Source organism: Saccoglossus kowalevskii, chromosome 5 (genome assembly GCF_978046115.1).
Source record: "Saccoglossus kowalevskii chromosome 5, keSacKowa6.1, whole genome shotgun sequence".
NCBI lineage: Eukaryota > Metazoa > Hemichordata > Enteropneusta > Harrimaniidae > Saccoglossus > Saccoglossus kowalevskii.
This window is the reverse complement of record NC_140645.1, coordinates 40,964,728-41,023,415: the sequence shown is the minus strand read 5'-3', so window position 1 is coordinate 41,023,415 and position 58,688 is coordinate 40,964,728. Positions and strand designations below refer to the sequence as shown.

At 34.6% G+C, this 58,688-nt stretch overlaps 2 protein-coding genes across 2 annotated transcripts; both read left to right on the top strand.

The window, feature by feature from the left end:
- Positions 1 to 14,241: 14,241 nt before the first annotated feature.
- On the top strand, positions 14,242 to 31,287 carry LOC144359861 (adhesion G protein-coupled receptor D1-like). Its single transcript, XM_078012810.2, has 18 exons — positions 14,242 to 14,284; positions 15,116 to 15,355; positions 16,071 to 16,316; positions 17,372 to 17,418; positions 17,608 to 17,760; positions 20,158 to 20,269; positions 21,763 to 21,976; positions 22,274 to 22,397; positions 22,964 to 23,001; positions 23,242 to 23,365; positions 24,046 to 24,149; positions 24,390 to 24,489; positions 25,180 to 25,397; positions 25,992 to 26,058; positions 26,711 to 26,796; positions 28,089 to 28,215; positions 28,475 to 28,624; positions 30,070 to 31,287. The coding sequence occupies exons 1-18, from the start codon at positions 14,242 to 14,244 to the stop codon at positions 30,127 to 30,129; spliced, it is 2,253 nt and encodes a 750-aa protein (XP_077868936.2). The 3' UTR covers positions 30,130 to 31,287.
- Positions 31,288 to 39,994: 8,707 nt separating this feature from the next.
- On the top strand, positions 39,995 to 54,373 carry LOC100368044 (uncharacterized). The gene is made up of 23 exons (XM_085499716.1): positions 39,995 to 40,090; positions 41,684 to 41,983; positions 42,269 to 42,586; positions 42,948 to 43,265; positions 43,670 to 43,789; positions 44,097 to 44,174; positions 44,493 to 44,555; positions 44,812 to 44,865; positions 44,984 to 45,072; positions 45,327 to 45,440; positions 45,605 to 45,743; positions 45,915 to 46,031; positions 46,998 to 47,064; positions 47,242 to 47,409; positions 47,664 to 47,787; positions 48,415 to 48,518; positions 48,930 to 49,029; positions 51,568 to 51,724; positions 51,895 to 51,961; positions 52,312 to 52,464; positions 53,156 to 53,324; positions 53,776 to 53,904; positions 54,169 to 54,373. Exons 1-23 carry the CDS (start codon positions 40,030 to 40,032, stop codon positions 54,253 to 54,255), a joined length of 3,096 nt encoding a protein of 1,031 aa, XP_085355842.1. The 5' UTR covers positions 39,995 to 40,029; the 3' UTR covers positions 54,256 to 54,373.
- The last annotated feature ends 4,315 nt before the right edge of the window (positions 54,374 to 58,688 follow it).

The following is a 58,688-nucleotide window of genomic DNA, read 5'->3' as shown; positions in this document are numbered from 1 at the left end:
ACATGTCATATTGACTAATTGGCGCCGCTCATTTATTATTACTACATTATTACTATTCATTATTGACGTACATTATAGATAAATTGTGGTTTATTTGTACTGATTGGTCAGTTCAAGCAGTATTGCAATTTACCAGAACGGAATGTTGAACGTTAAAATAGCTAATTTGTTGAAAATAACAAGATTTAAAAGAGTTAGCGCCTATCACAAATGGAGTAATTCGTTAATTAATGGGCATATGATAAATCATTATGGAATATAATTTACCATTAAATATCACTCACCGGAAACACTAAATCAAATATAACCTACAATATGTTTTTTTTAGAAGAAAGTTGTAGTAATACAAGCTGTAAAAAAACGCCAAGTTTTATTGTGACCTATACAACATATAGGTGGCGCTGCGGTCGATCTTGAGTTTGTGTGCTGCACCAGGTTGTTCAAATACCGGAAAGATTTTTTTTAGTAAATTTCTCTTTGACCTAGCTTTTATTAAACATTGTAATGCATGACACAACTAGAATGCTATAAGATCATTACATTCAAGTTTCATAACAATCCTTCAAAGATAAAGGTAGCTAAAAAAGTAGCTGGGACAAACATGCAAATTCTGCAAAAATAACGACCAAGCCATTTCCGCGTTTGGATTAATAGCATGTTGCTCAATTTACCCCAAAGCTTCTTAGATTATTTCTGCCTAATTCGCCAATAAACAGACACATACAATTTAAACTTTTTTTTATTTTTGTCTACTCAGAAATCCTTAACGATGATAAAAAATCTCAATAATGTACACGACTTTCTCGACAAACCGAACCTATATAATAATGTTCCGACAACATAACAGACTAACCTTACAGTTTGAGCTGAGATAAAATCCATCAGACATATTACCATTCCGATGAAACTTGAAAACTGCACAGGAATAATCGAATAAACACAAGGTTATCACCCGATATCACGTGTTTGTTGGGCTGGTTCATACGAGTGATTGGATATTATACGGAGCATTACCAATACCTGTGAATTGTATGACGTCATTTCTGACATAAGATGCTGCAGATAATTATGAGGTAACAATTACTTAATAATAAAATCGACATCGAATAAAATGGTTCATTGCAAAAAAAAAATGATTCTAAAAAGACAATATTGCAAGGATATCATCGTCTGCTCAAATGACTGTTCAGTGTTCACTATGAACATTTTTTTCAAATTGTCTGTTTTATAGTGGCAGCAGTTTCGCCGCTATTGACAACGCTTCAAACTAATAACAATAACGGACGATCCCCAATATACAAATGTGAGCTCCAACAGAGGTGGACATACAGTTTTGATGACCTCAGAGCTCACTGTCTTGTATTATTTTACCGAATAAAAAAACAAACAAAGACATATAGTTGATACAAAATTACAAAACTCCTACATGACACCTTAGGTGTATTTTATTGTATAACATTTATATAATTTTAAGTAATTAGCATTACTATTAAATATCAACACATCAATTTTCAAATTACACAAATATTTATTTGTTATAAATAATATTTACAACAGACTGTGACATACTGAAATTCATGGCGTCATATGAAACAGGATTACAATTTATGTGACTCTACCGCATGGATGTAGTGGGACACGTTATTACTGGTCAGTTGTGGGACAGCAATATTTACTGCAGTTGACTGAGATGAAACATTATTATTTGTAAGTGACTTTAGGGTCATTTCCCATTGAAAATCTGTTAACTCTAAGTCTAGAAATACATCAATAGATTCAATGTTAACTTCATCTCTCGTACATTTTCCCGACCTCTTGAAGACCACTTGGAGAGATTACATTAAAAACGTCTGTATTCTCTGAGTACAATCGTTTCAAGTCTTCAAACTCGATTACTGTATAATGTTTTACCTTCACTTACCAAATTTCTTTAGAAGGACATTCTGTGCCTCAAAGTATGCATTTACATTAGCAAATTCTGGACCACCAATGATAACGACAAGGTATTTTTTGAACATGTACCTCGCTATGCCCCATCAGATAGATGCCATAGTATAGTACAAACTGCCATCTCTTTTGCGAGCGTTGACGTAGAACCCCCTCTAACATTGCTGCCAGGTTTTCTTCGAGTACTCTTGCAAGTCAGTCCCATTTTTTTTATATCAGTATTCGTGAAGTTGTTTGAGCGTTGTTTTGGTGGCACGCTTAGTGTTTGTAGACTTCAATCCATCAAGCAGCATAGTTAAGTCGACATTACTGGTCGAACCGAATCGTGGAGCATTTGTAATGGGCAAGGTATTGTCTGATACACCGGTAGCCACCATATTTGTTTACAAGTGCTTAGTAATATGTGACACAAGAATTGAAAAAAACAAACAAACTATTTTTAGAAATGGAAATATTATTACTTTACTTTTTTCGACTAACGGAATTGATTACAAACATGTACATAGTAAATATTTACTGTTTCGAAGTACACGATCCGTAAAATTCAGTAAAAATTCACGAGTAACAATGCCAATTGTACATTGTCAACGTTGAACTTTGAACAGTTTCAAAATACGTCAAACTCAGAAAAATCATCGTTAAATATAAATGTGATAAAGAATTTGTGAAAATTGTAACATGTGTACAACGCTTCAAACACTGCCGCATGCGCAAATTGCCTACATAGGGTAAATGTCCCGGATAGAGGTAGGCATACAATTATGGCAGGAGGGAGACATACAAGAAATGAAGCGGGAATCTGATTCGCTGTTATGGTCATGAGATATAATAACACATAATGGACTTAAGCACACTTTGCGCGACATATATGTGCGAAGTGTGAGCCCATTATGGGTTGGCGGGTCATCCATTATTGTCTTTTTGATAAAGTGATATATTAGGTAATAACCTTTTTTATCACGTGACTAATGTCGAAATGAAAGTGAAATCGTAATCGAAATCGGAACTACGCTAATTAGCAAAGAAGTCTAAGGTCATCGGTGGAAGACATTGCCAGTAACGACCGGTGACGATCGATCAATGGCAGACGTATTACAGTACTTTGTGATATTTATTGAAAACACACTTTCATCCACATTATTATGCGTTGTTATCGTTACCCCATGCGAGTATTTGTTGTATTTTACTGTGACAAACAGTAATATAATGTTGGTTTTTACCGCCTTCTGATTTAATGCACATAAAATTTTGAATACAGGATATTTCTCAAAATGTCACGGAAAGTATAATTTTTTGTACTCATTTTATTTGGAAAATTGTTTCCTCATATTTCAAAATTATGCTCGGTGAGATATTATTACTGTTATGATTCATAATGCCAGGATACATTGTACCTTTTGAAAAAGCTTTTTGGAGTGCTCGACCATGGGGGCGACGTGTTCTAACGTGTAACTATGAGATTTGGTGCTGTACGCTGTACGAATCATTCTGTAGTACATGTTAGTACTTTGATTTAACTTATTTACCTTACCGTGTATTCAATGTTATTGACTTTTCTCATAAGATATCCATCATTATTTTAAATAGCATGCGCTACTTATTATATTGTCACAGAGTTTTCACAGCATGTGATTTGTGGGAATGTTAATAATAACACATCATAATAAGTCTATGCCAATATAGTCGAATAAAAGCCAGCCACGTATTTACATAAGCCTCACATTAAAACTGAACTATCCCACCCGTTAATAACAAAGACGGCACACTTTTCTAAGCCATTGGCGTAATTGTCCCGTAACAAAAGGCGCATCGCAAATGACCTGAACGCGTGATATTAGGATTCCCGAAATGACCAATAATAAATTAAATATAGTAATTTAAGGAAATAAACTCATATTTAATAAAAAATTTCCTTCATTTAGAATTAACTTCACCATCCTTAGGATTACATGCATCACCGAATGCCTCTGAAAATACATTGAAAATAACGACGATGCTGAGCAGGAAAATGTTATTGTCATATGAAATCATGGCTTTCAATCTAGCTTACAAAGCCCCACAAATATCGAATTACAATTGCGTCATTTTCATATAGAAATTATGATATGGACAACTCATTTTTAAAAATAAATTATAATTTCAATTCCTTACGGGCATTTCAAATCATCAGGCGTTTGTGAAATGGCAAACACACTGCATTCGGCAATGGTTCTCCTTATTTATTCCGCATAGACGATTCTATGTTATTATTTGGCATAAGAAGCGCATGCGTAAACGATTGGCCATTTGAATACGCACTCAACTTGTTGAGAGTTCCGTACGTGGCTCATTCATTTTGCGTTGCACGTTGGCATAGACGAAACGGTTTACTCGATCTATACAGGTACACAGGAAGGTAATTATGGCTGCTGATAGACAATGTCACGTAAGTACAGAGACCCAATCATTGTTTACATAATGTTTGTTATTTAACCTGGTAATACCATATTCTGAGTCGCATTCATGATCATGAGTAAAGACACACCCTTAAAATAAAAAGCATAACTGATCGTGTTGCCATTATCAGCAGATATTGTGAAATTAGCATTTACTAAATGTATTGTCTCTTAACATTCTACACCTAGCTTTTACGTTTACGAATTTTAATTTTGTGTTTGCTATTTTACCTTCGTATACATGTAGTTGGACACATTGAATCACGTAAAATATGAACGAGGCGTCGCATGGCAAATTGCTGTAATTAGTTACATAGTGTTTAACATAGGTAGTTTGATCAATTAAAAAAAATATTTGTAATTAATTAAGCCTACTACGCCTACTCGATGAAACGAGTAGCTGTGTTGACAGTTCATATATATCCAAGGTGATTATTTCTGCTACGTTATCACCCAATGCCGCTGAATAGTGTTTCCGATTATTACATTCCCCAGAGACTCGCCTATGTCGGGAACAAAATCGAACCAATTCACACAGGCTTAGTTTTTCACAATCTTAGAACTCGGTGACTACGGACGTGAATTAATCTGTCTCTACCTTGCATGTTTCTTACACCTAGTATATAGAAAAGCCAGTTGTTCATTTGAACAAATGCACCCTATACAAAATATTTTCTAGGTGACATAAACTTACATTTCATATCATAATTTATTCGGCGTTACGGTCTGAATATCATACTACACTACGCTGCGTCGCGTTGCGCTACCCGTACGTCTTGGCGTGGCACTGCGCTACATAGGCTACATAACACTGTTACAGTACTGAACTGTGCTTCCTTGTATATTTCGCTGTCTTAATCTGTCTCGTATATATGTCGGAATAAAATAACAGCACGTAAGTGGTTCATGGCAGATTTGCAATTTACATCAATCAGCAAAACACGCGGCGCCTACCGTGTCACATGCCGTCAGTTAGTCTAATAAATGCACCTGTCACCTTTAAAGGATTACATAACAATGCAATTACAATGTGCATTTGGGCCCAAGCGTTATAAGTGAAATCCATATATAACATTTTTGTTTCATTATAGCAATCTATCATTGTTTACACCCACAGCAGTGTATTACACTCTCAGCATCATACATAATGTGTTGATTCAATTACATCAGAGATACATCGTAATTCAACCTAGTACAATTTTGCGATCTAGATACAATTATGGCGGCTAGGAAGGTATCAAATGTGGTATCTGTGGAATAATAATGCTATAAATGGCATAGTTTACCATGTACATGTGATGATAATAACTGAAATAAGTATTGTGGAGTTAAAATTTATATAAACACTGGTCAATAGCTTAAACTTCTTTATATTGTTTATCAATCAATGCAGATTGCATCGATTAGAGACATCGTTGTCGCAAACAACGCTACAGAAACATACAAATATTACCGATTTATTCCCACATATTGTTTATCAGTCTCAGCGACTCATTGGTTTGACACTCCAGTTTGAACACGCAATACTCTACCCTAAGTCACGTCCTCAAAAACACGTCAGGGACATAAAAACGACATCATGTTAATGTAAGCTATGTCGCTCAAAAGGACCTTCGTCTGGCTGAGTACTCGTTCGTCATCTAGGAAATAATAAATATTTTTAAAAACATAATAATCATTGAGGTAAGACTATACATCTCATCGATATTGTCATTTTCAACGGTTTCCATGTCACCCATTTACGTCACTTGCGAGCTTTGTCGCTAGAGGGCCTGACTCGCACCATTTATGTCACTTATGTGCCTCGTGTCACTAAGGAGAGATGTATTTGAAATAGTTATTTTTTGTAGACGTCAATAATAAACACTGTGACTCGTGTCACAAATATAATTGAGCCTATCATACCATCTGGTATATCTCTTTGCACGATACAAGCTTCTGTTAACGTGCTATAATTCACGTTATACACTCGGATTACAAACCGTATAACAGGTTTAGTTTTCGCTCCATCAACATCGCAAAATACGACCTGACCAAAGGAACAAATCTCAGCGCTAAATAGTTTCGACGCATCGTAAACATACGCTCATGTTGATTCCAATCTGGAGAGGACGCCAAGAATTGTTGGCGGCTTCACTTTCAATCATATGCCTCAAAGCCCAATATATGCGATATGGTGGAAGTTCTATATTTGGGCTTTCCAGATATCCAGTTTACGCAGCTTCTATGTTTCAACGTAATTACAGCTGCTCAATGTATAATGACTTCGATATGTACAATGTACACGCTATAGCATTCATCTATCGCGTTGCCTGTCAGTGATTTTAAAGATGGAATTTTGGATTTAATTGGTAAACATTCAATTCAGGCATTCAATCGTCTTGTGTAACTCACGTAACTACTTATGATGAGTTACAGCAACACCGGTTGTTAAATAAATATATATCTATAGTGGCTGATATAACTATGAGTTTCCAGCGACGTCATTGTGATTTGCAATGCATAACATTGGTCAAATAACGTTGATTACCGAGTGACAATGTAAACCCGCTGGCAAAGGCGACTAGCAGTTATATTTCAATCAATGATCGAATTAGTATATGGAGTTGAAATGTCATTCTCCACAAAAGTTGTCATGGCTACAGAAGCAGGATATCTAAAAAATGATGTATAATTTGTAATTTTCTGTTTACACTAACATGTCATTAAAATGATGATTAATTTATTTTCGACGTATTGTGTGAGCTAGTCCAAACTATTTCATAATTATTTTATACAGATATACCTATTTTATTCGTTGTTCGTGTTTCACGTACCGCAGATTGAGGAAATGCCAATGGCCATCATTACGTGGGTTATGTTGGCTTTAATTTTACTTTACATAAACAATGTTTACATTGTATCAATGCCTGTTGTAAAATGAATTCAGTTAAAAATATACATATATTTGATGATTATCAAGACCGGGTCTATTGCTACATTATTTGTCAGTGTTAATATTTCAAATATTACTAGAATTCTTGTTTCATTTATTACATACATCGTGTTAAATTAGCAAACTGTCAGATGCGTGCCTGTACCAACATGTACTCCATCTCGTCAATTATATTATAGACTAATCATATTGAGTTGAAGGTGCCATGCTGTTTTCTTATAAGTGCAGTAAAACACGAGTCTCTGTGAATCGCACGAGAAAGATAAATCATCCCGTTAGCTTTTAATCATTCACAATCATAGCGCCAAAAAACAGACGGCATGAGATATAGATGCATTTTATATATCACCAAATTACCAGAACTGCATCGAAATATATAATAAAAGAAAATGAGAATAAATGTTATATTTCACCAGTGACGCTATTATATCAGGTTTCATAAATTTGCGTAATGTTCATTAGTTAGTTGTGAGCCACTGTAAAGAAAGTAAAATGTCTAAACAACTTTAATGGAAAACATATTGTAGGTCCACATGTTTGACATCACATTCTATACGTTTCGAATTTCGAATGTTAAATCGAACATCAAAAATAGTGATTTGTGGGCGCGTATAATTCTAGAATTTTCAGCGTACTAACTTTTTTTGCATATTGCTGGACGCATTGAAACACAGAGAAAAAATGCAGTGGATCAATTCACGAGAACCATCCAGCGGATATTGGAAAACAAACAAACAAACAAACAAAGTTAAGGTTGGAATAATTAGGAATGGTGGATTCAGCAATGAGGCTTCATAAAGCAAACCTTGTCTGCATAGATGTGAAACAAGCAACGTCAATTACCCAGGTATTTTTATAACTTCTAACACATTTCAAACAAAAACAATGTATTGTCAAATCACTGAACGCTCAAACAGGTTGCAAGGAGCAACGAAATAATCATTCATGGGATTAATTACAAAATATAACATGGAGTTATCAACATTTATTAAAATTATGGCGCTGATGTATTACAATGAATTGACACGATATACATTAATTCAGATGTAAATATCACTTTCACCTCGATGTACGTTAGATGTGCATATATTTCAGCACGTAAGTGTGGCAGAACAATCATGAAATGTGAACAAAGCTCGCCTGATATCAAACAAATAAAGTTACGAGTAGAACAATGAACAATATTTTAATACTATGTATTTCTATTCAGCCGTAAAATGGTCACGTCCGATGTCGGTTCCGATGGTAGGTGTCATGGATTTATTTCCATATGTCTAGATATAGACTTGATAGCTCATTTGTAGTGAGTGGCTGTATGACATAATTCAACACTTTCCCATAACCTGTCATCATTTAGGTTTATACAAGGTCCTGGACGGAACTTAATTTTTGAGCGCTATAATTGTTTCATAAGAATTTTGCTGAAATATTTCTATAATTTTCATTTATACTTTCTATGTTATTTCCAAATTTACGTAATTTCATATTGTCGTTGTCATTGAAAAGGTTAATAAAACTATTGAATTGTTTTTCGGTTCGTCCAAAGTTCGTCTACCTTATCCCGTAGGGCAATGGGAGAAATTAAATGAAAATGTTCCGAAGACTCATGCATTCGGATTCGAAATGCCGAGAATTCCACATATAGCTATTCATAGTTTAATTCATTTTCCGGTTCGTCACAGCCTTGGGAAATAACGTTCGAACGGACGCACAACTTGGGAGGTAATCACTCGCTAACATAAAAACTAATAACATGTCAGGGGATCATACATAAATGATCCATCATACAAGTTTTGCACATCTCACGACTCTGACTAGGAAACGTAAGGTGTCAGAAGACCATACTGGTATATTGACTTAAATTGCCATCACGACGAATCGCTTAAATGTTCACTTAAAATGACACCACGGGTTGTCAACTCATATATATATGCTATCTATCAGTCCACTCTATCTATTAAGGAATGCATGTCACATTTCACAACAATTCAGTGCAATTTATTGTGGATTAAAGTTGTACAATGAAAATAAACGTATATAATGAATTACTAGGCCGCCGATTGCAATGAAAAAAATAATTACACAGTGGATAGAGTCGTTAGAGCTGTTTCGTAATGAATAACCATAAGGAGAACGCACAATTGATTTGGAATTAAATCCCGATATGCGTGTTAAAATCACTAATAAATAATAGTGTGTTACGTACCGCACGAACATGTTGCATTTTTGACGCTAACCGGATTAGAAACAAACGACGTTTTAATAATAATCACAGTTTCGATTCTGAGTTATTACACTCGAATGATCATCTATAATTAATTCTATCAAGAACCGAATTGTGCATAAGTGTGTATGTAATTTGCAATGTTTGATAGATATGCTTTACCGGGGTTGGAGGACCATGTTCATTGTGTGATATAGCTGACCACATAGGCATGCGAAGTTACTGGTTCGTTTGTACATTTCAAATACACGCGATGGGACGCGAGGGGAGGGGTGATCGACGTTGATTGAATTCTGTTGGCAGGAATTCTGATACAGTTACAGTAGTTTTAGGCAGACAGCTTTACTACACCAGTTTCAGTTTTTTCTCAATCCTGTTCAAGTTGGTTGTTGGGTTACAAAATGGGAAACGATTATTCCATATACCTTGACAAAATGTAATTTATATTTTGGTATTCGTGCGTAATTTTTGTAAGATATCTCATCAACTTGTGAAAAAATGATTATAGAATTGACTCATTTCACGGGCGCGCGCTCAGTAACGTAGCAACTAAAGAAATTAACATTTGTTCATTTATCACGGCCCTAATAGCTATAATATTAAAAATATGATTATATTATTCAAGCATTTTGTGTTCTTAATTTTACAATCTATTGGATCAATATAAGATATATCATGGCTGTCAAATGTAAATAACACACAGTAGGGATATATCCTGCTGTCAACTGAACTGAAGTCGGCGGAGATATTATTTTGCATGAAGAGTAATAACATATTGCGACCCTCGGGTATATTTGGGTTCATAAGAGAAAGGCGATTATTTTTTTTATTTCCAGAATAACGCGAACGACGCTAAAATGATTCACGGTCGTGCAAAGTTTTGCTCGTGAAAACGTGATTGGGCGTACAATACATATCTGCGTCTGTATTTAGTTTTTTCTAAATTTTGTCGAATTATATGCTTTTTCATACATCAACGTTGCCGCGAACACAAAACTACACGAATAAATCTTGAAACGCCGAAATACACGTGCAAAATTACAACACCGCAGTTGCAAGCAGAACATTTGTACATGTGTTTGTTTCTCTCCTCTGCTTTGTTGTTTTCATATCTTGATTTAGATTACAAGTGCATGTAGTAAAATCAATAAACTACATAATTTAAAAAGACTTGACTAATAATTTTAATGCCCCAGAGTAGCTGTGGGGTATACATAAGTTTACAGTACAGAACATAAAACGTCAAACATAGATGCGTGTCAGATGATAAGAGCACTACATCGATCATATTATCACTCTTATTTAGAAAAAAGCAGGTTTCGTCTAAGATCGTCAAATGTATGAATATTGGAGGACACAAACATATCATTAGCACTACAATCCGGCCGGCCACGGAAAAAGTGAAATGTATTATTATACGAACACGGAGATCATAAATACTTGTACAACTATGTTGAAACCATGGCTGTGAACAATGCCTGTTAGAGTAAAAGATTGGAACAATGTAATTTTAACATCACTACTGCAGCTAGATAATTTTCGAAGCAGTATATTTGGTCTGCCGTAGAATGATTGAATTTGTCATTTATGTTCTCATCATCCATACTATTATCAGTAATAACATATTCACAATAAACGTGCTTATGCACAATATTAAACTTAGAGCCAACAAGATATACGTGCGGAATTACACTTCTTCTAAGATCACTCTTCTGAGCAATAAAGTACAAACATTCAGACTCCTTAGGATGGTAGAAATATTAACGAGAGTTCGCAAACTACGGTTGCACGGGATAAGGATAACCAAGTCATCGGCATACATGAGATGTTAAAAACCCTACTCACGCAACAGTCCACTTAAGATGACTTTAAACGAGCACTGTCAGGTCATCAGTATATACGTTGATGTTAGACGCTCAATGTCGGATCCACGCATTATTCCTGTATAGCCAGATAAATTAGAACTTTACAACAACAAAAACGCAGCCACATTTCAAACCGTTATGCACGTTGTTGTTTTTTTCAAGACACGAAGTAGTACTCGTGGTTATCGTGCTCGCCTTACATGGGAAAGGTCGTGTTCGATTCCCGAAGCCGACAGTTTACTCATCAGTAGAAATTAGACAACAGTCTGCCTTCCAAGCACGTGGCATTCGGTTTGGTTCGTACATGCTTTTGAAATTAGCACAAACAGCGAAAAACGCCAGGAGAGACTACAATATCCTGAAATGTCGTCTATCAGAAACAAATCATTTGATGAAAAATGAGCCTCACACATGCGCATTGCATTGGGTGTACGTATCAGTAATTCACACGGAGACGCATTTGCATAGCCCAATATTACGCCATATGAACAGAAATATATGTGTGATAAAATAACGAATTGATACACGTTAAATCATACTGCAGTGTGCACACGCACGTAATAAAAACAGTACAATTACCTCTTCAAAATGAAATAGCCACAGAGTCTAGTTGCCAGGTACTGCAAACGCAACAACACATTGTTATTCTCGAGAATGTCGTAAAAAATCAATGATATACAATAAATTGGATGATCACGCCGAACAAATGATTATGTTTCCACTGCAATGACAGATTAGTCGTTGATGTAGAGGCTGTGACATTCGTTAAAGTATAAATCAGGAGAAAACGTGCCGACAGTTAAGTTCCTGGAAACAGGAAATGAAATTAGAATGTGAACAATTCAATCATAAAGGTCACAAGCTATTAATGTGGGTAGCATTGTCATTATACTATATCGAATCTAATATGAGTATAATACGAACTTTTTATCCTTTATAAGCTAATAGAATAGCTATTATAATTGTTTTGTGCTCGTGGACTTGTAATTTCATAAAGGGGATTATTACTGGCCATATTAAATGTTTACTGGTCTTGTACAGTTAGTTGAAGTAAAGACGACGACGGATATTGTGACAGGTAGCTGCGGTCTTTCTGTTGGTATGTCTACTATGGAATTGTGATTTCGAACGTTCGACGTGCGAAGTTACGTTCGAGTACGCTTACACAAGTTACGTTATTAATGTATGAAATATAAGAAAATACTAATACTAGACTATTTTAAAACTAGAACATACCAACACAAAATACTAAACTGTTGAACCTAAAGTAGCATATTATTATCGCATCCATAGTACAGACAAATATTCAGACAAAACAAGTCTACATAGCAGAAGTGGTTTATACACTGAACATATTTGATACAGAGTGATGGCAAAAATGTGACATGGCTGCCGGACACTTTGCACGCGCACACAGACGCTCACGTAACAGAGCATGACGCACCAAGATAAATCACAGTGAAGTGTATTGATTTCTCTTTCCTCGCACGGTAACCGATTTGTATGTCCTTGTATTATTTAGTGCCGTCGTTTGAAATGAACAATATACATACACGACGTCACTTGATGATAATTCCTATCGTTGAATGCTGTCCTATTTTTATTTATCATATGTTGAAATACACACTTATACAAGAAGTAAATATCGGCCATGATATCTGTATACAGAAATATGTCATTAGAGCTGAAGTGCATATTTCCACGTTTATTATAACCGCGTGGCTAAACCATCATAGCAATTCTCTATAATGAGAATTCTGAAAAATATGCGGTTTGCAAGAAATGTAGCGTAAAGGTATAATAGGGTATATTAGTATATTTAAAATAGCAACAGGATCCGCGTGTAATGTTACTTGTAACAATATATTATTAACAAAGTAGTAACAACATAGCATGCTGATTTAGATGAGATAACCTCTGTCAACTCGTAGCAAACACAAAGCAGCCATTCCATACACTCAGCTATGTTCGTAATATTAAACTCATTAGATAGTAGGTCATTCTACACCAACATAATGATATGGTCTTGTAAAATGTTTACTGATTTGCACACAAATTGGATTCAGTTTTCGCGTTGTTAATCTACGTTCTTAATATGTAGCCAATTTATTCTATTTTTGTAATGGGAAAAGCATATGGGTCAGTGTCTCTTTATAATGTATATGTCAGCCGTAAAGTACAATGACAAGTATATACATTTCTGTATATGAGTTTGAAATTTACCCGGACATGATGTAGGGTTCGCAATGACACATTGAAATTAGTGTGACATAATTCAAATAAATTGAGTAAATTTTGAGGTTTGTTTACATTACCATATATTCAATGTTTATTTTTTTGCAAGAATATTAGTGTTTTAAAGTTAGAAACATTTTATCCTGTCTTTAGATTGACGTTTAGTATTCTATAAATAAAACATGTAATGTTGAACTTTAAATCACTGATAATTGTATAGAAAATTAAAACACTGTGTTTAATTTAAAAAACAAAAACAAAAAACTAATAGCTACCCGATTTGGGAGTTTAAAAGGCGGTAGTCGTCGATCGATCGAAGCGTTTAATAAGGTTGTGAAAATAAAAATAAAGATGTTTGACTCACGTGCGCATAAGTAGTTGTGGTGGGCAGTAGTGAACCTATATTAAGCGCACGTGGTAGCGACAACCATCTACAATTTCAACAACAGCTAGATAATACAATGACAATATTATAATTACAATTATGAATGCAATTCCAATTGGTATTCAACCATATAAAATATATCTTGAATGATTGAATGATCACCAATAATCACAATATCTTTTGTATTTTTATTCGCACAGGTTTCCATAATTAAAATGACAGTTATTCTTGGTTTTATGTTCAGTATTTCTCTGCCAGGTAAGTATTCATTTTTTTCTTCAGTCGTATCATCAATATATATGACTACCATGTCACTAAGAACACAGTCTATAAGTATGCTATTGGATGTACAACTAATCAACTACTGTCCATGAATGACGCGCATTCAGCTCATTTAGTTTTTTTCAAATTAAGTTCTTATTTTGACTAATATATTGTTGTAAATATGGACTAAAACTATATATTATTCTGATGATGTTACTATTTTGGCTTTTCGTCAGCATTTTAAAAGTTTGTTTGAACAACTTGTGTGGCATTCAATTGTGTTTTTGCGAAATTTTATTTTTTCACATAATTGTCCGCGTTTCTGTAATTCTGTTAGAATTATGCCATGTATATGTCTTATGCACTGTTCTCGCGCAATTTATTAAAAAGGCATGTCGCAAGCCTTACTGTACAATGATCGAATAGAGATATTATGTATTGACTGATAATCTATAAATAATAAGATAAAACTGCAAATTTATGTCTACAAAGTGGAATGGTTAACCTTCCGAAAAAAATAACTGTAGTGTGTCAGCTATTAAATTAAGATGAGAATACAAATAAATCAATGAACAGCTCTTCTAATGAGTGCACTTGTCAATGTTGGTTATTACGGTTTGGTATATGTTCTTTACTTCATATACGAATATATTCACGGTTACCTTTGAGGTTCGTCTCATTAGCTTTGTATTTGTATCCGCCTCAATGCTCCAGATTCAGGTAGTTGTTCACAGTCAAAACTCATTTCATTTTATTTTTCTTCTTTATATATAACTATTTATCATACGTCAATCAGATTGAATTTTCTTGTCTTCACATGTATAGTGTCAGCAGTGTTTGAAGATTGTCCAAGTAATTTGAATAAAACGGCGGACTTTGGCAAAAATGGCACCATAATGGAATGGAATGCTCCAAATTCGTCTGATGCACTGCTCAATGTAATACCACCAGATGATATATACAGTGGGGACTGGTTAACGATTGGTTTATATACTTTGTCATACATGGAGACGAACGCCGGAGGAAACATTGGCGACACGTGTGAATTTACTATTGAGATCATAGGTTTGTAAATATCATATTGAATGGTTCGTTAACCTTCAAGCTGTCAAATTCCAACAATGTAAGATATACATGTACGATACGATACGTTACATTGTGTTGCGTTACGATACGATTTTCTAAGGTGCGACACGATAGGTACAATACCATGCAATGCAGCTTGGTCGTTTTATGCGTATTGCATTCATGGTAACATATAAAAGTTATACCTGATACAAATATTTCATTTTACACTCTATGTGGATAATACTACTTCGATACGTGTCGCGTTAATATTAGTTACATTACCATTTCACGGGTGTCCATACATGGATACATATCTGTAACGTACTCACAATGCAAATTATGGTCGCGTTACGTAACTGCATACAATGACGGTACAAACAAACTATGAAAACTATTGCAATTCAGTATGACTGTGCCATGTCCAACGTCTCTGAACTAAAGACTAATAAATTCGTGCATATAATTCGTCAAAGTACATCATAATATCTCAATCGCCCTACTCATAAATTAATTGACTTTGCCATTTATAGAAGGCTGTGATAAAATAGATTACAATGTTTAAATTTCATTTAAAATATATATATAACTTGCATGATATTAGTTTAACCAATGCAATCCTGTTATTGCAATTACACTGCAGGTATAGTCTGCAATTAAACACATACTAACGATTACATTGATAACTGGTGACTTGTTATTACATTATTCCCAGACGATGAACTGCCGATTATTCTGGGCTGTCAAACTGACCAAAATATAAGCGCTGGTACAGATTCCGGAAGTCAGGTGACTTGGTTAAATATAACGGCTACCGATAATTCCCTGCAACCGGTTACTATCACTTCCAGCCACATTCCGGGTGATTGGATGTCATTAGGCGAGCATCAAGTTGTCTACAATGCTTCTGACGAGTCTGGTAATTTGGCGCAGTGTATTTTTTATGTCTCCATCTTTCAAGGTAAGCAATGACAAGGGAATATATTCACGAAAACGTATTTCATAAATTGTTACATATATGAGCGATTTGAGATCATTGAGTCTGTTTTGAGACTACGTTATTTAATTCATCATTCAATGGTGCAAGCACAAAATTGAATTATTTGACACGTAACAATAATATATATTCAATTGAAACAAGTGATTTATAGAATAAAGCCCACGTACATGTCTAGCAATACTAAATAGAAGTGTCACGACAGGAGAAGTTTTCGATGCTTTACAAAGCAACACAGTGTTGCTAGATCCATGAGACGTTGATCTCTTGACAAAATAGATAACTGATCACGATGGACCACTGACGTCTAAGTGGTGATACAGGTGTAACACCTATCATGATTTGTATCATATTATAATACATGTCAAGTGATCAAATCTAGCAGCAAGGAATCAATGACTAAAACAATATAGAAGAAAACCACAATCCACGAACAAAAGAAATACACTACATATTCACATCAATCAGTTATGGAAATATCAACACCAAAGGATATCAGGATCTTAAAAATATTCTGCTCCTTGTGTGGTGACCGCCATATATAATTCTGTCAAGATAATTAATTACATTTGAAAGATTCTTGAGGTTCACATCAGACAAGTGAGATTGAATCCTTTTTTGAGAACATTTCTGTGTAACAGCATTATCATATTTAACCACAAGTTCAAGAAAAGTGTCTGTCTAGGAGATGATTATTGTTGTTTCTTGCTAGTGACATTGCGTACTCGCATAGCATGCACTACATGATTTGGCTTAACGAAAATTGGTTAAATTGATGCACATGAAGCTCATGCAGAGTGAGGTCGTTCATCGCATATATCTAAATGTCATACTTTTTATCTTATAAATTCGAGTCGAAATTAAATGTCATCTCTGACATTTAATTTCAATGTAAAGAACTTGTTATATTATAATACTATTACATCGACGATATTGAAACTACAATAAAAATGACAATTAATCTGTTAGTATGAATATTTTGAAATTGTATTGACTTTTTGTAATACGTGCACTTACAGGGGAACCAGAATCAACGACTGCATCGGGAATATTTCTGATTGAAAAGGTAAATCTTCATTAAAATTACCCATTTCGGAAAAGCTACACTGTCTAAATTATGCATAATTACTGCAGAAACGTAAAGTCAATTTTTAATATTGATGAATATATTAATAATTATCACTTACAAGTCACATTAGACATATAGTTTTATAAGTATATGTTGTATTGTTTACCGGGTGTTTATGTTTCTCAGGCAGCTGATTTACGTGAAGAAGCATCAACTATTGGCGCTGATGTAACTGCAGCTAAAGTTGAACTGTTACTAAGTAATATAATACATATTTCAAACTATGACGATATGTTCGATGCCCAGCTTACATCAGTTCAGAAGAGACAGATATTTCAAGTATGTATGTAGCTATGATATGTGTTAATGTTTTTTACGTTATGTTGTGTTTATTGATGTTTATTGAAGTTTCAGTGCACAGGCCTTCTGTATATGTACATTGCGAAATGTAAAACAGGGCATTTTTTCAAAGACACCATATTCCACGAATGTATTGAATAACGTTGTTTAGTCATTGTTCAATCACAATTTAAAAAAATATTCGGATCTGGTCTTGATTAAGCACACAGAATTCGTAGTAGATGAATCTCATTACTTTCTCTATTTGAGTGGATTACACACTGAACTCAAGTTGTTTAACTAACTAACTTCAGAAACTTACTTTGATTTCTGAACCAAATAATCATTCGTAAGGTACAATTTCTAAACTTTCTAAATATTGTTGTATGATTTCTCATGTTGTTGAACATGCATTATAATTTATTCTGAACGGAAACAGTAATTTTGAACACTATATACTGTATTCGAAAATACGCACCTGAATTATTAATGTGCCTATCAGAAACTATCAGCACATAAAATAAGTACTATTTTGTAGTTAATTATAAATCATCATCTACTGTGCTTATTATCATACAGTATGAAACACCACTATCATCTCTGTTGAATCTATAATACATTTATCATGTACGGAGTATATATGTAACTTTTATATTTCAACAATAAATAGAACCTCATCGAATCTTGTGGCTTCTTATTACAACTTCCCCTCGCTGAAATGTGGAAGGACCGTCAAAAGAAGAATAAGGTGCGATGTTTTCACTAATTTTGGATATATGTCAGTCTGTACATATTGTTTTTATTTGATTTGATTTATTTTCATCCATGCAAAAAATTTTCTTTGTGCAACTCATTGTGGTTCGAAAATTGACTAAACACGTTTGCGATAACCTAAATGATATATAGTGTAGCCAACATTTACACATGAACGTATCCGACACAAACTTTGTGTTGTACTTATTCCGTTTTTAGCAATAAACATTGAGATAGATGCTACTTTACCTTATAACCCAGCGTAAACTTAAACAATTTGCTGGAATAGCTTGTTATAGCTAGACAATACTTATTTAGGTGTAAACGTCAACAAACCATTATGACTTGACGAGCCTTCATAGAAATACGTATATGTTAAAAATCAAGTAATGAAATTTATTCTGTTCAAACCCGTTTTACGTTAGTGTGGTGGACATCATAGTACGCAAAACGTCGATTAGTCAAACACACAAACTTGAGTATAATATTGTGGCAATATCGAATTTCTGATTATTCACCAAAATGTTTATTGTATAGGATTGACGAGGACTAATTTTAATTTAAAATGATTTATATGCCTTCCTTTGAACATCGATATAGTTGTTTATAATAACCTTTTTATTATAATGCATGATTGGTTATGATGCTGAAGATATTAAAGCTAATTGTAGAGGAATTTTGTAGTTTTTGTCGTAAACTAACCGTGCTAAATGCACAATTTTAACGACAACATACACTATCGCTTGCGCGGAGATTTACATAGAAGTTTGTAACTGACGGAAACTATTTCTTAACATGTGTAACTGTGAATGTCATATACATTCTAATACTTATACCATGGGTTTAAGTAGTGTAAAAATGCCCAACCTATGCAGCACATAGAATGGTTGCTTTAATAACCTACAAACTAAGATAACCAAATATAATTCGCTCGTCGTTTTGACTCTTCTTATTTTGCACTCAGAAAAGTGTGACGTAATACATTTAAAAAACACGAGTAATGTGAAATGTATTGTTAGGTATTTCACTAGTAAAGCACTGAACTGTATGCGTACATCGCTTGATTTAACTTATTAAATGTTGCTCATATGTTTTGAATCAAGAAACTCATGATCTACTACTTAGTCTTATTTAAAGTCAATGCTGTAGTAATGCCCATCACACAATACAAACCACCACTTAAATATATATATGAATTGAAATAGTCTACGCCTTGCCTTTAACTTAAATAACGTTTTATTGTATGTTCATTTTTAATATAAGTTGTTTTTTATCATATACATATAGATGTATAGATCTATATAAAATCGTTACACATCTGTTCCCATTACAAGTAGTGTCCGCGGTTTATTTTGCTGTGAAAATATCACATGGTCGCACATGAATAACAGACACTACAAAAAGGAGATTTAATTGTTTGTTACAGAATCTAGACTCCTGTATATGTATTTGAGTGACGTAGACACATCAAAATCGATTACTGTAAACACGTTTTACGTTTTACGTGCATTATATTGCTTTTCTGCATGAGGTTGATTACATTGCATCTTCGTGACAATAATGTGTCTTCGCTTATACTCAGTTCGGAGTGAATCGTTGATGAGAAAATCAGCCTGAGAATATAACGTTTGTTTTAATCTATAGATTGGAGTATTGGAGGTACTACAAATTGTAGACAATGTATCGATTAATGCTGCTGCGTCGCTTATTAATTTAGTTCCAAATGTGTATGTCGAGATGCATACTGAATATATTGGTAAGTATACTCAGTTGACGACCCATGAATGTATTGTAATTAATAATTGCTTCATACGTTATTTATTGCACGTACATACTTTTCACTTAGTCGTCATGCATTAAAATCTCCTGTTCATATACATGCTTATTTCTGTAACATATGTGAAGTGTTCTGTTTATGTCTCAGAAATTTACTATTTCTGATCATCAATTTATTTTACTGGTTAAGTAGTAAGTTGATATAAATCAAGAATATATTTTATAGACTCGCTTGATAAATGTACATATTTTGAACCGGAACGGTAAAAAAGTATTTTTTTAATACTTGTTTAATAACTTACTACATCTATTCTACAAACATTTGTTCTACAAACCTTAACAGCAATATTCCTGTTTCCCCCGCTTATAACGTTTACATATCTCAGCTTATCCGTTATGGCAGAGCATGTAGTATGTATTCTGATTTTTTTACAACGACATCGTCTTCTCTGTTTTAAACTATTAAGTCAAGGGTTATAAGCGCAAGACTGGTGTTGTCATTTAAAAAGTTCTATGGCAAGTATCATCAGCTGGTGGACAAGTATCATGTTTCTATGAAACAGATGGTAATAAAAGCCTTGGATGTCAATTGTCTTGCACGAGGATGACCTAAAAATTCATGATTGAGATATATGGCGGGTGCCACTCTTGTGTGCTGACTCTTTTCCAAACACCTGACATCACTTCTTGGTTTGTGCCTTGAGGTCCATGTTTCTCTCTCACCGATTTGACAGTGTGTTGTTTGTTTTGTTTTTGTTTCCGCTGTGTGTTCTCGGATTTGTAAATGTTTGGATTATAGTTGGGTATTGCTGCTTGTATTTTCTCTAAAACATACAATATCATTGCTATGTGAATACATGTTACTTACTTTCTGGGCCTGTACAATAGGTATACCTAGACATATATTCTACTTTTCATTTTTCTCGCTTTCGGACAACACATATTTCAATTCGCAATGTGTAATTAGAAAATAGCAACATTTTTTGTTGCTTTCAGATAGTTTTGAATAGTCAAGTAAAACATCGTCTATTATCGTCACTATTGCGTCATTTGCGTGCGATGCGTGACTATGTATTCATGTTTAAAGGGTTTCACAATCATACGCATGGGTACATTTTATTAATATAAACATACGCTACGAATTGTGTATACGTAAATTAGGCATTAGTTTCTATACAGTGTTTCACACGTATTTAATGTCGTGTTTGTCAATTATCATCACGGTATAAAAATGAAAACAAATGTGATTCTAGATCAGGCTGCATTCAGTGAGATAATTAACATTCCCATTCCTCTCTGTCAGCTTTGTAAAATGATGTTAAGGGGTCAGATTGACAGTTTGCTTCTTTGCAATAGCCATCTTAATCAACTAGTACGGTTAATGATCGTCAATCTCTGATTCCATTTTTAGCCTTAAAGCGACTGTTTATTAAAATGTATTCACCTGACAAATCAGTCTCCATTGGCACTCAGATTACGCTGTGTTCGTTTTTGAAAGTGCGGAATTCCGAGGATTCCGATTTGGGTCAGAAACAACGAATGAAGATGAATCATATATTGAAATCACGCAATCAGCGATAGATGGAACTGAAAGCAATAACATCGTGATTGTTGCCGTTAAATATAAGACCGTTGCTTATTTACTGCTGGAAAATGAATCATTAAACCTTCATGATAGTGAATCAAGGCAAGTGTATTACTAGATAGTTTCACGTGACTCAATCGGGGCGTTGAATTTATTATAAAACGATAAAATATGCATTTTAATAAATTATAGTGAGACGACATCGTGAATAATAATAATATAACCATCGATTAATAGGTTAACTTCATATGTCAATTTCATGGGTACATTATCCGCTGGTTATCAGCTATGTACTAAACGCGGGGTTATGTTAATTTTGTATTTGTGACAAATGGTCAACCTATTAACATTTTACGTCATGTCCAGTGGTAGTATGACTGTACAATTTTCTGTTTACAGTGTCGTCAACTACTTGAGGATAAACAGTGATGTGATATCAATGGCGGTGTATCCTGAAATGAATATAATTGGATCGTCACCCTACCCAATAATTGTTAAACATAAACTGAATTCACAAATACAGGTAAAGATCACCCCCATATATGCCATACGCAGGCTTCTGCCGTGTGTGATATTAAAAGAGAAGATTATTTTACACATACACGCATAACCACGGTGACGTCACGCTCCCATGGAGTAATTGAACTTTTTTTTTAAGATTTACTATTTCTTTCTCAAAAAACTAAATAAACTAAAGCTTTATTTCAAAGTGTGGGCACTCATTGACCGATGTGTAAAATATCCCTTTCATTTATTTTTAAATAATTGTAGATTGATATCCGTTTATAAGTTCAAATAATCTACTTGCATAGAGACGATTTAATGATGGTATAGGTTAATACACAATATTCCTAGATTTCCTTGGAAACTCATATCCACAGTACGCATCAGTGACTGTATTGAAAACATCAGGAAATAGTGTAATCGCTTTAGAGTGGAGATAGACCATGTTCTCGAAATGTCATCAGGGTTCATGTTATACGACTTTATTAAACATGTTTCGTGATGAGGTATGTGTTACCATGACTAGATACATCATCCCTTTTATGTCAAAATAAATAATATAATCTTATATTCTATTTACTTTAGAATGATGAGGCGCCTTTCTGCGCTTATTTGGATTTTGGGTAAGTAGTGACATCCGCTGCGACGCTTGGAGCTACCAAGCACATTGTAATTCATATGTATTTAATAGAACGATATTACATCTCAATCTGATATTGAAAAGACAAGATTGTAACAGGCGTACATTAATCGTCAGTGAAGCAAAAGAACTTGGTGATGTGGATATGATATATTTGTAGAATGTGAAATCTCACCTTGTAATGAAATCACGTATATTTTTCTCTTCTCTCCATTTTTTACAGAACCGATAATCCCCATTGGTCAACAGTTGGATCGAATATTATTGATCAAACTGATCTGTATATTACCTGCCAGTGGTCACACCTGACGAATTTTGCGATATTAATGATGCCCGTTTCAGTGCAGGTCAGCCGAGTATTATTAAGGCTTACTAGGAAAAGAGCTATAGATGCAATAGAACTATAGTAACCCGTGACTAATCACGACAACAAACTGTATAGAAAATGCGAATGTTTACTGGTCTGTGGGTTTATTGGATGCGTATGTTTTGTTTATTATTTATTTTGCCAACTAGTAGAAGGCATGGGAAATGGTAGCCAACGTATATGAACCACAAATAATCGATACCACGTATCATTCAAACCTATGAAGCGGTGCTTTGGCTAGCGATATATAAATATATATGTATATGTATATGTATTAATCATTTGATATTCGATGATATTGTAATTTATTTTATAATTGTGTCAGATTGACACACAATTTGTTATCATTCTTCGACGGTCACATGATCATACAGCGAACGCCTTGCTGCCAAAACATGATATACAGAAGTAATTTTTCTTCTGTATTGTAACTATTTGCACACATTTGATAATTAGTTTCGCTCTAATTTGCTCTGCACTTTCCTATCAATTTAAAACTGTTTTCCCGTTTTGTCACGGCATCGACGAGACTACCTAATCTTCATCCATTTTGACACATTTATATCTGCAGTGTACCAAAGTTTCGGAGATTGTAATTTGTCTTTGAGATAATAACCGTGTCATTGATGTATACTTGTTTGATTACTCTACCTTTCACAGGTTCTGGAGTCGCATCGCACAGCATTAGGTATAATAACATACATCGGATGTTCTTTCTCGCTCCTAGGAATCATTTTGACAATTGGGTCAATCATTTATTTCAGGTAGACATATTTACGATATAGTACGCCACAGATATAAGTTATGCCAATCACCATTTTAGAAAGCATTAACTAATATTATTCACAAAACTGTGAGTAAAATTGTACTTCGATACCATCCCGTTTAAACAGTATTATTCCGTATCCTGCGTTGCATGGTACAATTTTTGTTATCAAAGGTAATGTTAGATGTTAATATCCACTGAATATTAATATTATCAATTATGTATTGATTATCTCTAGATTAAAATCTGAGCGGTTCCTCATACTGTTGAATCTTACTGCAGTTTTAGCCGCTGGTCAAATAACGTTTCTTGCGGGAGCTGATGCCACAAATCATAAGGTTAGCATATGTGTTGTATACAAATCCAAATAATCACTCAGTCATAAGCTACATATTTTTACATCATGTAGTCCTTATACTGAGGCCACAGTAAGATTATTAAAAAAAAAATTAAAAAATTAATTAAATACATAATAACAGCATAAACGACAAGAAAACAATATTATCAATGGTAAACAAAAACTCATGGAAAAGTAATATTTTAATTTTTCATCTTCAAGTACCAGTAACATTTCTTTACTGTATCTTTATGATAGGTATGGTTTTAGTTTTTTAGAATAGTTTGTTATACCTTTATTACATTTGTATTCACCTAAATTGAATTTCTAGAGAATCAACTTATAGAATAGCGTCGAAATAAACCTATTATTTCTGTATACACTGTTTTTATCAAACACATTAATCTAATGAAAGCGAATAAAATAGTATACCTTAGTCACAGTCATCAAGATCTCGTTGAAGATCAGAGTAAGATAACCACTTTACAATGTCCCATTAAGTTAATTGCGTCTACTGTTCTTTTAAACTATATACCCAACTTGAAGGTATTTGGAATATTGGTCGGGATGATGTAGGAGAATGAAACAGTATTGACTTGCTCTCTCGCTGTCAACGAGATTTCGGTGGTCATTCTCGTCTATGATACATTATAAAGTTGAATGTAATACGATGTATTATACCACATTTCAGGCATCGTGTGCATTTATTGCTGTGATTCTCCACTATCTATACCTTGCCGTGTTCCATTGGATGCTAGCACAGGGGATACAGCTCTACTTCAAAGTGCGAAACAAATTCCATGGTCGTTATCGATTGGCTACATTTTACGTCATTGGTTACGTCATGCCTATTATCATAGTTGTCATATCTATGGCGGTGGGATTTGATAACTACGGAACTCGAGATTAGTAAGTTATATTACTTGTTATTAATTGACATGTATTTTTGAGAGAGAATACATTATGTGCTCAACTAATGATGTAATGTTTCCAAGTAACGGTATGCAAAGATTTTTTTAATAATCTATGACGCAATAATGTAATATGAGGTTATTACGAGGATACCTCAAAGTATGCACGAAGAGAGTACAGCGGGGGTATCGACCAACGCGCGACGTACTGTCTGTGTGCATGTTTTCAGGTACCCTCGTAATAACCTTATTATTATACAACTTTTCCGTCCAAGGGTACACCATGGTAATGCCGAAATCCTAAATTTTTAGAACATAATCAGCGAACTTCTTTGTGTAGAGTCCGGCAAACCCTGGCGGCTGCCATGTTTTTATTTATTATTAAAGGACGCTTACGTGCGTAATCATTCTGTATTTGGAATTCGCATTTCCTAATATGGTAGGATGAAAATACCCCTTAAAATACCGCAAATTACGGCACACTGTAACTTATGGCGTGACGGTGAAAGATGTATAATAATATAATATAATTCTAAATATAATATAATTCTAAATATAATATAATTCTAAAACTATTAATGTTTTTTTGTAGTTGTTGGTTATCCAACGAAGATGGTCACATATATGCATTCATTGGCCCAGCATTGTTTGTGATTTTGGTAAGTACACGTGTCAGATCAATGTCCTGGAAATTTGCCTGCTGGGAAATGAAATATGATTACTACACTCTGGAAATTGGAAATAATCGCTTCCGTATACCCTCATTATCTGAATTATCATTTCGTGAATGACACAGACGTTGCAAAAACGACGCCACATAGATTTGCATAAAAGAAGTTGACTACTATAAGTGCTGCTGCTAAAAACAAACAACGTTGTCCTTCTTTGGACAACTAAAGTGGGAAATTGAATACTACTTACAAACTGTGTACTTGCTCACAAATTTTAACTTTGTATTATATATTGATTATTGTCGCTAGTGAACGGCTTACAATAGTTATTACATTACCAAACACTGACATAGAGTTCGAAACCTTGATCCCCTTCGGCTCGGAAAGGGGGGGGGGTCTTATTTGGCGTCAGATATATTTAAATTAATCAACACATTGTCATGCAAATAACAATACATTTTGCAGAGCTTGTCTTTTTCGTATATTAACAGTTTACAGTGTCACGCACGTAGAATATATGTGAGCTGTGCATTGAACCGCTTCGTATCCAATATATGTGCGTGTTATTTGTATCGATGTATATTGCGTAAATAATCTCGTAATTTACTTACATCAATGAATGGCAATGTTTATATGTCAGGTGAACTGTGCTGTCTTGGCTGCTGTCATGCGTGCTTTTATGAACATCCGGGCAACAGCGAAAAAGACGGAAATTGAGAAAATTAAGTAAGTATTACATGGTGTCACTTAAGGTGGTTATATAAAATAGGAAATATAATTGTGAATAGAATTAAATGTCTGAAACAAGACCACTATTTAATGAAAAATTAAACAATTATATAATTTGTATGTTCCTGGGCTAAGGTTTTTGTTTTCCGTTCAATGGATTGATCCAAAAAATCATTGATATTTATCTAACTATAATTTGATGTATTGCTTAGGAAATAACAAACGACAGACTATCAATTATTGCGTGACAACAGGGCAAGGACGGGAATATGCATAATAATGTCCATGTTCGATCTCTCTTACCCAGCAATAATAGGCAGTGTGGAGTTCTTTATTTGAAATATGGTATTCTGGAAATTTGAAAAAAATTATATGCGTGTAGCGGTAGCTTGAAACAAAGAAATTTAATTGCGCGTAGAAATTGGCGAGTGAGCGTCATGCAAAAACACGTACATATGCATATTTTCATATGCAAATGTCCGGGGATTCTTAACCTGGAGACAAAATGTTTATGTTCTTTAAACGACCTTTACAGTTAATGTTAGTGAGTCTCAAACACAATCCTGGTCGTATACTGGACAGCGCACGCTATTATAACTAAAAATAATTAGTTAAAATGTTTTCTACTAGTAATTTGAATTGCCGTGTATGGGTAAACAATTTTTAAGCACAATTGTGGGAATAATAGACCCGATTTAAACGTGTATAATACGTTGCATTAAAAACTTATGTGATATATAAATGACAGTGATTTAATTAGTCCTTGCAAGCAGTTTAAACATTTGACGCCATCGATTGATAATCTTTAAATACACTATAACACATAGCTCTTATATGTTCATGACGAATTATTTGAAGTTCTTATTTATGATCAATATATTAGTTTATACACAATGTATAAGATACGTTTTGTGGAATGAGCGGCTACAACGTATACAACGTATTAACTGATATGACTGATATATTCACGCGCTGGTAAAATTACAGCAGCACAATTGAATATGCAAAATGATGTAAACGGGATATCGGCTGATATCAGAGAAACAAAATCCATCTCTAAAATGCGGACACGTTTACAAAATTGGATTTTATGATTTTATTCTACAGGGAGACTGACAAACAAAACACACTTAACAACATTTGAAATTCACAACACAAACCTCAGGCATATAAAAGCATTGCCTCCCAGTATGTATACCGCTGTAAAGCATAAAGTGTTTAATACGACTAGTAACTCTTAGTCACCTTAAATCTCCAATTCGTAACTATATAAAACACTATTTGTACAGGTCTGGCCTCCGGGCGAGCATGCTGCTTTTGCCAATACTTGGATTAACCTGGATTTTTGGGATTCTATCATTCAGTCGACACACCGTATTCTTTCAGTATCTGTTTGTCATACTAAATTCAACACAGGTAACAGGCATTTCTGATTAACCATACTGTGATTGTATGCGTATCTTACACATTTCGCAATGTATGTCATCATGGGCGATACTGACAGCCTATATTACCCCCCGCTTTTCAAATACATTGAAATCAAGGATCATTCCTAATTGTAAACCATCACACGATGTTGTCGATGAAGGATTAACCATAAGTAACGAGAATCGATTATAGCGTCTTGAAATTTATTATCGAATAGGATCTTTATATTGAATTATTTTTCCTGAAGGGATTTGCCGTGTTTATTTTTCACTGTGTGATGAATGACGAAGTGAAGGTTGCCTGGCGTCGCAATCACTGTAACAGCGTCTTTATCAAGACATATACGTCATCTGAATCAAAGTCAACAACCAACTCTGGAGTTAAAGTTGGACAAACCGTAAGTGCATTATACCGCAATTATTACTCTTAAAATGTTGCATAACAAAAATTCTAACAAACGTCTCGGGATATAAATTATAGTACTTAATTCTCGAAAACAATTAAATATTGTCTAAAGGCATGCAGTTGAAATGAACACACACATGTTCCGTAGTCATGTAAACAACATATGGTCAATATATGCGAGACATGGTAAATGAGAGATCGTGTTTGAACTAGTTATTGAGCTACATTGAATATATTGTCAGTATTCAAATCTTCATGTCGTATATATATATATGAGTATGAAATGTCATTATATTAACACCCTGAAGTCTGTTTTACTATCAGGGGAGAACTATTCAAATATCTCGATCGTAGTCTTATTTCAATTAAAAATGGTTTCGGGGTATTTGCTGCTAGCACCGGGTATAATATGTGGTATTAACTGATATTTGTTCGAGCTACGCTCTTGTCGCATTAAAACAGACATCTTATTCATATATGCAACTGCATCAGCACAACAATTCCGCCTGTCTACGAGAAAACGTGAAAAGTAGCGAGAGAGACCCGTGGGAGAGCATAGTGCGCGTACTTGAATACGGACGTGAATACTTGATGTGAATTATTGTGCAGTCAAATATCAAAATATTTGCCTCACCAGAATTATTGTTAAAAACTAAATGTCTAAAACTAGCGAATGTTTGCAATTTCTTACAAAGCAGTTACAAAGATTCTGTAAAATCTATTTTCGAATGTACTAAAATATCCAAATCATAGGAATGTGTTTGCCCGTTAGTGTTTCCAAGGTAACTCCAAAATAAGCCAGACGTTCGCTTGCCGAGCACAGGTGAAATAGCGCGAGTCGGAATAGTTTCATCGTTAATATCGACACAGATTACATGAGCTTATACTACAAAGTGGCTAACACTGCCAAAGGTGCAGAGGTAGTAGAATGATATCTGTGGATTTAGAGTGTTACGTCGTTATCATTGTCGTCGGATCGAAGTGTAAAGTGTAAAGGGCGGTGGTCTCATTATAAATAAAAATGGCAAATTTGACTGTTGCAAAGTACATAGTGAGTCGTTACTTACCTTTATTTAGGTAATTTGTTAGGTTTCAAAACTCATACTTGCGATTTGCATTGAAAGAGCGCATTGAATTGTGGGAAAATCAATGTTTATCAACACAAATATCGAAATATTGCACGTACGCGGCTCGACGATTACCGCCATTTCAAAAATATCACATGGTACTCGGGAACGAAAACTGCAAACAATCGCCGCCATTTAAACAATAGGACACTTCGAACATCACAGTTTCTCATATGATAATTGAATTTATTAATAAAATATAAAATATAAAATATCGCACTACTCCTATTAATGTTGGCAAAGATTGAAAAGAAACAATTTCTGTGTGCATCGAAACAAGCCAAATACGTTTCTCTCTTTGTTGTTTCAGGTCACTACAACTTTTGATCAAACCGCATCTCCGGACAAAACAACACAAGCCTGGAAGTAACTCTTGGAAGTATTTCTATAATTACACGTATAAGCTGTTACAAGTCGCTACATCCCTATTAAGTTGTATTCGTGTCACGTATTTGCGTGAAGTGTTACATAATGTCGCCGCTGACGCTACAAGATATTGATCACAAACAATTGAGGTAGAAAAATGTGTTGAAAATGGCTCCGTAATTCAGACATTTTCTAAAGTTACTAAGTTGCCTATGGGATTACCTGACGGCAAATTTCGCTAGTGTGCTTTTCGACTATTCTGACTATTGAACACACTTTTTTAAACGCTTTCAGTCACGCGAATTACCTTTTAAATTGCAAAAGACGTTAGTAACATAATGTAAACAAATACAACTATAATTTGTGAATTCGATATTTACATACTAAGTACATAATGGATATTGAAAGTTCAGTGTATGAAAATCCGACACACCATCAATGATTCGATTCAATACAACATGTGCATAAATGAATATGAACCATGCATCGCACGTGTTAAAACGATACATGAGTCACCTGCTTTACAATTCTAATGAATATACCTCGAACAAAGTAATCTGAACATTCTACATTGTTATAAAAAGATGTTCTTTGGAAAAACATAGCCTGAGCACTACTTTAGTAAATGCAATGGCGATCTTGTCTCTTTGTAGTAGATATTCAACATAAACTGTGTGATTATTGTAAGCGTTCCATTACGTCGACTCTAAAGACTTAACCACCCATGAACAATTGTACACATATATATTCGTTACACGTCGTATATCTAGTATCAGTTTTAAAGCGTTCACATTAACTTACATACCTTGAGTAACGATGTTGACATTTTTACCTGCCATAGTAATCTGTAGATTGTTTAAGTGTATTAAGCAAATATTTTCTTGCATTGATGATCTCGCCGCCCTTTTTCTTTCATCTTATAAATAGCACGGACGGATTGCGTATATGCAGATGATTGTAATAACATATGCTTCAGCTTTTTTAAACAAGTTGTATATTACGCTGCATGAAGTGTCTAAATATGTTTCTGTAAAAGTATTGTATAATATTTACTAGCATCAGTGCTTCTATTATATGTTAAAAGTTTACGTTGCTATAGCAACGTTGTATACTATGATCTGAAGACAATTTTAAACTAATAAAAAAACATATTTAGTTCTAATTGTTAAGTTTTGTATCCATAAGTTTGACCTGCAATTCAGGGATGAGGCGTATTTACAATTGTGGGTCATAATGTGTAAAAATACGACACATACGTACATCATTTGACTTGAAACATAAGGCGATGATCCGGATCCAAGTGTCACGTACAACATGTCGAGTCCTTTGATGTCAAATTCACGAGCACTGTAAATAACTGCAGAACTGTACTAAGTGGATTAATAGCGACACGATGTATTTATATGCTTTGAAAACGTGTCCACTTACGTTTAGTGCTTGCGGGCAATTGAACACGTGGCGTTCAATATTTCCAAATATAGAACGATATTGATGTTCATGCAAGACCAAAAAATCGTTGGGCAATCGTTTTACGATAACTGATTCGATACTTTTCTTTTCTGATTGGAATGAATACGACACTACTCCTACGCCATTGATCTTGAAATCCCTTGTTTATCGGTGACCTCAATACTTTCATTTCATGTCACTGTTGTTATTTGATAATTCCATACGAGGCATAATGATTTTTGTAAGGGTTTGTGAAGACAGTGTAGTCAATGGTCGAAGCATGTGTGTAGAAAATGATGACATGTGTCGGGTGTAATTAATATAATATTGAAAAAAAATAATGAGTTTTGTACATGGTTACAGTATGTCAAGCTAGTTGTTGCTTCACAAATATGCAAATAGTATTCGTTTTACACAGTGTCACTCTTGTCACACACTATTAAAATTGCTAGGTCAATCTAAATAAGTGTAATGTACCAATGTATTATAATTATAATATGAGGTTATTACGAGGATACCTCAAAGTATGCACGAAGACAGCACAGCGGGAGTATCGACCGACGCGCAGCGGAGGTCGATGCGATGGGTGTCTCAGGGTCAAACTCTGGTGGCAGCCATGAAATCGCACGAAAACGCTCGAAATCATTCCATATATGGAATTCGCATTTCCATATATGGTAGGATGAAAATACCCCGTAAAATACCGCAAAATTACGGCACGCTGTAAATTATGGCGTTACGGTGACAGATGTATAATAATTAATTCTAATTTCATTGAAACTAACTAAGAAATATTCGAATTGATATTTTTTATGGCTTAATGAAAATATATTTGACACGGTGCTGTATAACTTTGGGATAACACGTTGATATCAGAAAAAAATAACAATAACAACTAATAAATGCTAATGAGAGCACTGTCACTTTGTATCTGTGAATGAAAATAAATATACAAAAGAAAAAAGGCTTTTTTTACAGAAAGATGTTGGAAAATACCCTCATGACACCCCACTATGCTCCCACATACACACAAACAGGGCATTTACCATTTTCACTCATACATAGTTGTATACATGTGATTGCAACAAATGCGACTTTTATTTGAATTCAGACGGATATAGATCGTTTTAAATGTAATACATGTGCTATAGACGCACATATACATTGCTAAACATTTCAAGAATTGCTTCACTACAACCTTCCATCAAGGAAAAGCCAAAAACATAAGTGTGTAAGCTTTATATTCAATAAACATCAGCGTTGTGCTTGTTCTTTGATTATCTTCCAGTATCTGCACGGAATAGTTTTATTGGCCAGTCCCGGTCTAACAAAATGTTGTACGATACACATGATTGTCACGCACCGAGACCTTGCCTGACTTCTACAATATATATACAGCAGGGTCGAGTTCTATTTTAAAGATATGAGGGCGCTATCATCTACATCTCACGGTTGTTCGGCTCGCCAAATTCGCAGTTTTATTTCGTGAATAAAGCCATGGTTATAGGCATATTATTTGTTACAAATCGCAGAACGGTTATATCAACCCCTTTATCATGTTTATATTAGAATAAATATAGATTAACTAGGTAGGGCCCACCAGAACACCACTAAATTAGACTATTTAGACAACCGCTCGGTTGGAAACTTTTTATTTTATTTATATCAAATAGCTTCCATTAAGAGTAGTCTAGAACGAACACACCAGTCACGACTTTTGTTTATATTGTTTTGTTATATTGTTCACACAAAATTTGTATCTGTATTGTTATATATGTTTGCAATACAAAGTTATGCTAATTGTGTGTTATGGAAATTATATATATGCATAATTAATAACTTGACTAGCTATTAAACCCCAATTATTGATATATATTCTTCGTAATTTTCACATACTTCCAAAATGAAGGACAAAGTATTTATCATTATACATCAGCATGTACAATTGCGAGAATTCATGGTTATTGATATTTTGTAAATATTATTTTTGACCAAAAAATCAAAGAAATAACCCAAGAAGGTTTCTTAGTATGGACACCTCTAAAAGATCTCCGCTGAAGATACCTCCACGACAAATTGCATCAAATTATGTGTTTACATTATAAAACGAATTTGCTAAATAAACGGAGAATATTAATTATATCACCACTGGTTGCCAGCAGTCGAGCTTTTCAATATGGATTTTGCAATGCTTAAGATCACGTCAATCGTAATATTATCTAGGCATATTGGCAACAACATTTCTATACTTTTTCTAGCAACTGGCGCTGGGAAGATGTTCCCTGTTTCGCGGAAAATGACCCTGCAACCCACTTGACAACACATCACAATTTAATCTTAGATTTCAATCTCTAATTTTAACAGCGAGGCGATAGATGTAAACATATTGTCTTACATCAATTATAGTAATGTTTTTCATTATGCCTTTGCATTGCATAAATGCCACAGATCGACTATTATTTTTTTTTATTAACAAATAATATAAAAGTACATCACAAACAATAGTGGTAGGTGGCAAAGTATTGGTATTTATAAATATGCAATGAATGTACAGGCTTATAATAATAGATTAAGAATTACAGCCCACAATGAAGTAAATTCTTGGAATTTGCCAGCAGTTTGTGCTTGCCTTTTTTTTAACTAGAATCTTATTTTTCAATTCTCGTAAGAAGCCATTAAAACTAATATGAAAAGAACGGTTTCTGAAATAGTTTTGCTTGTATATGTACCATTTTCCAAGTAAAATACAGTAATTCATAATGAAATTGTCTCTATTAAGTGGTATTAATCCAAACATTACATCTTTACAAGATAATGGTTTATAATCAGATATAGCTACCTCATACCAGCGTGTTAAATCACTCCAAAAACAATTTATTATTTTACACTGGAATATGAACTGACATAATGTGTCGACCTTGTCACAATCGTTACATAAATCAGTATCTATTATACCCCATTTATGTAACCTAGTGTTACATGGAAAGATTCTATGGAGTATTTTATATTGAAAAGCTTGGAGTTTAGTTTCACAGGTAATATTAAATGACATATTAAAATATTGTACCCACTGATCATTTTGAATGTCCTCAAAGATTGCTGACCATTTGTTAACTGCAATTATAGCTGGCACTTCAAGAGTATTTATAGATTGTAATATTGTTTGCAGGATAGTACATTACAAGTTATTGTATTGCAGGTTCGTGACCTCTGACCTTCATACAAAATTGTCTTCCATCGAGATGGGATGGCCGCCTTTATTGTTAAATAATTCAAAATGTTGAATGATCTTATATTGAATTTATTTAATAACCTATCTACATTTAATAAACCTTTTTCATTAAAGATGTCTTTTACGTAAAGAATGCCTGCTCTAAACCAATTTCTAAAGAATAAAGTATTTTTGTCACTTGTAACATGGATATTATACCACAGTGATTGGTTCAGAATGTCATGCTTTGTCATTGTATCGTCAGCAGACAACTTTGAGTAACATTCAACAATTTGTTTATAGAATCGGGGTAGTGTGGTTGGAATGGCAGATGGATGAAATTTTCCATTAATAAAATCACATACAGAATATACATTAAAATAACTTTCTGGAATTAATCTCCAACTGGCTACAGTTGGATTAATAAATTGTTTAATCCAGTTACATTTCAAAGAATTCATGTAACTACGAGAGTCCAGCATGTTTAGACCACCACACTCTATCTTTCTCGTGATCACATTTCTCTTTATTTTGTCATTTTTTCCAGACCATAGAAATTTATAAATTAGTGTCTGCATTTGGTTAATCACCCAATCCGGTGTATAAAGAACCGAACTAATGTACGAGATCTGAGAAATGGCGAGAGATTTAATAATGGTTATTTTACCTAATAAAGATAGATCCCGTTGCTGCCAGATATTTAAGATACTTTTCATTTTCTCTAACCGTGTAGTGTAGTTTATTTTAATCAGATTTTCGTTATCATGGGCAAACCAGACTCCCAATGACAAGACTTGTGACTGTGTCCATTTTAAACGAAATGGCTTTTTTTCCAGAAAGCGATACTGTCCTAACCAAACTGCCTGTGTTTTGTCATAGTTAATTTTTAGACCAGCTGCAAAGTAAAAACGAGTGAGCGCATTCAGTGAGTTCTGAATTGAAATATCATCGCGTAGATAAAGTGTGGTGTCGTCTGCTAGCTGTGAAATCTTCACAGCTGTATCAAAAAGTGTTAAACCCGCAATTGAACTAATGCCTCTAATATAAATTGCTAGAAGCTCCACTGAAATAATAAAAAGCAGAGCAGAGATGGGACATCCTTGTCTAATACCCCTCTCTAGTTTAAAAAAAGGAGTCGAAAACCCACTATTACTGACGCAGCTCTCTATATTACTATAGAGTACCTTGACCCACCGACAGAAAATGGATCCAAAATTGAACGCACGCAAAGCACGTAACAGGAAGCACCAGCGAATAGAGTCGAAGGCCTTTAAGAAATCAATGAATATGAGAGCACCTGTGACATTACCCAAATAACTTTCATGTAATACATCAACGATCAATCGAATATTGTGACCGATATAGCGACCCTTGATATAGCCAGTTTGATCCGGGTGAATAATTTGTGGTAAAATATCATGAAGTCTATTGGACAGGGCTTTTGTTAAGATTTTATAATCCGTATTTAGCAGCGTGGCAGGCCTCCAATTCTTTAGGTGACGCAAATCCTTGTCCTTTTTTGGTATCGGTATGATTACCCCCCTTTTTTGTTCAATGGAAAGTTCACCTACTTCCAATGTGCACAATAAGCAATCTAATACTATGTTCCCAATTTTTGACCAGAAATAACGGTAAAATTCTGGGGTGAAACCATCTGAACCCGGAGATTTATTGTTTTTTAAAGAGAAAAGTGCGTGCGTGCATTCAATTAAAGTTAAGTCACGATCACATGTCTGCCTTTGATCTTCGCTCAATTGCGGAATATTTGGCTGGTTAACAAAAATATCTTCTGCTTTCCGAACAGAATCTGGGTCATTTTTATGCAAACTTTGTTCACTATATAATTTGGAGTAGAAATTATGCTGTTCTTTTAGAATTATTTTCATGTTTGAGGTACATGTACCGTCGTCAGTAATAATAGAAGACATAGACTTTATTTTTGCATTGTGTTTCTCAAGACTTAGAAAATATTTTGTACACTTCTCTCCCTCCTCTATCCACTGTGCCCGTGAACGTATAATTGCACCTGAAGTAAGTGTATTATTCAAATTCTCAAATTCTGATTTCACCGCCACATATTCGTTAAGTTTACTCTCATCATTATGTTCGTTAATTTCTTTTTCCAAAGTTTCTAGTCGTTTAGATAAATCACGATAATTATTGCTTAAAGTTTTTCTTTTATGAATGGAATACGTAATCGTTTCCCTACGTATTTCGCATTTATACATTTCCCATTTTAATCGTTTGTCAGTAAAATTATTATATGTTACATTAAGATTATCAATTGTTTGGGTAATCAGTTGTGTATATTTGTTGTCGTCTAGTAAACTCGCATTAAACTTCCAAAAGCCCCTACCTCTTTCACTAGAACCAAACTTTAAACTTAACGAAATAAGGCTGTGATCAGACTTAATGGAATGCTTTATGTCGCACTTAATAACACTGTAATTCAAATTGCGGGACAGTAACCAGAAATCTAGCCTGCTTTGAATAAGTAGGTTGCTGCGTCTCCAGGTGTAACGCCTCGCGTCTGGGTTGAGAACACGCCAAACGTCAAACAAATCAAATTCATCAATTAATTCTTTGATCCCATTAGCATACTTTGATTGCTATATGGTTGCGCCACCTGACTTGTCTATTGTTGGGAACAGACAAGTATTAAAGTCTCCTCCAATTATAAACTCAGATGCACTGGTGCTTAACCTGGTGATCAGCGAATGAACGGTCATAAGAAAACATAGTTGCTCGACTATTAATCCTTATGTTGACATATTCATGAAGAATGAGGGCGCTGTTATCAAATATTGATAGCCATCTATGTTCCATGTCTATGTTCATCTATGAGTCAAGCTATTTACAAGATTGTCTGATTGTCTAACCAATCCTATTACCTAACTGTCAAACCAATCAGAGAGAAGCGTATCTGTTGAACGTTTTTTTCGAGCTGTTAAATTCTGTCTTGTACATAAGCTCCGACTTCGTCTCAACGTATGTACGCAATTTTGATTCAAGCATACATATGAAGTTTCTCTGTTTGAACAATGAGGGCGCTACAGAACACAGAACTAACTGTCAGAGGCATAGATGATGTGACCTTGCGATGTGACAGTAACAATGTAATAAATTAGTATGCGCTCTCAAAAAATAATTCCACTGAACAAATCCATCCTAAATTAGCTTAAGCTATCTATGCTATCTATGTATCGCAACATTGCACCGATTAGTCAATTACTATATGGATGATTTCCTATTGCGTCAGTGTGCAAGCTCCGGGAAGTGGTAAATAGAAACATTAACACATAACACCTTAATTCGCAATAATTTTTAAGTTGCATATCATCAACCTCGATACCAGGAATCATCGGTTTACAACAAATACAGAAACATGCATCTGTCACATTGTGTGCGTACTGAACCAAACATTATGACTTATGCTAAAAGCGTATCGCAAAATTCAATACTTGGTGGTTGACATTGTTGGTAATGACATCTTTATTTTATCTCATTTATTGAACATTTAAATTGAAATGACCCTATACATCTTTGTTTCGGTATGCTCATGTTAGGTCTAGCTGAAATGTAAAAAATACATTAAAATTATTATCTGCGACTATGATGGCGTCATACATATCACCGACATTGAAATTGATATGATATTCTACATAACGTTTTGTTTAATGTTTCGTAGTTTTCTTTCATTCAGGATTTTACCAACCTGTCACGAAGTAAAAAGATATAGATTGTACTTGCAACGTATTTTGCTGAATCACATATGGCACTCCTATAGTGTTTTCATTTTGTAAGTTTGTTCACCTTGTTTTTGTGAAATGGCGTCTCACAGAAATTTAGGACTAAACATTTCGTGACCAAGTTTTCTAAAAAAACCTACAGATTGCACGCCAATAATGTCCCTTCCAATAATTGGGATATGGGTCCTAATCAACTACTTTAGTTAGCTTAGCTCATCATAGTACATTGTCACAGCAATTAAAATTTACATTGTATGCAACTAATCGTCAGTGAGGTAAGAAGCGTTCCAATTTATATCTCTTAGTGTATATATTGGTAGTAATGAAATGTTTTCAGCAGCGGGAATAATCTAATAAGTATACGTATGTTGACATTTTAATATACACTGTAAACAATTGTATAACGAAACTTAATCTGCCAGAACACGTGTGCAAACACGTGTACAAATGGAATGATATTTGTTAACCATGCGAATTTGATTACAAGAAGATGAATTTCATGTTTTACGATAATTAGTTTAAACCTCACTGTGTAAATATCAATTGTACGACAGACGAAGACTATTTGTGAACTCGTGCTGGAATTAGACTGAAATAGTATCATGTGATAAAATAAAAAATACAGCTTTTGTCACATGGATACACGATATAAATTTCATGTGCGTCAATGGTATCTTTGAACGTCGAATGCTTTCCACGTTTTCAAGACAAAATATATTACTAGGAAATACATTTTTTTGGAAGAACAACAACTAAAATATGTATGCAACTGCCGTTCATATAGTGTGGGACACAGACGGAATACTGTGTCATATATACGTATAGAATCACTCCTGATACAACTCACTTTAAATTACTAGAAAGTCCACTTGACTATGTGCTCACCGGTGGTTATCTCAAGTGAAACACGCACTATAACAGATTTTGGAAAGACAAAAATAGATGGGAAACATATTTCGATTAGTTGGCATTTAAAACGAATAGCTAATACATTATCGTGACTTAATTGTCAGTGTTTCAAAAAATGAACGGTGTTGCTTAAATTTCTACTGACTTTTATACGTTTAACTCAATTGACACTGAATACGAATGCGAATACGAATGAACAGGCTCGCAATCTTATATACAATTCGTAATAATTGGTTATTCAAATGTATCGTCGTGATTAATGTACCTACACCAAAATCTTATTTGAAGAGCAATTTATTCTGATTATAAGAGACGTGAATACGGGTACATATATTTTATAAGAGTCTCCAATCAATGTAAGAGCTAGAGTCGGATTTACCAAGTTTCCATCCAGATCTGTTTGATGAAATTACAGTGGTGTAGTAATTGCTCCAACGAACAAACATACATACACATTTGCATTAGGACGAGAACACGAGAAACGCAAATAAACGAGTTGTATGCGTCATGACTGCGGCAATCGGGCTTTTCATTCCCACGGCGTGTTTCACACCTCTGACATGTTTTTTCCTGGGTGATTCTAGATATGCGGATATTTTGGGAAACGTGTTGTGTTATAGTTATTATATCACTCAAGCAGTACGTAGGTAAGGGCATTTCACATATATATATATTTGTTGTAATACAAGTCGTCTTTTCTATAAGCTATATGGTACACAACCAGATAATTCATACTGATATGGGGGTAAAACATCTTAATTGGCAATTAACAACGTCAGGTGCAAATGTATGTTCATTTTAGGATTTTCTTGAGTTGCTCTTCAAACGAGTCATTGTCATGCTGGAAATTTTTATAGAGATGTAATTCGTGGTTGCATTGCCTCAAAAAACGTGAGAGTTGACAGAAAACTGAAAGGAATAAGGTCGTTTAGATGGTCAAATGTTAGAATAACGTATTTAGAAACATGATATATTGCCAATGTACTATTGCGGCAATTGTTTATTATTGGTAGAATCTAACGCCAATCTCTATAATAATGTTTTGGGGTAGTTCAATAGCAGCTCAATATTGTGGTAATTTAATGTACTAAAATCAATATTAAGTTCCCTCTAAATATTATTATAAATTTACTGAAGACATGTAATTGAATGTGCACATCTTCAGTAACTTCATGTAGGAGAATAAGCCAACAAACATCAAAATATCCTATAGTATATAGCAGTAATCTTTGGTAATCGTTGCCCTAAGTAACTTTTCAAAATAGTTAGCCGTTTCGAGCAATGACTCTTTATCAACGGCATCGGAGAACATGTTTATACATAAGAACGTAAGGACACGCAAAAGCACTATAAAAGATTTGGCAAAAGTGCATGTATACATGCACTAGATAGTAAGAACAGGGAATGAGTTGAATTGTTTGTTAATTATATGTGGTTCTTTGGTTCCAAGGCGGAATATAGTTTCCTCCACGATAAGCCTTAGTTGAAATAAAACCGGATAAAAACAATTTTCCTAAAGTATATATTATGTCGTATATGTTTAGCGAAACGATCTCCTAGTCGATACACTGTAGAATCAGTATATAGTTTTCCGTAGTTATTACATGGAATGCAATAAACAACATTCCCGGTAATACAACTGAATTCATTATTGAAATGAACATATGCCTTGGGAGCTGTATTAAAAGTATTACACCTGGCTTGATTACATGGGCGGAATCATATTTCGCGGGACCTCCCCTTCCCCCAGTATAAACAAGTAGCCTTCTCAAATTGGTGTCATGTCGTGTTAAAATGTGGTCTTTTCGGTGTTCTGTAAAATGTGAAAATGTTTGTAAAATATATGTTTAATCTTAACATTCAAAGAATGCTAGAATGACACGGTTTTCGCTACTACGGGCAATTTACATAACCTTGGCCAATGTCCAGCGATTCCCATCAAGCCCAGTGGAAACTCGACCTGGCACAATAACCATCAACAATACACCTCACATACAATTCTTAGTGTGTAACTTGAAACGACGAGGAAATTAATTCCGCGTGATAAGACATGAAACACATGCAACAAAATCAACACAACTCTCCACCTTATCATAACAAATTTGCTATTCCATTCATTTTACCAACTACTTTTCTGGTTATAAATCACAAACGATCTAGTCAAGATAAACGTACACGAGTGATATAATACGATTACATTTAACACAGTGTTAACTCAAACATGCGTGTTTTACATGTAGAATGCGTCGAAACATTCCTTGAAGCTCCTGTGGGAGGTGGGTACATTGTTGGCGATTCTGTTACACTAAAGTGTTCCATCGCGGGCAAGACTGGTGCGTGCATCTGGTTGAAAGATGGCGTTACTCTAAGTATGGACGAAGTGATCATAACATCAGATCCAGCCTACGCCATCGAAAGTCCGGTTACAAATGAAGATTATTTTCTGGTGATTAGTGTTCTGGAAACAGCACATAATGGAGAGTACGTCTGCACAACCGACACTGGTTTGGTTTCAAGTCCTGCAATTTTGATTGTGCAAGGTAATATTTAACGTCTGAACTGTGGTAGGAAATCGCGATTCAAAAAAAACTATTGATACATATTACATGGTGTTTCGGAGAAATATGTATAACTTTTATGCATATACATATAATTTAATCAAACGTAACGTCATAGGTCAATATTTAAATGTGTTAAATTTGTTTCAGTTATAGCCAAACACAGTTTACTTAATCCTATATAAAGTATTGGATGAAATTCATTCTCTGCATATTATAAAATCGGTGCTCATAAGTTTCTTCTCTCAATCTGATCTTACCCGTTAGATCCTTCTCAGTCGTTCCGGATAAAACCGAACGATACAACGGCAATTCAAGGAAATGATGCAACACTTTATTGTTCCATTGATAATAAGGACGGTGTGTTACACTGGCTGCACGACGGCGTGTCAATCAGTAACGATGAGGTCGTTCTTGTAAATGGTGAACGAACCAGTATTGTGGGAGACATCGCAAATGGCGAATTTAACCTGCTGTTTTCCCCAACCGAGTCCGTAGATGAAGGCGTTTATCAATGTATTGTGGACGCTGCTGGCAATAGTGATTTGATTACATCATCCAATCACCTTCTCACTGTGCTTTTAGGTAAGTGAGTCATTCAGTCAAAAAGTGAATCATTCACCCATTTAATATCGGCGTGAATTTATTTGGTGATAGAATTACCACTTTCTGAAGCCGCTCTCTAACCGTAAGAAATTCATTGTTCATAATAGTTAGATATTGTGTGACGTCGTTGTCAGAAATATAATGCTACTATTTCCCTCCTTCACGAGGTATATACCTTGCTATAACGTACAACGCATTATTATGTTATGTTCGGCGTTTGATTGCATATAAAGAAGGGCCCATGATTATTGTTTCCAAGTGATGTGGTTAAAAAAACCTCATCGGTGTGCGCTGTGTCATAATGTTTCCTGGTTAGCTAACGTAAATTTACCCCTTACAGTCCAGCATTTCAGAAGACAGCCAATTGATATTTTCGCTACACAATTTGAGGACACCATCCTGCGCTGTGAGGTCAATTATAAAAAAGGGATCCTCAACTGGATTCAGAATGGCACAACAATAAGCAATGATTTAATCATTAATGACACAGTGTGTGATGGTGAAAGATACACCATAGCAGGAAACACCTCTGTGGGAGAATACAACCTACATATATCCAATCTTCAATTGGAAGACAGTGGACCATACCAGTGTAAGGTTCTGGCTTCAGGTGCTGATGATATGATCGTTTCGTCGACCGCCACGTTAACAGTAACAGGCATGTAGCTGTTTCGTTATATACTACAGAATATATTTGAATGGCATGAATACATAAACAACCACTATCCATAGAACCACATTGAATGTATAATCCATACTAACCGCCATGTTTATATAGGGGTAGTTATGTTTACCAAATATCTATCATTATCTGAGGCAGACATATTATGAACTCTATAACATTTGAAATTGATTCATCTCCACGTTATTTCCCATTTAAAGACACATAAAACATTATACGAGGCATTACTACTATATGCTTATGTGTTTTTTGCATATCTGTTTTTAACACAAATTTACAAATTACAAGTGCGTTGGCACGTTCTATTTTTATCTTTTTCTTGATATAATATTAATAATTAGAAATGTTTTTCATTATTGCCTGTTTTCATTATTACTTAGACCATGATGAGTGTTTAGCGGTTGATATGTGCGGTGATAGTTATCAGTGTATTAACACACATGGATCGTACCAGTGTTTATGCTTGAGACCAGAGGGATGTGACAATGGTTTGTCCCAAGGTACATATCAGCCTGTTATAAGGCGGTGGAACTGAATCTAGTAAATACAATTTAAGTACAAAGGTTTCAACAACACAGTGTGTGGATGTAATATGCAAAATGAAAAGTCGGTTATATTTTACAGCTGATACACAATATGTAAATTATGTCATAATATATTGATGTAAAAAGACATTAATGTGAACAAATAATGTAGATTAATTTGCATATGTTTTATATGGTACGGTATTTAATTTGAATAAGGGGTCAATAAAATATCTTTTGTATAACTACTTCCGTTTTACTGAAAGTTATACTTTATTTATAGATGACAAATGCATAGTAGACGCGGGACTTTACAGGTGCAGTTGTTATAAACTTGCAAACTCCACCGGCATAACACAGGGTAAGTGAGTAATGCTCATAAACTTGAAGCATTAGATAAAGTATCATTTCTCGTTCAATGTTGAAAAAAACAACTGATCGTGCGTGAATATCCAATTTGCACAAAACTAACTAACTGATTTTCGGTTCCCTAAAACGCACCTCTATTTTGCCCAATCATAATGTGATAATTATATTATTTATTTATACGCCAAATATGTGCGAACCAGGAAGAACTGTATGGCGACTTTATTTATTATTCACATTACATGATACCGACGTAGTGCCTTGTAATAAATCAATTATATCCTTTTTTACTACTTTCCGTATTTATATCAAGGACACATACGTGTTTTACCAAGTAATATCACTAATGGACCTTACTACATCCACTTGTATGACAGTAAGTACGGACTGGTTATTATTTCATCATTGTTGTTATGGACGCATGCAAGTTGTGAACTCATTCACGCAATATGAGGGAATCAGTGTGTTATCTACTTGGCACTTACTATCTCACGACCTGATGCCATGTTGTATTGTATTTGAAGAAGATCCTCTCTTGTTGTTAAGTAGATGTATTGTCAGTGTCATTGTATGTTGTGTGTATTACACGTGAAAATATGTTATTTATATTCCACGGACATTACGTTTCACAGATTGGAGTGAATGCCTTTGTTATCGCTGTATAATGGACGTAGTAGTAGAAACAGGTAAGACAGTAAAGTTGAACATATGTTATCATGTACAATCAGACAAGGCATATACTCTACCATCTTTCTAATGTATGTCTTTGATGTAAACTGTTGTTGTGTCGCACTATTTACACAGGTCGTGAACTCTTGCAGTGCCATAGTTTATCTAACTACATAGATAGATCATGTCCACAGCTAACGAATGATACATCCTGGGGCTCTCAGGTCAGTCACAGTGTATACATATCTTTTTGCTATTCTGTAATCAAATTTTGATGTGAGATACGTGATATAAGTGTATATAAGTGAAAAACGTTCAATATACCAAAGTGATATTCAAATGTATATTCGATTCTCTAAATCCATTTCACAGGATCTCATTTACTAAACTATTTTCGCCATATATGCTTATCAGTGACGAATGCGTTCACTATGACCCACTGCAAGTCTGTATAATACATACATTATTTCACTTCCAGTTATTTGACGTGGCCTCAATTGTGACAAAACCAAGTTCAGATGACGTCATATTTGCATCTTTTGACACAGTCTTCACGGAAGCAATAAATATTCTAACAGAGGATGTGTCTCAGGTAAGTGCACCATAATTGTTAACTTATATAATTAATAAAATGGCGAAATATAAAAACTTAAAAAATAAATGACAGCAATGAACAGAAGCAATAAGTTCACACATTGGACCGCCTACAGTTGATTCTTCGTCTTTACTTAGTGTGTCATCATATTTCTATTTCAGGTTGGTAACTGTAATATCGACAACTGCGCAGGTCTGACAACGACAATAGACGCATTGGGTGTGTCGGTCATGGAAGAAATACTAACGCATAATATGACCAAAGACTCCATGAATTTTCACTTCGAAGATATTCAGAAAGGTAACTTCGTTAATCTCAGATTATTATTATGATATTAATAAAAATGACGACAGATCGACCATGCTTTTTTACTTCAGCATTCGTTGACATATGTACATCATTACATACACGAATAAGGATTGAACATAAATGTTCCACCTTGCTTACTAACATATGAAATGTACATTTCAGGTATGTACATCGAGCTTCTCACCCGCGACACACTCTCTTCGAACGCATTCAAGTTCCCCGCGGAGCAGACGGACTTCTACGCTACGATACAAATACCTGGTGAACTCCTTACAACTGGTAGGCATCATAATAGTCCGTGTGTGCTTTATCAATCACACAGCAAGCTCAATTTGATTTCGTGTAACATGATATTGCTATTTTATGTTATTTTTAGCTGTGTAAACACAATGCAATGTGTGCTATTGTTTTATGTCATTGAATGACGTCTTTCAAGACTACGTGCATACTATGTGAGTCATATACTGAGTATAGAAATGTATACACGTGGACGTATACATTCGAATGCACGATGTGACCGCCATCCTTACACACGTCATTCATTTTGTCTAAACATACCGCAACACTATGACATATACAAGTATTCTGGCAACCTCGTGACATTTATGTGCTAAATAAATATAATATTTATTTAGCCTTCGGAACGGCAACAAAATAAAAAGAGGAAAGGAAAAAAAGAAGGAAAAATCATACATATTTGAGACTGAATAAAAGTAAAATTGACAATAAATCTCATGGTGAATTCATACTACTTTCATTTCTGTGTTTATTAAGAAATGTTCTTACCTCTTTAAAAACAATTTCCCCAACTCATAATTCATATGCCATAATGATCATAGGGATCCTGTTTATTTTGATCCAACAATAGTGTTCAAGAGATTTCATGTTATTTATTCTATCTGTAAAATGTTTCAGTTCATTTTCTTCACTTATTTTATGGAAGCTTTTGATCTACTGTTTATTAGTGTATAAACACGTGACAGCTTAACTAACGAATATGCATCAGAGGTTATAGTTTATACGATTACACCATAGATCAATAATTGCACACAACTACAAAATAATAATTTCCTGACTGTCTGCTATCTAATGATTACATGTTAGTTCTTTGTAACGTTATAAAAATTTCAGATAGTGAATATACATACGTCAGAGTTGAACTTTGGTTTAAAAATAACCGTGTGTGAATACAAACAATGCGTTGATTCTGACGGTTGATACTAATGTTTTTTCCAAATATCACAGGTACACTAGTAATTGTGAGTGCTATATACGAAAAACCAGAGGTGTTAGTTGGTACTGATAATGTAGGGTAAGGCGCATTCTAATTTGACAATGTTCACGTACATTTATTGGTGAGTCGGGGCTTCTTTCAATTTGTGATTATTTTCTTAAGTATATATGAAAGATGGGTATATAACATTATTTAAGTTGTCTGTACTTTCAAATGCTACACTATTAACTTATAATGTACCTTTCTTTGAGACAGCAATGGCATTGGTTTGTTAAACAGCGCCATCATATCCACTACAATTTCTCCAGCACTGTCTGAAACACTTCCTGAAGACTCGCCTATAATAATTACTTTTCGACATCTATACGCGGTCACAGAGGGCGTCACGTCGTGTGAATTCCTTCAGTTTAATGAGACGGATAAGTATGTCTAATAAGTGTAATAATTTCGCCCCGGGTGTTCCGTCTTATATACTAATACACCATGTCATCAGTTTGTTTTAATTAATGTATGAATAGAATACATGTAAGAGATATATCAAAAAGAAAATTCCATACTCGGTGGAATATTTAAACTAAACATGTTATCTCTGTACAACTGTCATCCATTCCATGTTATGTCTAATGTTTGTTTTTTTCCGAAGCAGGGATATAATTGAATACGTGGTTCTATTCTAGGTTTACAGAGCAGCTATGGAATTCGTCTGGATGTAAAGTATATGAAACTAACCAAACTATGACCACATGTCATTGTAATCACCTGACTAGTTTTGCTGTGTTGATGCGTGTCAATGAATTTGAGGTTAATATCACTTTACTATATAAACAAAACAAAACCAAACAAAACATTCTATCTATACATCTCACACGCTAATGGCTGCTGCATAGATCTCGTTGAGAGCGAGAGTCACGTGATTCATTTTGTCCCCCAGTCAGTCTGCCAGTCTAACCCATAAGTGCGACCACTGTTTTAAATACATGTGTCATGGTTACTAATATCATTGGAATAATGAACACTATATGAAGGGCCTTCCAGCTCTCAACTGGTTCTCTGTCAGGTATAACAAACGGGGCACTGCCTACACAGCAATGGATTTAATTTAAACGGCATAACATAAGCTAGTTTTATTTAGTCTCATATCAATATTACCGCAATGTGTGAGCTAGCAACCTTTATAACGGACAAATTGAAAATGCGTTTCACAATTTTGAAAACAAAATATACTTTCACAGGTTTGTAAAATGACAGACTTACTGCACCATTACTGTATTCGTCCGTGTTGGTTTATACGATTTTCTTTAGGTCAGAGCAGCTTTTTAAAGATAGATTTCAGAATAATTTCGTCGGGTTGCCTCACCTTAAGCAACACTACTATATATATCATTACGTTTCCACTTTCTTAAACTTCTGTGTTTATTCCCTCAATAGATGGACATTATCCACGAGAAGGCGTTGGAAATCATAAGCTTGGTTGGATGCAGTATCTCATTGCTTTCATTAACAATAACAATATTAACTTTCGTCATTCTCGGGTAAGTTGAAATAGTTCCCATTACTCGAATGTAGTGTCAGCACTGTACGCACCAGCACTACGATTACACCTTGAACCTCTATCCCATGATTCAATTCGCATGGTAAGCAAAATATATTATTATAATTGTTAACTCAATGTAGCTAATTTGTTAATAATATTCAATATCTATGTGATGATAGAAACAAGAATTTCATACATGAACTTATTAATTTGTTTACTACATATGAATATTAAAGCGGGAGGGTCGTCACCTGCGCATGCGTCAGGCGGCCATAGCGTGTCATTGTTTACAAACATGCGTCTTCCCATGAGCCTTTGCGTTTTTAGCTTGGGACTCCCACGCGTGCGCAGGTGACGAACCACCCGCTTTAAATAATAATTAAAATATTATTTACGTTATTATTTTCAGACGATTCACGCAGGAGCGAATCATACATATCAATCTGTGCCTGGCCATTGCAATAGGACAGGTCATCTTTGTATCAGGAATTGGAGCCGTAGCAAGCAAGGTACGTCAACATATTATTCTAGACATCGGTCTATTAAGTTGTAGGATTATTGAGCAAACGGGTAGTTTAGTACATCAAACAACATAAAAACTGATTGAAACACACTACAAGAAGTTATATGGCAGTATGGCAAAGGAGGACAAGCACTTTGTTATGCAACAAAAATAAATAATAAACACATGTCTACTGTGAAGGTTTACGTTTGATTGCCTGTTAGTCAGAGAAGATATACTGGTAATACATACACCGTGTTCGCACTAAACAGGTTACAGCGGCGTAAGTTACATCCGGTAATTAAAAACGTATTATCTCATATTACCTTGAGTTCATATTAGCGTTTTTTTTCAGGCGCGTGAATGTGGTAATTTGCCGGTAAACACTATATTTTAGCCTTTAGTGTATTTATATAATTCATTTATCATCTTTGACGAGATTGATCAACAATAATTAACATCCCTTGGCCATTTTACGTCAAATGATCGCGAAGTGATGAACTTTTAGCCACGTCTTATGTTTACATCTGTGTTTATGACGGCTTAAGGTAGCAGGATAGTTTTTTTGCATGAAAAATGTAAACACCTATAATCGTCTTCAAACGATCGGTCGTGACATTCACTCTCGTTTTCTTCTTCTACGTCGGAAGGTAACAATATTTTCCTGCGAGATACAGACATCTCTCGAACGTTTTGAACAGGAGTATCACCCACTATATCGAAGTCTGATTCATGGTAAAACTTTCTTCGCCCACTTCATGGCTGACACTGGTTTCGACGGGGGAATCCGTTCTGTACAACCCAGCATCGTCTCTTTCAACATCTTTTTGACAGGAGTGATCATTCTTTTGACGTTTTTCTTCTTTCTTCCTCGCTTTCCTTTTTTGTGGAAATTTTTGCGTGCTTACTATCTCGTCCATAATTAGTGAATGACAACTAAACTAAACTAAAGAATACTGATGACCCTCTCCTTCTTTGCATATTTTGCACATTAATGAAGAAAGCTGCCCTGCTTTTTAATTGGTGTGAATGAAATAATTGTAAAATTTGACCCAGTGGTGTATGCCGGCATGTAGCATTTCCTGTGCTATTAACAATTAAATCCCGCAAAACAGAGTTTTACCGTGGCAGTAAACTCGGGTCTTATACTTGTAGATGAATCTCTTCAAAATTTAATTGTAACCGGACTCACTGTTATCATCTATAAAAACTACCTAGATTTTAGATGATACTTTTATTTTTTACCAAAGTCGTACGAAAAAGTCAACCCTTGCCTTGCGTGAAACACTGGCCCATATCCGATGTCAGACGTCGGCCTGGGGGGGCACGCTACTATTTCGTTGCCGTGCATTTTGTTCGCATGAGTACATTAGCTAAAACAACCAAGTATTTATCAGACAGATTTATTACATGTAACATAATTTAGGAATTTAGAAAAACCAAAGCATGCAAGTATGCCTGCTTGGTGAAAACTCCTCTGACATGGGGATCATATAAACTTTTCTAAGTTTTTATTCTGTTAACACATAATTACATTGAAGTGGTACATTCATGTACTTTTTTGTTTATTCAAAATTTGTTTGTGTTTCAAAAGCGATTGTTTTGTCTTTGCTATACTTCCTCATCTAGAAAAGCAGCAGTGCACACATCTTATCAGCTGTGTGTAAACTACAAACAGATATCTTATCAGTTGTTTGTAAATAGCAAATAAAGAAAGTGGCTCAACTTAAAACTATTTACCCTCAGTTCAGTTATGTTTGTAAACCATGCATATTAATGAGATGCACTAGTTGGGTGTACACTGGATAAACAAAAACTTGGCAATTTGTTTGCAAACAAGAAAAAAACCAGTTTACTTGTACAAGATATTTTTGTTCAATAAAATAAATACACCAATGCATGTAGCAAGCCTTAGGGAGCTATTCGTGTGATTTTCAAAAAAAATGTGAAAAGTGCCAAAAAAACTATTCTGCTACCTTAAAGGGGAACCGCTCAATCCCATGGATTGCACCAAAGAATCATGGGACACTATTGTTTATGTTGTTTACAATGTTAATCTATCTTTTGTTATCCATTGTTATTTTAATCCAGAAAGTAAATTTGTTGTGAAATTAATCTTAACTGGAAGGTGCTCCTTTAAGTTTTACATACTACGCCGGCGGTGATACCCCTTGCAAGCAAAGGTAAACACGCTAATAGGCGGTGTAATAAATACAACGCAAACTCTGCAACGAACTAAATAATAACGTATGAAGATAACAATGTAGTAATACTTTCATTTTCTGAGGAATACTTTTATTTACAGTTGAATGAAATATATTCTAAAGTCTTTGTACTAATTATGGCTTAGCGCCTTCAGATTAAGTTCAAATTGAGGTTAACAAACTACTAAAATTGTGTTTAATTGCAATTGCTTCCCCCAAGTCATTACTGCGTATAAGAAGGTGTAACATGTATTATCTAAATATCAACTACATCAATGTGGATTTTCCTATATAGATTTTAGAGTGAAATAACGTATACCATATTTGCTACATATTAACAGATTGGCTGTATGGTGGTGGCAATGTTACTTCACTATTTCTTCACGTCTGTATTCTGTTGGATGTTAGTGGAAGGAATTCAGTTATATGCAAAATTAATTCGTGTTTTTGAAAGTAACCAAACCACGAGAATGACGTCATACTTTTTCGTCGGGTGGGGTAAGTGACTGTGTGTGCATATAATCTATATAGTCGCCTAAACTGTAACCAAACTGTAATCGTGTAACCATGACAGTACATATATAGTACTAATTATTATGTACAATCTGTGCCAAATATTATCGTCATGAGTTTGAGTAATCACAGTGTTTTGATTTACTTTGTTCTAGGAATTCCTTTCCTAATTGTGGTTATTGCTGTGGCGATTGATTATGAACACTACGGAACAGACGACAAGTAAGTTTTTTGATTAGCACTTTGCTCTCGTTAAGATTCTACACATCCCCCATGTTGTTAGCTACGATTACTCAGTACGATAACCAGGAAAATGTGCATGCTGGTTCTACAGTTAAACAATACCAAAGCAAATTCAGAAGTGTAGGTTGCAGAAAAACAGGAGGTAGTACATAATCTCATCGTTCAGCTCATTGCGAGAACAACGTCCCTGCATGTGTTCACGTTGATTGTCATTGACGGAAATACCGGCCTACCGAAATGAATAGTTACAATATATTACAAACCTATATTTGTATGAATATGTAAAATTTATTAACAGTTATAAATGTATGTACTATGTTTTATTATAGTTGTTGGTTGTCAGTATCAAGTGGGCTTATTTGGGCATTCGTGGGTCCCGCGTTACTGGTCATATTGGTAAATGTGGTGTTCCTTGGAATGGTGGTCCGTGTTATATCTAAATTGCATAACTGTGCTGAGGACGATAAGTATACTAAAGTCAGGTTGGTAACAAAGTGGCATTATATTGATTCCACTGTAAAATGGGAATAACATTTTATTAAGTGTATATTAGGAAAATTTCTGCGTAAATTGTTGTCAAAATAACATTCAATTCAAGGTGCTTTTTTAGCTCTCAAAAAATGTTGCTCAGCTTAGAGGTCGCTATAGTCTTTTGAAAAAATCGGCACGATTTGTGGACAATTAGACACGTTTCAAATCTAGAAGCGCTATCTTATATAATTGCTCTAGTCAATCAACAAACGTTGCAGACGATCATCAAATCATTAGGAACGTTGAGGGCGTTATATCGCTGACGCCATTACCATACTAACACATCGCAACAATGTCGAATGTCATTCATTAGCATTCGCTGACGTTATAGTTTCACTTTATAAACTCATTTGCATATACAAATATGAAAAGCCATTCAAATAAATTCGACGAAAATTTACTTGATTTCACAACTGGTCGGAGAAATAAATTGCATACTATTTACCAAATTGGGGTTGTTTTTCTACGTAACTCAAGTTGTGTTTGCTTGGATGATTAGAAATACAACATGCAATTTGGATAAGGTCTTCGCGAATTGTTTTTCAGAAATTATAAGAAAAGTCTGTTGCTAGCGTTCAGAATTAATACCGTGACCCGAGGCATCAAACAGTAAACAGTAAAACTATGTTCGTTTTCTAACAGGGCCAGTTTGAAAGCTGCAATTGTCTTGCTGCCATTGTTAGGCATGACGTGGTTGTTTGGGTTATTGTCTGTTAACAAGAACACCGTTTTCTTCGAATACATGTTCGCTATCTTGAATTCCTTGCAAGGTTTCTTCATATTTCTATTTTACTGTGTAAACAGCTCCGAGGTAAGATCGAAATACTATTAAGTAATTTTCTTGAGGGAATTAGTAAACAAAATATGTTTCAAGCGCACTTCGGAATACCAACTCTATTTATGATGGTTAATCACGTGTTCCCGCTATATCATGTTTATAACTACATACTATGCGAGAATTGTTTTATAAGAATTATTCCGTAATGCTCCTATAGATGTAAATGCTAACATGAACACATCAACCCACCACAGTACATTGGTCATCGTTAAATAATGTATAGAAATGTATTTTAGTTACACAATTAAATGTCTAATATTATTTGTAATTTTAATTTTGGTTTAAATACTAATACAAATACAAGAACTTGCTTAAAATCCACTACAATCGTTGATTTAATTATTGCTGGCGGAACACATCTATATGCACCTGGTGAAATAATGATATAATTACTAATCTCAATGTAACCTTATGTTATTTCAAGGTACGTGCACAGTTGGCACGCAAGAAGCAAACGATTGAGCTAACGCATGGTATCAGTCTCAGCAGTGGTCCTAGATACTCGTCTAATCAGGTTCGACCAAACACGACTAGCGAAGAAATAAGCAATTCGGTTAGTAAACAGCCTATAGTACCTGTTAAATTTTGAATTCCAAACGTGGTCATTGTTATCATTGAAAATGTCCACCATTTTGCTTTTCAACTCGATTAAAACCGCGGGATGGCGTCTTTTGCATTTGACATATCCTTACTCAATCTCCTAATATCATTCTAAAAATGGTATTGGTTCTACTTGGAATTATTGGAATTATAATCACGTGGAACATATATAGCGAGCTCTGTGTTATCAACAGTGACTTGTACATTTATATTCCAGAATATTGCCAGCAGGTCTTCAATACGGATATCCTTGGATACAGGAATACAGGAAGAAGCTGAAAGCTCTGATGGTAACTTGATGTAGACTTACTATAACTGGTATAGCCAAAATATTATTGACGGCTTCCGGTAAAAATAGTGTGTGTAGTACGGCTTTATATAGTCGAATGATAAATCTTTCTTATATATGTAGCGCCATCTAATGAGGGTTTTGCGACGTATATATATATATATATATATATATATATATATATATATATATATACGGATGAACGCAATAAAATATAACTTTGTTTCGCTGTGTTGATATTCATTTTCATTGAATAATGCGTATCTTTAAAAACAGTGTTTGGCATTTATTGAACGATTACAGATCAAAAGAAAGTCTGTCGGAAAATAAAAGGCGTTATTTAAAGAAAATGATTATTTCATTTCAGTGCATATTTCTATCATAAACATTATGAAAAAATGTGAAAGATTGTTTTAAATGTGTATATCAGTGTTATATATACCATATCATGCTCTCATTCCGTCCAGTCAATATTTGTATATTATTTTAGTGTGTCAATATTCTTTTGTATTTTTTAGTTCCGTAATGGGGGAAACTACTTATAAATAAATATTACTTAAAATTGTTTTAAACCATGGGTTAACGTTAAAATAACATCGCAGATTGTGTGTATCTGGTATGCGTATTTATTTAATATATGTTATACTAATAGAATTATGTTTAATGTCATCGCAAGCAAGTTATTTAAAGCAATGACGTCACACTACAATATACGTACATTTCGTGTCGCATATTAATGTGCATAATTCCCAATTTTGTCTATGTTCTTTTTGAAATAACCCATACTTTTAAAATTTAACAGTGGGATAATGAATAATTCTGTCTAGAGGTAGTATGTTTATTTGTGACTGAGTTCCTTTTATTTCGAGTTGATCTGTATTATATATTGTTGTATTTACGATTATGTAATTCCTTAGTTAACTTGAAACCTACTTGCAGGGACGGGTCACGTGATATAATGGGGGAGATGAAATACTATACGTGGCTAATTGCACAAATATCATAGTTATTCTAGACATATTGAAGAGAATAGAGTGGAAAGTGGATGTTCGATGTTGATGACCTCAGTGACCTGCATTCATAATATTGTACGTGTGTTCTAATAGAATTAAGTACTGAACTGCGATTGCAATAATGCTATCAACACGTACGAGTATGTTAAAAAATGTTGTCATATATGTTTATTTCTATATCTGTATTAACTACATGTGATATATTACATATAATTAAAGTTGTACAAGTTGAGTTCACTGACCTAGTCAAATCTTTATTACGTATTTTGATATTAGGTCATGACTCACCGATATATCGGATTGAATTATACGGCCCATCGTACGTGCATTCAAATGTGTTGTGATGGCCCATTGCTCTTTCATAGCCAGAGGGTTAACTCAATTACGCACGTACGAGCAGTCATAAATTTGTCTGACTCTGCAATGTAGTATGTCTTCTGTATGCACGACGTCGGAAATATTAAACATGCATACGTCAAAAAACATGACAATTTTCACCAGTTGCACGATTAATGGGCGACGTGACGAAAACTCGAAAAGGAATTCAATGTAACCGGTTAATGGTACAATTGTTTACGCGATAAACAGCGATAAATATTTAAGACGGTTGCCCTATAATATTGTTGCCATATTAAGAGCTATCGTTCGACGACACGGTACAACTCGGTGTGTTTAAGATAAAAACGTGCATCTTGCAATGGTATAATTGACATAATTATCTGACACCGAAAACAATTGAAATTACCCGCTCTTCATAAAACATGTGGACGAAGGTGTTACGAACGAGTCCGAATGTCTTCCTGATTTAGTAAATTTAGCGTCACGTTTACGTTTACACATCAGAACACGTTTCTTTGTTTACTTCAGAGGCAGAAGTGATATCAGCTCGTGATGGAATTATTATCCCGTCAATGAACGCAAACGTCCACAGAGAGCGAAACATTCTGCCCTGCATTTTCATTAAATATTTCAACAAGAATAAAAAACGTATAGTAATACGTTTTCCGAAATTATCCCAAAGCACAGAAACGCAACGCTTTGGTCGACACAGTCGCCATACTGCATTATAGTGCATAATATGAGGTTATTATGAGGATACCTCAAAGTATGCACGAAGACGGTACAGCGGAAGTATCGACCAACGCGCAGCGGCGTAGCATCTTTTCTTTCCAAGGACACATAATGGGAATAATGCCGAAATCCAAAGAGTTTAGAACAGAATTAGCGAACTTATTCGTGCTGAGTCCGGTCAACCCCTGGTGACAGCCATGTTTGTCTTTAATATTATAGGACGCTTACGCGCGTAATCATTCCATTTTTGGAATTTCGCATTTTCTTATATGGTAGGATGAAAATACCCTGTAAAATACCACAAAATCACGGCACGCTGTAACTTATGGCAATACAGTGACAGATGTATGATATTTACGTAAATTTACATCAGCCCCTTTGCATTACATTGCTCTCATAGTTGGCAATACATTCAACAGTTGATACATGGATAAACAGAGCCAGCATTTAACAATGGTGTATACACAGGACTACGCATAACACTGTAACAGTCTGCAAGACATTCTAAAAACGTGATCATCGCATTCTTTCCAATCGACTGAAGTGTCACAATCATCATGGAGATAGAATAGAATTTCATATACTCAATGTGCAAATATTTAAACAGTTTGATAATCGGGACTCAAATTTTGCTCTACTGAGCATGTTACTCCACTTATATGCAATGCCTTATGGGAGAGAACCTCCCATTCTATATAATAAATAAACTATAATCATCCTGAAACTTAAATTATATGTCACTTTGTTGAAATGTTTTCATAATTATGCTTCCTATCAATAGTACTTTGAAACCTTTTTGGCACAATCACTGGCACAATAACAAATAAATAATCCACAATAAAAAAATGTCAATTTTGACTATTTTTATAAATTTGAAACATTTTTTTATCCCGAAAAATCCGATGGCATGAACTCATAATGATGAAAGTTTGACAAATATGACCAATAATCTTGAATTTGGCTCGAATCTCCTTAACGTGTGCTGTATACGTCACATCAAAAACGGCTGTGGCGCTTTCGACAAAAAATCACGATAACTAACCGATTCAGTATTTCACTAACTTGCAGAAACACACACTTAACATGAAAGGTTGTTATAATTGTTTGATACATGCTTTTTGCATTGTACTCTCCATCGCCCGTTGGGCCACTTAATCTGGGTGGCATTTTCACAATGATTCATATACAGAGTTATGCCAGATTAACAAACAGCTGTGTGACATCGTGACAACTGCAAACTCTAAAGGAATTATTTATTAAGTACGATCGTGCCGTCGCTGGTATCCTTAATGCTACTTTGTTATTCGGGGGTTTAAAATAACACAATTTGACAACAAGGCAAATAATTTGGATTTTTTTTGAGTGATGGTTCCCTGTACAAAACTTGACATAATTCGTTAAATCAGACTGGCGACACAAACGTTATAACGCCTTAGTCGTTACATTCGGGTCGTTGTCGATATATGGGGCCCATGCAACATATCTAACGCGGGTAAAATACATTGCGTGTTTATATGGAATTCGAACCCACTTCTCACAAGATTGTGAAATTATAATGTGCAAGTTATGTGTAACATATTTATGAAACGTTATTCGTGAAAAACGATGGAGTTACAGTTTCTGATATAAAATATGACGGTAAATGTGATACAATTAATGTCTATGTTGATCTATCATCATCGCCCTGCTATGCTTGAATGGACGGCTTTGACAAAAAAAAAACAATCGCGTATCCGGATGCAACTTAGAAAACCAAAAATACTGTAAAATGACTAATTTTCATTGGGTTTAAATTTCACTGATTTATCATTTCAGGCATATTCAGTAGGTTTTATCATTTAGATAATGTGTTCTATGCTCAGTTTTACATATTCACTGGGTTTTAATTTAGCATATTTTCCAGTCAGCGAAATAAGCAAAATTATAACCCAGTGAATAATTAACCCTTTTACAGTACTACACCAACTATACTCTTGATTAGTGTCTTAGTTGAACTGAATCACAAATAACCTTATGAATTTAACATTCGAATTGTTAGGTTAAGCATGACAGTGAATTACATGGACGACATGTACCGTATAAACTATTGTGTTACCGTAACAATTATTGTAACTTAATGTATTAATAACGACTGGTATCAATATAGCGGATGAAGAGTTAAATAATACGCTATGTAAAGTCTTGTTTAATTGTAACTCTTAGCAATGAATTTAATTGATCAGTGGCGTGTAGATCATACACGAGGTATCATGCCTGTTGAACGAATAAATACATTCTGTGATTGCGGGACATGACATGATCGGTTTTACTGGAGTAAATAAATAACCAACTTATCAGTAAACTCGAATGTGACTTTATGCAAAG

Excerpts from the sequence above, each read along its gene's own strand:
- LOC144359861 (XM_078012810.2), top strand. The coding sequence starts at position 14,242 with ATGACAGTTATTCTTGGTTTTATGTTCAGTATTTCTCTGCCAG. Across the intron at positions 23,366-24,045 it reads TGATGCCCGTTTCAGTGCAG|GTTCTGGAGTCGCATCGCAC; the intron begins GTCAGCCGAGTA and ends TACCTTTCACAG. Across the intron at positions 25,398-25,991 it reads AACTACGGAACTCGAGATTA|TTGTTGGTTATCCAACGAAG; the intron begins GTAAGTTATATT and ends GTTTTTTTGTAG.
- LOC100368044 (XM_085499716.1), top strand. The coding sequence starts at position 40,030 with ATGCGGATATTTTGGGAAACGTGTTGTGTTATAGTTATTATATCACTC. Across the intron at positions 49,030-51,567 it reads TTGGAGCCGTAGCAAGCAAG|ATTGGCTGTATGGTGGTGGC; the intron begins GTACGTCAACAT and ends ACATATTAACAG. Across the intron at positions 51,725-51,894 it reads ATACTTTTTCGTCGGGTGGG|GAATTCCTTTCCTAATTGTG; the intron begins GTAAGTGACTGT and ends ACTTTGTTCTAG.